At 39.1% G+C, this 56,741-nt stretch overlaps 2 protein-coding genes and 1 long non-coding RNA gene across 5 annotated transcripts; 1 reads left to right on the top strand and 2 right to left on the bottom strand.

Annotated features, from left to right (window-relative positions):
• Nucleotides 1–9,280: 9,280 nt before the first annotated feature.
• Nucleotides 9,281–17,316, bottom strand: COMMD2 (COMM domain containing 2). The gene is made up of 5 exons (XM_032345706.1): nt 17,171–17,316; nt 17,002–17,079; nt 16,187–16,269; nt 15,226–15,399; nt 9,281–9,861 (listed from the first exon to the last, which is right to left on the bottom strand). Exons 1-5 carry the CDS (start codon nt 17,235–17,237, stop codon nt 9,664–9,666), a joined length of 600 nt encoding a protein of 199 aa, XP_032201597.1. The 5' UTR covers nt 17,238–17,316; the 3' UTR covers nt 9,281–9,663.
• A 142-nt stretch (nt 17,317–17,458) lies between these two features.
• Nucleotides 17,459–49,600, top strand: LOC116592570. 2 transcript variants are annotated; one of them, XR_004286526.1, is made up of 4 exons: nt 17,459–17,627; nt 17,811–17,933; nt 38,279–38,369; nt 49,580–49,600. It is a non-coding gene; the product is annotated as an uncharacterized LOC116592570 (long non-coding RNA). The 2 variants fall into 2 exon arrangements; XR_004286524.1 differs by having other exon boundaries at nt 38,276–38,369.
• ANKUB1 (ankyrin repeat and ubiquitin domain containing 1) lies at nt 23,546–56,503 on the bottom strand. Of its 2 annotated transcripts, none has more exons than XM_032345673.1 (6): nt 55,873–56,503; nt 54,002–54,145; nt 42,186–42,402; nt 32,333–32,447; nt 27,334–28,272; nt 23,546–24,710 (listed from the first exon to the last, which is right to left on the bottom strand). In XM_032345673.1, exons 1-6 carry the CDS (start codon nt 56,353–56,355, stop codon nt 24,581–24,583), a joined length of 2,028 nt encoding a protein of 675 aa, XP_032201564.1. In that variant the 5' UTR covers nt 56,356–56,503; the 3' UTR covers nt 23,546–24,580. The 2 variants fall into 2 exon arrangements, with proteins under 2 accessions (XP_032201564.1, XP_032201569.1); XM_032345678.1 differs by having other exon boundaries at nt 54,002–54,117; nt 55,873–55,959.
• Between the last annotated feature and the right edge of the window lie 238 nt (nt 56,504–56,741).

Here is a 56,741-nt window from a genome sequence, read left to right as displayed (position 1 = left end):
AATATTTCTCTTTTTTTTAATGAGAAGAAATAAGAATGATGGATAAATAGAAAACACAGAAGTGACAAGAAAACGGGAAAAAAACAGAATCCAGAAACATGAGGGGTGCCTCTTCTGCTGGAATAGAAGAGAAAGAATTATCAGCATACAGAACAGTGAGGATTTTAAGTCTGTTGGTCAGCAGTGGAGAAAATTCCTATTTGATCACTTCTATTTGTTGTGAAGAAGGAGATAGTCATTGATTGAAAACGAGGAGTGGTGACTGGATCAGAGGCTTAAGTGGAGAAGAGAAAGCTTGAGATAGTTGCTGAAAATGAGAGTGGGCTAGTCAGGCAGTGTTAGAGGCTTGAGATTAATGACCATTAATATAAAAGCTTGATAGTCTGGATGGTTTCTGCATATTCTTTCCAGTAGGTCTCAGCAGCCCATAAACTAGCAAGAAAAAAAGGACAGCTGAATTCATGTCTGGTAGACTAGATAGGTGCAATGCAAGGTAAACAGAAAGGATCTGAAATATTGGTGGTAATGGGTTATGAATCCAAGCTGGATAAGGAGGGAAATACAGATAGGCAGGGGCTTTTAATAGAGGGAGGGTAGGGCAAGGGAATTGAAGGTCCATCTGAAGCTGAAGAACTGGGGTGTTGGATGTCATATTGACCAATGAGTGGGATCAGTTTCAGAGAATGGAATGTCTGAAACTGATTTCAGACACAGAACAGTTCAGGTGGGGACAAGGTCCAGAGTGCGGCAGCGGAACAAGTGGCTGAAAGAAACAGGGAATGCCTTGGGAAAAGAGACCAAAGAAATGAGAAGCCAGGCACCTGGGTGGCTCAGTGGGTTAAGCATCTGCCTTTGACTCAGGTCATGATCTCAGGATCCTTGAATCAAGCCCCACATCAGGCTCCCGGCTCAGTGGGGACTCTGCTTTCCCCTCTCCCTATTGCCCCTCCCCTCCACTCTTGCATATGCCCTCTCTCTTTCTCTTTCAAATAAATAAATAAAATCTTTCGAGGGTAAAAAAAAAAAAAAATGAAATGAGAAGCTAAGGTGTTGATGGATCGTCCACATACCCAGTTTGATGGAAGGACTTGGGTGGGAAGAAAACATGGAAGCTAAAGGCCCTGTGTCTTGCTGTTGCCCAGTCCTCTGATCACTTCTATTCTCACTGAACTCCAACCACACCAACCTCTCTGCACTCCTTTAAACATACCACACTCATTCTCACCTCAGAGCGTTTGCATACTATTCCTGCTGCTTTGAATGCTTCTTCCAAATATTCCACTGTGCACTCCCTCACTTCATTCAGGTTTCTGCTCCAACATCACCTCGTCAGAGCTTGCTCTGACCAGTCTCCCTAAAAAAATAGCAGCTCTCAACTCTGACTCCTCACTCTGACCCTTAATCTGTTTTTATTTTTCTTCAGAGCAGTTAGAACAACCTGAAATTATAGTTCACGTTTATTTTCTCCATTATCCATCACCCTACTAGGACAGAAGCTCAATGGGAGCAGTCATATTCTCTTGTTCCCACTGTATTCCAAGAACCTAAAACAGACCCAGGAACATACCTGCTCAAATCCTGCCCTTCTCTGGACAACTCAGAAACATTTTTCTGACCACTCCAAGCTACAGTGCTTTTTCCCCACTCTGATGTTCCATAGAGCATATTGTATATACTGTTCACTCATCACTTGTTTACTCATTGACTTGTTCATTAATTTAACGATTATGTGCTGACAGCTAAGATAGGCATTGTTTCATTTGATTAATTACTATTTTATGTTTTCATCTTATTTCTACAAGCAAACTATAACTTACTAACTAAAAGGATTATGGTGAAACCACCAGATTTTTTAAGTTCTAAGGAAACAGTTTATAGCCACAATAGAGAAGATACAGAAAGCAAATAAAAGGAATAGTAGTAGAGCATTAAAAGGAAAATGCTAATTAAGATTTTTGGTTTGAATCTTGTCTCACTAATCAGACTGTGAGATCCTAACATGAGTTTGTTACAGTCAACCTACATCCTAAAATAATGTCTTTTAAACACATGACAATTTGCAAAGCTCTTTTACAAAAATCTCACTTTATGAAATAAAGTATGCAGTTTTACAAAATTAATCTAATTGTATCATTATCTTCTATAACACTTAGGGTTCTTTAGATCCTAGCTTTAACAGAGAATAAGTTTATTGGACATATTAGGTACCGTACAGAATAAAAAGGCAGCTCTGAGACCAGGTCCTTAAAGGACTCCTGCTTGAGATTCTCTTCTCCCTCTGCCCCTCCTGCCCCTAAAATAATAAATCGATCTTAAAAAAATAAAAAATAAAAAGACAAATAAAATGAATTTGTGTCAACCAGTCTCTCCTCAGGTTTCAAAAATGAATATGGGAAGACATAAATCCTTCTTAGATCCTTTCCTATCTTCTCTAAATACATAAAATGTTCACAGAACATTCCTCATTTTAGTTGGAAAACTTTTGTATTAAAATAAAAAGATATAATATTAATCTAATTTTCTTGGGAGCTAATTTCAGTTAAAAGTCTTCAACAGTTTAACTGTTGGTATAACATCTGGTATAACTTTTGAATAAGACTAAAAATAAAACATTCTGTTCACTGGAGAATAACTCTACTAATAACTGGCTAGGAAGAAATTGTTCTCTGACATTTCTAACTTGTATTTGGGAAGATAATTCTAGAAAACCATCATGGTAGAAAATACATGACTAAATTTGTCAGAGTCTCTCTTACAAACACTATAAAATAAAATGCAATAGATTAATTCTATAGTAAGACCAAGAATTTAAGAATCAGTCAAATACTGTAAAAGTCAAATACTGAATATCCATACAATGGAATATTATTCAGCCATTAAAAATGTATGAAGTAACGATATATGCTACAACAAGAAGCTTGAAAACATTATGCTAAGAAGCCAGATACAACTATGCTACCTGAGCAATCTATACATTTAATACAATCCCTATCAAAATACCATCAACTTTCTTCACAGAACTGGAACAAATAATCCCAAAATTTGTATGGAACCAGAAAAGACCTCAAATAGCCAGAGGAATGTTTAAAAAGAAAACCAAAGCTGGGGGCATGACAATTCCAGACTTCGAGCTCTGTTTCAAAGTTGTAGTCATCAAGACAGTATGGTACTGGCACAAAAACAGACACATAGATCAATGAAACAGAATAGAGAGCCCAGAAATTGACCCTCAATTCTATGGTCAACTAATCTTTGACAAAGCAGGAAAGAATGTCCAATGGAAAAAAGTCTCTTCTGGGGCGCCTGGGTGGCTCAGTGGATTAAGCCGCTGCCTTCGGCTCAGGTCATGATCTCAGTGTCCTGGGATCGAGCCCCGCATCGGGCTCTTTGCTCAGCGGGAGCCTGCTTCTCTCTCTCTCTCTCTGCCTGACTCTCCGCCGACTTGTGATCTCTCTGTCAAATAAATAAATAAAAAATCTTTAAAAAAAAAAAAAAAAAAGATTTAAAAAAAAAAAAAAGTCTCTTCAACAAATGCTGTGGGGGGTGCCTGGGTGGCTCAGTTGGTTAAGCGATTGCCTTTGGCTCAGATCATGATCCCGGAGTCCCAGGATTGAGTCCCGCATCAGGATCCCAGCTCCACGGGGAGTCTGCTTCTCCCTTTGATCTTCTCCCCTCTCATGTTCTCTCTCTCAAAGAAAATCTCTCTCAAATAAAATCTTAAACAAACAAAAACAAAAAACAAAACAAAAAAAACCAAATGCTGTCAGGAAAACTGGACAACCACATGCAGAAGAATGAAACTGGACCACTTCCTTACACCACACACAAAAATAGACTCAGTGGATGAAAGACCTCAATGTGAGACAGGAATCCATCAAAATCCTTGAGGAGAATACAGGCAGCAGCCTCCTCGACCTCAGCTGTGGCAACTTCTTTCTAGACACATCACCAAAGGCAAGGGAAACAAGGGCAAAAATGAACTATTTGAACTTCATCAAGATAAAAAGCTTTTGTACAGCCAAGGAAACACAGTTAACAAAACCAAAAGACAACCAACAGAATGGAAGAAGATATTTGCAAATAACCTATCAGATCAAGGGCTAGTATCCAAAATCTATAAAGAACTTACCAAACTCAACACCCAAAGAACAAATAATCCAATCAAGAAATGGGCAGAAGACATGAACAGATGTTTCTGCAAAGAAGACATCCAAATGGCCAACAGACATGAGAAAGTGCTCAACATCACTCATCATCAGGGAACTACAAATCAAAACCACAATTCGATACCACCTCCCACCAGTCAGAATGGCTAAAATTAACAAGTCAGGAAATGATAGATGTTGGCAAAGATGTGGAGAAAGGGGAACCCTCCTACATTGTTGGTGGGAATGCAAGTTGGTGAAGCCACTTTGGAAAACAGCATGGAGGTTCCTCAAAAAGTTGAACATAGAGCTACCCTATGACACTGCAATCGCAGGTATTTACCCCAAACATACAAATGTAGTAATCCGAAGGGGTATGTGCACCTGAATGTTTATAGCAGCAATATCCACAATAGCCAAACTATGAAACAACCTAGATGTCTATCAACAGGTGAATATGTGGTACATAAATAAATTGGAATATTATGCAGTCATCAAAAATTGAACTCTTGCCATTTGCAACAACACAGATGGAACTAGAGGGTATTATGTGAAGCGAAATAAGTCAATCAGAGAAAGACAATTATCATATGATTTCACTTATACGTGGAATTTGAGAAACAAGACAGAGGATCATAGGGAAAGAGGAAAAATGGAACAAGACAAAACCAGAGAGGGAGACAAACCATAAGAGACTTTTTTAAAATTTTAAATATTTTATTTATTCACTTAACAGAAAGATCACAAGTAGGCAGAGAGGCAGGCAGAGAGAGAGGGAAGCAGGCTCCCCACTGAGCAGAAAGCCCGATGTAGGGCTCGATCCCAGGATCCTGAGGTCACGATCTGAGCTGAAGGCAGAGGTTTAACCCACTGAGCCACCCAGGTGCCCCCCCTTAAGAGACTCTTAATCTCAGGAAACAAACTGAGGGTAACTGGGGGGGTTGGAGAGGGATAGGGTGGCTTGGTGATGGAAGTAGGGGAGGGTATGTGCTATGGTGAGTGCCGTGAATTGTGTTAAGACTGATGAATTCAGACCTGTACCCCTGAAATAATACATTATATGTTAATTTTTTTAAAAGTCATACACAAAAAAGTCATATATTACAGGATTCTTCTTGTACTAAATGTCGAGAAGAGGAAAATCTACAGAAAGTAGATTAGTGCTTGCTGGAGGAGGCAGGGGTGGAGGATGGGGGCAGAGCAGCTGGAGGAAGGGATAATGGAAAGTGACTACAGATGGATATGAATTTTTTTTGGAGTGATGAGAAGGTTCTGTAATCAGATAGTGAGGTAGTTGCACAACTCTGAACATACTAAAAACCACCAAATTGTATGCTTTGAAAGGGTGAATTTTATGTGAATTATTTCTCAAAAAACTTTTTATTTTAAGGGAGGGAGGAGGCTTAATGAGATTTGGCATGAAAAGGAATTGTTGTAAAGGCCGAAGAAAGGCATGGAATTTGGTATTTATACCCAGGCAAAGACAAAGAGTGGAAGAAAAAAAGCAAAGAAAAGAATACCCAATAATTACATCCTTAAGAGTCTCAACATTAAAAATAAAGGTCTTAATTACATTGCTCATATCATGAGACAAATCATTTTCCCCTTTTGGGAAAATATATGGTGACTTGCTCTTTTTTTTTTTTTCTTAACCTACTAAAAAATTACCAGCAGCCTTTCTTAGTTCTTTTTAGGCTATGAATTGTGCAAGTCTCAGCTGCAAATCAAGCAACTTAATGATGCTGTAGCACTTAAACTCACTTGAGCTTTGTAAGAACTTTTTAAATAAAAGCATACAGTTTGTACCTTATGCCAGGACATCATATCCTACCCATCCATACTTGCCCCAGTGAAACTCAGACTTCCCTGGATTTTCTTTTCCTCATTCTTTGAATTTTAATCTGTGTGTTTTTAGTCTTTGAATTAACTGAGAAGCCCTTTCGTTCTGTGGGCTAAGCACATTCCTTCAAAACCACAGGCATCCACTTCTCATTGGATTTATGACAATCACAACATTGGCATGCAGGTAAAAAAAAAAGAATTCAATTTGCTTTTCCCATCACACCTCCAGTTACCTCAGGGAACCTCACTTTAATGGGAAAGAAGGATAATTTCTGCCATCCTAACCATGTCAAAATGTTCCCCAGTGTTCCTCAGTGGTCTATCCTTTCCTCCGAACACTTCCAGAGCTCTGGCTATTGAATCATTAGTGTTTTGCCTCTCAGAAAAAGGTGGCATTTCAAGGAAAAGGGATTCTAACAGACAGCACCCCAGAGGAACGTCCCTTCTTCAGAATAGCCTCTTTAGGAAATTCCTTTCTAAATCTAATAAGTTTATGGATTAAACTACTTTCAAGGATGGAATGGCCTGAGAGCTTTCTAAACTGAGATTAGGACTTTATCCTTTGTTCGACACACAACATGGATCACTCAAAGCACTTAATAAATATTTAACAGAATTGAGTCAGTAACATTCTAAAAGAGTTAGAAAAGGCTTTAAAATTTGCTTTGTTTTTTCTATCAACACAATGACAAACATAAATGGGTGGATTATAGAAACCACCAGGAGGTACACAGAACGTAATTCAAGGCTGTAAAATGAGATCCTCAAATCTACATGAGTATTTTCTAAAGTCTGTGGCTCTGCTATCTATATGTTACTATGCTAAATTTAAATTCTTTTTGTCCAGCTTCAAAGGCTAACCTCTTAACCTTCTCCAAGGTTTGTACCCTAAAAGGCCACCCATTGTTACCAATTTTAAGAGCTCTCATACATGCATCCTTGACACTCTATGATTTTTCCTTTTTATTTATTTATTTATTTATTTGACAGTCAGAGATCACAAGTAGGCAGAGAAGCAGGCAGAGAAAGAGAGGAGGAAGCAGGCTCCCTGCTGAGCAGAGCAGGGCTGGATCCCAGAACCCTGGGATCATGACCTGAGCCGAAGGCAGAGGCTTTAACACACTGAGCCACCCAGGCGCCCCACTCAGTGATCTTTCAATCTTGCCTTAGCATCAGATTCTCATTTTTGTTTTCAAAGGTGTATTTTCTTTTATGGTATTGCCACCACCTTTCAATTTGCTGCTTTAAATTTGCTTAGGCTCAGAAACACCAATAACAAACCAAGCTCACTAAAACCTTGTGAAATACAAAAACTTCCAATGGGTGAAGTAGAATATAGACTTTGTGATATACATTGGTCATTCCCTACTGGTAGCTCTGTTTTGAGAGAAAAGATGTTACTATTCTGGATTTGAGACACGAAGAATATGATATTTAAGTCTAAACATGCATTAGCCAATCCTGAAAAATCAACATACTTATAATCCAAAATGACTTAATAAATATTTAGTTATAGATGGAAAGGCACATTACAGTCAAGAAAACTGCTCGTATAGTAGAGTGGAACAGTGACTACATCTGCAGAAAATATGTTTATATACAAGCTACAAAAAAAATCAAATGTGCTATAAAACAAAGGTAGCAGAGGAGTCCCTAAGGATAAGGAATGTTTAAACAAGAGAAAAAAGAGGCTCATTCAATGCTCTGTACTAAAAAATGAGCCTCAGCTTCAGAAAGAAGTTAGGGAGTCTGCTCCCAACTCATTCTGGCCCAAAAAGGTGAAGAAGGCAGAATATCAGAAAGAATAATGGAGTAAAGAAAAGAGTCCCAGGGAGTTTGACACAGATAAAGACTAAGAGCCACTTTCTTGTTTTGATTAAGGGAAGACCAGTAGATACAGAAGAAAGGTTGCCTTGAAGGCACACAGTGGCATTATTTCCATTTTGGCTAGGGTCAGCCCTGCTTATTTCCACCAAATGTGGATAACTAAGAAGACTCATAGAGCTATTTTTATCATATAAGCTTGGCAGATATGTTGTTTTTAAACCTGACAACATGCTATGTGTGTGTGTGTGTGTATTCTTTCATGTTAATACATGTTCTCTTTGTAAAGTTAACATGACAGCTTCATTAATCAAGTTATCATAATTAAAATTTGACTAGAGTTTAATATGTAATATTACTTATTTTGTGGGATGCCTGGGTGGCTCAGTCAGTTAAGCGTCTGCCTTCGGCTCAGGTCATGATTCTAAGGTCCTGGGACCATGTCCTACATCAGGCTCCTTGCTCAGCAGGGAGACTGCTTCTCAACTCTGCCTGCTCCGCCTGCCATTCCCCCTGCTTGTGCTCTGACAAATAAATAAATAAAATCTTTAAAAAATATATTACTTATTTTGCAATGACAGAACATATACCTATGGGAAATAGTGGCCCAACTACTTGCAGTGGTGATTAAATGGGTGGCAATTAAATTTGTGCTTTCCTTACACTGGCCTCTGTTCCCTGCTAGGCTCTTAAGAGAGAAGAAACATGATATCAAAATCTCTAATTTTTAGGATAGAAGGTATTGACAAAACCTAGAGTATACAACTTAAGAGTCTGATGGTTCCAAAGGCATTCCTGAGTTGCTCCATGGATATAAGGCTCTCAGAATAAGATTCTAGATACATATTTAAGACTAAATGCCCATTTCCACCCTTTTGTGATTTTTCTCCTTAAAGCTGCCACCCAAGTCTCCTTGTCCCTCTAAGTCTCCCTGTGACTATGTACTCTATAAGACTGATACATCAGCATCTGAGTTTTTCAAGCCAATCGATTATAGTTACTTATTAAAAAAACAAACAAAAATCAAGTTTGTAAAGAAGGAATACTTAAATGTAGTAAACATGGCCTCCCTTTGCCCTCTTTATACTTTATTCAAACAAAAGTTAAAAAGTGACTGTAATTTATATTCAGGTACTTAAGAAGTGATTATATTTCCTCCTGCATCCATTGTATATAAGTGTAAATGACAGGATCTCTTAGATGCTTTGGGTACTAGGGGAAAAAACAGACCTTGATAAAATGCAACATATGATCACACAAATTTGAGTACTATTGTAAGCAGTTAGCCATAACAACTCAAACTTAAGTACTTATTACGTTCACTAGGAGGGAAAAATACATAAACTGCCTAAAAAATGTAGCGTTTTAAAAAATTCATATTTACTTCCAACTATTCTGTGGCTATTTACATTGTGGGTGCTTTTAAAGTTCAAAAACAATGAACTGTCTAAAAATATTCTGCATAGCAATGGTAATACATTGTGAATTTTATTTTCAGATTTTGGTCAATAAAGACAAAAATAATAAAGTTAAGCAATCAAAAGAAGTACCAAAAAAAGACATTCATATACACAAAACATATCAACAGTATAGATTCACTTCCAGTTGATTCAATTCTTACATTTAAAATATAAAATACATCTTAATTTGTCAAGAAACTGACCACATTTAGCACCAGGAACTTTACTTTAGCTTTTGATCATGACTTCACTACCTTGTCATAGGAAAAGAAATTTCATGGAAAATATATGTTTATCACTGTCAATTAATAAAAAAATTAATTTTGAAAAGTAACTGCTGCATATCGTAGATTCATAAGTGATTAAAAGGGAATAAATCCTTAAAACTGGGACTACTTGATATTGCGTACAACTCTCCTACAGTGGTTTGTTTTCATCTCCTCCAATGCTTGTTCCAGTTGCTGAACCAAATGGAGCAGAGTGGCTGGGTCTGTCTGCAGAACTTTGGTGCTGTGATCTCCATTCTGATTAAGGTGTAGCTTTATAGTCACTGATGGTTTAATCTGTTGCCTCAGGCTTCTGCTTGCAAGCTTCATTTTAAATGGAATAAGAGCATATAACTGTTTTAATAATCATGCTGAACACACAGTATTTGTAACCACCTTATATCATATACAAAAATAAAACTTTACATGAATTATAGACTTCAAAATGAAACTAAAGTTTAAAAAACGTTGGAAAGAAAGAAGAGAATATATATACAACCTTGCCATACAGGATTTCTTAAACATGATATATAAGACATAAACCATAATGAAAAAAACCAATAAACTGAAATACATTAAGATTATTATATTCTTTTCTAAAGGATACCTAAAGATGGTAGAAAAACAAACCACAAGCTGAGAGAAGACACTTTGTAACACATACAACCAAAAAATAGATTAGTACCCAGAACGCATGAAAAACCTTCTGATTAAAAACAAAAACAAAAACCCCCACAAGAACAAGAGAAAAATGTGCATTATAGCTAAGTAAGCAGTTCACAAAAGAAGTAACACAAATAAATAAACATAGGAAAACATGTTCAACTTTATTAGAAATCAGGAAAATGACTAATAAAACCATACAGTTCTGTTTTACACATATCAACCCGTCAAGAATTAAAAGCCTGTCCAAATGAAGGCACTGTGAGCAACAATAATGGAACTCTCTTCCACAGCTGGTGAGAGTGAAAAGAGAATCACTTTGGAAAACCATATACATTACCATCAATTCCACTTGTAGGTGTATACCTTGAATCTTACATTTATACATTATATTCATGACGGTAATTGTTTTTGTTTCCAAGATTTTGTTTCCAATTCCAAAAATTAGAAACGTCTCAAATATTCTTTAATAACAGAATGGATACATTGAGAATACTCATACAATAAAATGCTTACTAAATGGCAATGAAAAGAACTATAGCAATGTAAATTGTTATGGATAAATCTAGTAAAATGTTCAATCAAAAAGCAAGCTGCAAAAGAATACATGAAAACTAAGGTTTGATGAAAAAATTTGTGTAAAAAAGGAACTATAAAGAAAGGACTGGGGCGCCTGGGTGGCTCAGTGGGTAAAAGCCTCTGCCTTCGACTCGGGTCATGATCCCAGGGTCCTGGGATGGAGCCCCACATTAGGCTCTCTGCTCAGCAAGGAGTCTGCTTCCCCCTCTCTCTACCTTCCTCTCTGCCTACTTGTGATCTCTGTCTGTCAAATAAATAAAATCTTTAAAAAAAAAAAAAAAAGAAAGAAAAAGAAAGGATTAACGGAAAATTCAGGATAATGGTTCCTTCAGAGGAGTGGGAGGCGTTGTAACTGGGGGAGGTCATATGTGGTCTTGATGTATTTCTTAAGCTTGGCAGTGGGTACTTGTTTTATTATTATTCTTTAAACTGAATAGCTATAATGTTTTGTTTGTATGATATATTTCAAAAATTTTTAAAGAAAATACTACTGACATATTTTTAAAAGAAAAAAATATCCAAATACTAGAAACAATGGCTAACTTGGAAGCATTAGCATTTATTTAGTCCTAGCACCAGACTGTTCCTAAAGACCATACTTCCTTAAAAGGAACGAGGATATCTTTAAAGGAATAGCTGATTAGAGGTCTGGGACAACAATCGTACAAGATAAACCTGAAGCATCTTGTTACACAAGAAGGCAAACTGTTACCTAAAACTACGAGAGTCAGGGCAAAAGGAGAAGAAGCCAAACTGAAGAAACAGAATATTCTGACTAATAACTTCTTCCAATTAATTCTAGGTGATCTGGCTTCCAGAAGAACCCAAGATACTGATCCATGGTTGAAATTTAATGTAAAAAAAATAACTTGGAAACAATAGATTGATACTCTAGAGTAAGCCAGTTCCCAAACATAACAGAGATACTTGTAAGTTAAAGTATCTCTTTAAGATCATTTCTCTAGTATAGAAAATTATAGGTATAAAAGACAGACTATTAAGTATGATGGCTGAAAATACTACTTACTGATTCACTTATGCATTGTTTATACTTTTTTCTCTATATATGCCTTACAGATAGGGACCAAATGTATCTAGGTGTGTAATTAAGCCATGAACTTTTTTAAAAGATTTTATTTATTTATGTATTTGAGAATGAAAGAGAGAGAGAGAGAGCATGAGGGGGGAGCAGACTCCCTGTGGGCAGGGATCCCAATGTGGGACTCAATCCCAGAACTCCAGGAACATGCATGACCTGAGCTGAAGGCAGTTGCTTAAACAACTGAGCCATCCAGGTGCTCTAAGCCATGAACTTTTTGTTTAGAGACTTTAGGTCAATCTATCCTCAAATTTTTAGACAACATAATATCTAATCAATATCCCTTGCAAATAAGTATCCACACCATTCTTTAAAATTTATAAAGATTATGGAACATTCCAAACAAACACCTAGTAAGACATAATCAGACCTAATTTTTTCTCAGAAAGAAATTCTGATGACAATACAGGATAAAGAACAGTAGGCCATGAAGTTCCTGATATGGACTTATTTTTTAATAGAGAGGAGATTCTGTCCTTATAAAAATAACAAGAGCAATTTATTTTTTTTTTTTAAGATTTTTAAAATTTATTTATTTGACAGATCACAAGTGGGCAGAGAGGCAGGCAGAGACAGAGAGAGGAGGAAGCAGGCTCCCCGCTGAGCAGAAAGCCCGAGGCGGGGCTCGATCCCAGGACCCTGGGATCATGACCTGAGCTGAAGGCAGAGGCTTTAACCCACTGAGCCACCCAGGCACCCTGAGCAATTTATTTTTTTAAAAGATTTTATTTATTTATTTATTTGAGATAGAATGAGAGAGAGAGAACATGAGAAGAGGGAGAATCAGAGGGAGAAGCAGACTCCCTGCTGAGCAGGGAGCCTGATATGGGACTCCATCAGAGACTCCAGGATCATGACCTGAGCTGAAGGCAGTCACTTAACCAACTGAACCACCCAGTTGCCCCAACAATAGCAATTTAAATGGATCAGTCCTAAAGGTAAATCTTCCCACACCAAACTCAAATGCATTCAGTTTATTGATGCTATTAAATACACTAATTTTGCTGGCAATTTATGAAGGGAAATGTTTCTATTAGAAACATTTAGAAACTATGATGATTAGTGTATTTCTTATAAGCAACTACACAATAATTAGATGGTAACTGTCCATTCACTACCAGTGTTGAGACAAATCAGTTACTCAAAAATGAAAGCCCTTTATCCTGTTATTTGTTTCCCAGCCATTTAGCTGATCTTCTGTCAAGTCTTCCTCCCATAAACAGAAAGAAGAATCTATTCCAGTTAAAATCCCTTGTAATAATTTTGACTAGTGAGCTCAGAAAATCAATTAGTTCTTTAAGTAGTTTTTTTAGCTCTAAATGCACTTCACCACATGAAGCAATATTCATTCAGCATACCCTCAACTTTAACTGTATTAGTCCTTGTGATAGCATGGCTATTCAAACCCATTTCACTTGGTAAATGAGCTCTCCTGAGTTTTAGAAAATTCAATTGCTTAAGTTTCATTTTAAAAATGTTTTCATAATGGAAAAACTCAAAGTAAATCACAAAGCCAAAAAAACAACTTTTAAGGGCTACCAGAACCCAAAAGTCAGAAATAACCCCCATTCAAGAAAGAGGTAAATATGTGCAAGATAAATTACTACTGAATCTCATGAATATGACCATCCCCACACCTCCTGGTTATTATGAGAAGACTGAAACATAAAAGCTTAGCAACACTGATCTCCTCCTCCCCGGGAACCCCACAGGAGTTGCATCTTACGATGTTTCCAAGAGCATGAACTATGACTATGTCTGGTTCTTTGTGAATCCACACCACCTAGCAATGACAACCGTACAAGAAACAGTTGATAAACAACTTGTTTAAGAAGCTACCTACCCTCCCCTATCCCCACCCCTACCTTTTTTAATATTCAGCACTGAATACCTATTATGTACCAGGCATTGTACTGGGGACAGAGTAGTGAACAAGACACAGTACCTGCCCTCATGGAGCCTATAGTCTGGTTTATACCATATCTGTGTTTCTACCTATTCAAGCACTCATCACACTGGATTATACTTGCTAGACCCTCTAACTGAATTTCTGTAACCTGTCTGGACCATCTTACCACCATTCCAATCAGGAAGAATCCACTGTAACAGTGGTTTACAAACTGCAAGCTAGAATTCCCCAGGTAAGGTTTTAAAAAATCCTGATGCCTAGGGCAAATCCCATAACAATAAATCAGCATCTCTGGCGGTAGAACACAGACATGAAAATATTTTAAAACTACCCAGGCCATTTCAATATGCAGTCAAGTTTGGGGACCAGAGCACTATACCACATATTCAATGCTCAGTCCCATATCCATATAGCCCTTTACAACTTACATTGCCTCCTTTTCCAAGAATATTAACACTGGTTTTCTCCATTCATTCATCCTTCTGAAATTTCACCTTTTGCTGAAGCTTTTCTGGACTGTGCAAGCATACACTGAACTACCGAAGCTATAGATTTTTGAAATATAGTACTCAGTTGTACCTTCATTTATACAATTATATTTTCCCCCTCCAGAAATTTACTTTACAAATATCTTTAATTACTAGTTACTCTGAAAACATCTAATATCTCTAACTAGATGATAACATCTTTTCCATCTGAGAAAATGTCTTATGCTTCTTTGTTCAAAAGCATTTAGCACAGCTCTAATCAGCAAATGGATGACATTCAATAAACATCTATTAACTTATCTGTCACTGCTTGATAAAGGGCTACATGCAAGAGTATAAGAACCTCCTTTTGGTTATCTGTGTGGCTTTACAAACAACTGAATCTTTCAAACAGAACATGTAAAAGTAGTCAGAAAAAAGAATATTTACTGAATCATTCCATATATAGAAAGTTAAAGAACAGGCAAAAGGAATCTACATATTTGAAGCCAGGATGCTGGTGACCTTTCAAAGGAAGGAAGGGGAAGTAATTGGTAGGTAGCAAAGAGGATACTTCTGGGGTGCTTGTCATGGGCGAGAGTTAGTTTCATGGGTGTTTCACCATGTGATAATCCACTGAGCATTACAATGACCTGTGCACTTTAATATATGCGTGTTTTATGTTTAAACATAAAAGTGTCATAAAATCAAATATGAATTTAAAAATCTGCATGACCACCTCCTTTCCAAAATAACCTATTTCTTACAAACTCTGCAAATTAAACTACTCTAAACACATTAAGCATATAAGAAAATGAACTGTTTGTGAAATGGTCTCAAAACAAACATTAAAAAAAATTAGTTTCATACCGAAGTTTAGTTAAGGTGATAAAGAATATAGTAAGTTTGAGGACATGGAACTAAAAATTAATCTTCTATTCTTTGTCAAGTGGGGAAAAAAAAATCCATACCTGTACATCCAGTCGCCATTCAAGGCTGTGGTAACTTGGAAGGTCTGGTGCCAATTCACTCAGAATAGTTCTGATCTCTTTTCGGTTGTCCAGATAAAGCTGAAGCAATAATTTGTTCAATTCTTCAGAGAACCCCAGAACAAAAACAGAGTCTTGGAAATCCAGTTCAGAAATCTGAAGGTGAGTCAAGTTTAACAGAACATAAATTTTTTGTCTAGTAACTGCTAAAATATTTGATATACACAAAAGACTATGATATCTCCTAATTCTTTTCCTGGCTGGTAAAAGAAACAACATCCTTTAACATTTAAAGGTAACTCTTGGGATGCCTGGGTGGCTCAGTTGGTTAAGCAGCTGCCTTCGGCTCAGGTCATGATCCCAGCGTCCTGGGATCGAGTCCCACATCGGGCTCCTTGCTCCGCAGGGAGCCTGCTTCTCCCTCTGACTCCGCCTTCCACTCTGTCTGCCTGTGCTCGCTCTCGCTCGCTCTCTCTCTGACAAATAAAAAATAAAATCTTTAAAAAAAAAAAAAAAGGTAACTCTTGCCCACTACTCCCAAATCTGAGTCTCTGATACATAAAAATACTTTTATTAAAACATAAAAAGAATTGTTAAAATGGCCAACTTCTCTTCTATTCTCCATCAAGCTAGATAGTGCTAATACACAAAATAAAAGAAAATAAAATAAGTCATTTAATTCTCCCTTCTCCTAGGATATGTCCTATTGTATATGGTTTAATAGCATGCAGAATTAGAAGTAAGTCTAATTTATACTAGCAAGAGGCATTCATACCAGCAGATCACATTATAGTCATATTAATTACACATGGCTTGACTAAGTCCATTATAAACCACTAACAACATAATTGAAATGAGCAGGTGCCTGCCAGGGCTATGACGTAGAGTAAACTGCACCTTTTTAAGGTCAAAGAAATACAAAACAGTTCACAGAACCCCTTACCATTAGCTTCGAGCTTTCAGTGAGGAGGTACGTTAATCCTTCCACACCATGTTGGACAGTGTCACTGCTCACATTGAGTTTTCCTGGAAAAGGAAACATAAGCCAATAACTTACTGTGTGATATTTATCCCTTTATTCAAGTTCTTATTTAGGCGTAAATATTATCCATTATTCCATACTTCCAGGCACCGTAATGAAAAATAATGAGTCGGTAATAGCCTCCTGTTCATTCTCCACTGTGGGACAGATGCCTTTGGTATTTCCCGCCGTGTAACCTTCTTTACAAAATGCAAACCCATGGAGACCAGTATCAGCCATACTGTCCTCCTCTTGAACGCCCAGCTATTTCAAGTCTGAAGAAAAGGAACTCCAAGGACTGACAATCTCAGAAACCACCCTCGCCCAGCAGGGAAACATCAATACTGCAGAAAAGCGGATGTCTGAACAACTAATTATAACCAAACACTTGCAGGATATTAATGCCTCACCCTGCTATTCCACACCTTTGGGTGCATCGAAGCATCATCATAGGATCTCTGGCAGATGGTATTATGTGCTTTTTACGCACGACAAAACCAACTCAGCGGAAGCTTTAAAAATCTCAAAGCTACTTAGAGCACGGGAAGGATTTGCGCCCACAAGAGCCCTACCACAACTCTACCTACCACATTCTACCCTATTAGCCCTACCCAATTAGCCCTACCACATTGCACCACAATGAAAGTAAGACCCTTGGAGCTGCAAAAACCCCTTCCTCTCCAGGGTGCCAAAAAAAAGGCCCGCACTTCCCCGCGCAGCAACTCTCCCCGTCTTACTGGCGGCGCCTTCGTAGATCTTGGGGTTCGAGCCTCGCCTCAGGAACTCCACCGCAATACGCCCAAACTCCGCGACCACTGCAACGGAAGCCAGGAGCCCATGAGCGCCGGGCGCACCCCTGATCCCCCAGGCCACAGGACACCACCCTCTGCTGCCGCGCCCTCTGACCCGTGCTGTCCACTCGCGGCAAAAACGCCAAGTGCTCCTTATGCTCCTCCGACAGGTCCAGCAGCATCTTCGCAAAGCGGAGGATTTCTCCGGGCAGCGTTGATCCCGCCCTCGCCACTTCCGGGACCAGCGTCCAAGCGCAAAGAAGCTCCGGCTCCTCAACATCCCCAGCTTTTGGGTTCCGGTCTTTCGCAGTCGTACACGCAAACGCCGGCGGGTGGTGTATTCTGGGGTTAGAAGATTGTTCCGTTCGCAAATCATCTTGAAAAGATGTAGCTTGGTGGTGCACGGTGCTATGCTCTGTGGAAGATGAAAACATGCTTAAAACCCGACACGCCCCCTTGTGGAGCTTACATTAATAATATCTAGCTATATTAATATTATCTAGCTAGTATTTACTAAGCACTATGTCGGGAAATGTTCTGACATTTATTAGAGTTCAAAAGAATTCCATGAGGTAGGTACCATTATTGTTCCCACTAGAAATAAGGAAACAGAGAATGGTCAAGCAACTGAAACTAACTTTTATAGAGCTATTAGTTTGCACAAAGCTTTTGTATATGTTACGTGTTTTGTATATGTTACCTTATTTGATTGGCCTTATTTAATTCGCTCAATAGCTATGACCTCGTTTTTACAGATGAAAAATCAAAGCTCCAAAGATTACATAATAAGCCAGAGACAGAGCTGGAAGGAGAGGGTCAGATCCCTTGACGACCTGCTTCAAAGCCCATCATTCTACACAGCAGGCTGAAAACTGAAGGTCTGTAACACGTTCTGTAAATGATTATGAATTAGGGTAAAGATGGTGATGACGATGACAATGACTTATGCTTGCAGAGTTCAGAATGATATCTTTATTTTAATATGTTGAGAGTAGGGTGAAAATTCTGTTCCTTTCCCAGCTTTCTCTTCTCACCTGCGGTGGTTCAGATATCAGAGTACAGAATTGCTAACTGATAGGAATATGACTCTCCAAATCTCAACCCCTTGGTGGGGGAGTTGGTGGGGGAAAAGGGGAGGGGGTTGGAGAGATACTTCATATCTATTGTTCTATCGAAGGATTGACATTACTCTTTCTAATCTCTGATTCTCTTGGGCAGAAATGAAAACTGGAAGTTTTTCAGCTCTGTTCACCGTGTGTACCTTGTCTTTCATATTGAAATTGTTTGTTTCCTCCACTGATGAACAGAAAGGTGTGTCCTTAAACTTGTTAGTTAGGTCATGAAGCAGCATTTGCAGAGAGAGTGCAATTTTTTTCTTAAGTTGCAGATCAGGATAAATGGCATCGTTTCCTGAAGAAGCTTTTATTCATACATTATTGAGAAGATGTCCATTATTTAAGAATAATTTTCAGAAAACATAAAACCATGATTCTTTTTTTTTTAATTTACGGTTTTTACTTATTTGACAGAGAGAGATAGCGAGAGAGGAACAACAAGCGGGGGGAGTGTGAGAAGGAGTAGCCGGCTTCCCACTGACCAGGGAACCCAATTCAGGCTGGATCCCAAGGTCCTGGGATCATGACCTGCCGAAGGCAAAGGCTTAACAACTGAGCTACCTAGGGACCCCCAAACCATGATTCTTTTACAAATATATAATGAATACTTGTCAAAGATTGTGTTGGACCCCTGGGTTAATGAGGGGATTAGTAAGATTACAGTAAAAACCAGTTTCAACTGGCACGAAGGAGATAATTCAAGAACCATACATCCAGAGAGAATAAGAAATGTTGAAATGAATCTGAAAATAGATAACAACACTATGCCAATATGATATAGCCTTTCTTTCCTGTGATCTCAGGGACTGAAAATTGGGGGCAGGGGAGGAAGATAGGGAATAGGAAATAAAAAGGGGGGAAAGGTGGTCAAGAAGCCATTATAGCTAGGGGGAAAACAGCCTGGGAGTTAAACTCTCTGGGATAATTTGCAGGGCAACTTTTTGTTACCCAGTGTGACATAGTTGTTTAGAGGAAGTTACCTGAATGAAAATACCAAAAGTCTAGATTCCAGATCTGGCTCTCATACCTACTACCTGTAAGGCCTCCAGGAAGTTCTTTTTATATGTTATAGACTTAGCCTCTTCATCTGTAAAAGGGTGGTTGTTGTTGTTTAAGATTTTATTTATTTGCCAGAAAGAGAGAGAGAGAGCGAGAGCATAGACACATGAGCACAAGCAGGGGGAGTGGCAGGGAGAGGGAGAGGCATCCTATAAATGGGTGTTTTAATGATGATTGCCTTTATGTGTCATGCAGGGCTGTTATTACGCTTAGATGAACTAATAAATTCACATTAAAAATTGATTTTAGGGGCGCCTGGGTGGCTCAGTCAGTTAAGCGTCTGTCTTTAGCTCGGCCCAGGATCTGGGGTCCTGGGATCCATACCCACATCATACTCCCTGCTCAGTGGGGAGTCTGCTTCTCCCTCTCCCTCTGCCCCTGTTGTGCTCTCCCTCTCTCACTCTATCTCAATTAAGTAAAATTAAAAAGAAATTGATATTAATGATCAAATGAAACAATAAATTAATGTTAAACACTTGAAAGACTTGTAAACTGAAGCATTTATATGTTATAGGAGAAGATTTTATATGCCCAAATCATTGAGAATTCCATGTGCATAATCATCCTAAAGTCCATTGATTTAATGCAACAAATATTTATAGAGCAATTACTCAAAGGTTCAAGCATACACATTATGCCTTGGCAATTTGGAGATGAATAAAACAATGTCCTTTCCTCTAGAAGATGACAATAAAGTGAGGGAGACAATCAAGTGAAGTCAATACTGTATGATGAATGATAATCGTTGAGGACTGAACAAAATGATATGCAACCATAGAGAAGGTAGCAATTAACTCTGATTCCAATAAGATTCAGGTTTAGAATAAGTGTCCCAGGGTATGCCTGTGCCTGCTAATACTAATGGTTTACAACTGTGCAGCACTAAGAATAGAAGGTCTTAAAGTCACTTCATGCTGTTTCACTCCTAGGGCAAAGTGATGAAAGAAGAACGACTCATTCGTTTTTCTGTTGACTCTAGCGGGGAACAGGGATTCATAACAATTGTCCTCTCACATTCTCTCCTTGTCTTTCTATCTCCCTCCACCTCATGCACTTTCCTTTTCCTTTAGATTTCCCCACATTCCTTTTTCTCTCTTAGGCATTCCAGCCCCAGAATCTCTGCACCAGTATTTCCTTGATGGTGTTTCAACGTTACACAAAATATTATCATCCCCTGCAAGGAGATCCAGTTCAATTCAGCATACTGTGAAGGGCAGAAAAGTGTGGTGATACCATCACTCTTAGGAATGGCACTGTCATGAATCTGAAGCGAGCACAAAATGCATGAATTAGTTCTTTAGATTTTTAAAGAATTGTTTTAGTGTATGTATGTATTTATTTATTTATTTTGAGAGAGAGAGAGAGAGAGAGAGAGCGCGCGTGAGTGAGCATGGAGAGGGGGCAGGGACAGAGGGAGAAGCAGATTCCCCGCTGAGCAGGAGCCAGACAGGCAGACAGAGGGATGTAGGGTTGGACCCCAGGACTCTGAGATCATGACCTAAGCCAAGGGCAGACACTAAACTGACTGAGCCACCCAGCCACCCCTAAAATTTTTTTTTAGTTCACTTTTTCAGTTGGATTATAAAATGCAAACAGAAACTGGGAAAGATTAAAAAAAAATACAAAACTTCTTGTTGAATTTCCTCAAATTGAGCACGCCGAGTAACCCAGATGGAGAAATACCCCAGAACCTCAGGGAGAGGTACCCCAGAACCTCAGCAGGGCCCTCTTCCAGTTACTATGCCTTCTTGTTGTCTCTATAGTGAACTAACACCTATGCACATGCTGCTTTCCAACATCTCTTTGACATCATCTTTATATTTGCTTTTCTTTTAAAGATTTTATCTATTTATTTGACAGAGAGAAACAGCAAGAGAGGGAACACAAGCAGGGGGAGTGGGAGAGGGAGAAGCAGGCTTCCCGCCAAGCAGGGAGCCCCGTGCAGGGCTGGATCCCCAAACCCTGGGATCATGACCTGAGCTGAAGGCATAGGCTTAACAACTGAGCCACCCAAGCACCCAATTCATTTTTGTATTTGCTTTTACATTAACCTTCTATGCGCCCCAACCCCATAGTATCTAACTAGATACTTTAAATTATTTTTTAAAGTGAGCTTTAGGTTTTCGGTGCCTTTGACTGTTGTAACAAAATCTGTCTTAGAAATCTACCTAGCAGGGCACCTGGGTGGTTGTTGGTGGAGCGTCTGCTGGGAGTCTGCTTCTCCTCTGCTTGTGTTCTCTCTCTCTCTCTCTCTCAATCAAATAACAAGTTAAAAAAAAAATCCTAAGAAGAAAAATCTTCCTAGCAAATACTATCAAAAAATATAAAATATTTAAGAAAAATTTAACAAAATGTTTGTAAGACCCCCTACCCTAAAAACTAAAAAAAAACTGATGAGAGAAATAAAGGAAGATTTAAATAAATAGTGACATGGATAGAGAAATATATCATGGGTTGTAAGAGGCAATATTATTAAGATATTATTTTTGCTTTTTTATAGAGAATGACAAGTTCTCTTAAAAATCTATATGAAAATGCAAAGGACTGAGAATAACTGAAACAAACTTGGAAAAAGAAGAATAAGGCCAGAATAGACATACTATCTGATTTTAAGACCCACTGTACAGCTATAGTACTTAAGACAGTGTGGTATTAGTATAATCATAAATAAATAAATCAATGGAACAAAATAGAGAGTCTGGAAATAGATCCATAATGATATTGTAATGATTTTAAAAAAGATTTTTAAATTTATATAAAAATAAAATTAAATATAAATAAAATATTAATATTTCATTTATTATTTATTTTACTTTAAAAAAGATTTTATTTATTTATTTGACAGAGATCACAAGCAGGCGGGGTTGGGGGGGCGGTGAAGCAGGCTCCCTGCTGAGCAGAGAGTCCGATGTGGGGCTGGATCCTAGGACCCTGAGATCATGACCTGAGCCAAAGGCAGAGGCTTAACCCACTGAGCCACGCAGGCACCCCTGTAAATTGATTTTTGATAAAGATACCAATGTAATTCAGTGAGAGAAAAGAAAGTCTTTTCAACAACTGGTACTAGAACAATTTGATAAACTTACAAGAAAAAAATGAATCCTGATTCTCACCTCATATCCCATACACAAAAATAATTCACGATGGATTATAGATTTAATGTAAAAGCTAAAACATGAAACTTCTAGAAGAAAACATATGAGGATATCATCACGACTTTGGGATAGGCAAAGAGTTCATAAAGAGGAAACAGAAGACACGATGCATAAAGGAAAAAAAGCCCAATAAATTGTACTTGATCAAAGTTAAAAACTTTCATTCACAAAAAGGCACTATTAATAAAATGGAAAAGTGAACCACAGACTGGGAGAACATATTTGCAATACATATATCTGAGATAGAATTTGGCTTTTTTTTTAAGATTTTATTTATTTATTTGACAGAGAGATCACAAGTAGGCGGAGGGGCAGGCAGAGAGGGGGATGGAACCAGGCTCCCTGCTGAGCAGACAGCCCGATGCGGGCCTCAATCCCGGGGCCCTGAGACCATGACCTGAGCAGAAGGCAGAGTCTTAACCCACTGAGCCACCCAGATTTTTATATACTCATGGTACAGAAAGTTGTACCATGAGTATATGAAAATCTCCAATAATCAAATAATTAAAAGATAAATAACCCGGTATTTTAAGTGGGCAAAACTCTTGAGTTGATACTTCACAGAAGAAGCTATACAAATGACCAATAAGCAAATGAAAAAGCATTCAGTATCATTAATCATCAAGAAAATGCAAATTAATACACAAAGAGATGTCATTTTAACCCACTAGAAAAACAAAATAAAAAACACTGATGACACAAAATTTTGATGAGTATGTGGAGTGACCAGAACATTGTACACTGTAGGGGCACCTGGGTGGCTCAGTCAGTTAAGTGTCTGCTTTCAGCTCAGGTCATGATCCCAGGGTCCTGGGATTGAGCCCTGCATGGAGCCTTACATGGGGTTGCAGGAGTGGGGTAACTTCTCAGTGGGGAGCTTGCTTCTCCTTCTCATACTGCCCCTTCCCCTGCTTGTGTTCTCTCTCTCTCTCTGTGTCAAATAAATAAATAAATAAATAAATGAAATCTTTTTAAAAAGAGAACATTTGTACATTGTTAATGGGAGTATAAAAATCATAAAACCACTTCGGAGAACTGTTGTGCAATTTCTTATAATGTTAAAGGTACATTTACCCTCTTATCCAACAATTCCACTTGTAAGTATTTGCCCAAGACAGATGAAAGCATATGTCCAGGAAAAGACCTTACAATAATGTTCATAGCAGTTTTATTCATAATAACACAAACTGGAGGCAACCCAAATATATATACAGTTGAACAGATAAATTCCATACAATGGAATATGCTAGATAATAAAAAACAGTCTAAAAAAGATCTGAATGAAGTACAGATATTGGAGTTATTAGAACTGAACTGAACCCAAACTACGAATAATATGTCCAAAATATTAGGTGATGATGAAAAATTTAATCAGAGAAGTAGAAACTGTAAAAAAGGAAGAAAGAAAAGGGAAAAAAATAAACAAATAAGAAAGCAAATGTACAACAGAAAGAATTAAAAGTAAAGTTCACTGTAAAAAAACAGAGTAGTAGGTGTCTGTGGGGGACTGGGATGGACTTAGCTATGGGGGTTTGAAGGGACTTTCTGGGGAAATGGAAATATTTACATCTTGATTGGAGTGCTGGTTATACTGATGTATATATTTGTCAGAACAGTTGAATCTTACACTTAAGATTTGTGAAATTCACTGTATGTATCAATTTAAAAAATTAATAGTGATATTTTAGCAGAAGTTCAAAAGATGTCCGAGACCAAGTACTTGACCTAAACAGTATTTGTAACTCCCCTAGGGACTTTCCCTATAGAGAGTTTTAAAATTAATTTATTTTTACTATGTACTACTTTCATATGGTTTAAAAAACAAAAAGCATTAAAAATAACCCCAGGAAAACAAAAACAGAGAAAGCTACAGTGAAAATTCTCACCCTCTGCCCATCCTGTTTCCCATTCTTCCAGTTTTCCTACCCTGTAGGAAAGACCACTGTAGGCGGCTACTCCTCTCCGTTTCTTAAGAATTCTTCAATGAACTATGTAAAAAAACACATGCCTGAAATGTTCACTTACAGTGATGGAGTTCTAGAAAACATGATGTTCAACACTAAATATCCTGTCGATGGTTGTACAGCATTAGGACTGTTATTAGAAATTATAGCATTCGTTACTTGAAATGTTAATATGAGAACTGAAGTTTCTGTTGGATCAGGTCTTTGCCCAAACTGGAGGTATCATGACTTTTCAAAGTACAATTTCTGGAGGAGTTTCACATGCTGTTAGGCCTCCTTGTGTATTCAGGTTAGAAATGCTCTTTTTGGCTAGAACTCTTGCTATTCCTAACTGCTGAAGCCATCGTTTCTCTTTAAAGGCACTGAAAGAAAACAAGACAAATAGTTTGTAAGGAAGTCCAATATTGTCTCTATTTATTGCTGAAATGATAGAACTCTCCAGGTTGATTTTGGAGCTGTCGCTAGCTTATCTTGTCACACAAGGTAAGTTGTAAAAATAGAAAACAGGAATCTTTCTCAAATTAGTTCCTTGTGAAGCATTGGGAATATTTTACCAAGGCAATACTAGAAATTTAGCCCCAACAGCTGGAAACAGAAGACCACTCAACGTTACATAGAATTCTCTAGATAGAAACTTTTCTCTTCCCCTAGCATCCTTATACATCATGTATTCCCTGATGCATCTCCCTCTCCTCCTTTTCCATCACAAAAACACATTTTTTCCCCCATTGGTATGATATTAAATACCCTTTTACCATAATGCAATGAAACTTTATGTTTTATGGTAGCTCTTCTCTGGCTATATACTAATAAAGACTTGCAGATTTAAATATGATCACTCCTACTTAGTAGGGTATAAATGTGATTTACTACAGAGGGGCCCTCTCAGAGTCTGTCCTTTGTCTTTCTCTCTCTCTGCACCCTCATCCTAGAAGGCCTTGCTTACTTATTGGTTCAACTCACATATCCTTGACTCCTAAATCCTGATCCACACTTCCAATTTCCACATCTTTTATCTTCTTCCTAAACCTGCCCCCTTTCAGTATTCCTGCTCTAACACTGTGCCTTTGCTATCTCCTCACCATCTCTACACCTGGAAACAAACCTCCATTCCTCCTTCTCTCTCTGCTTCTACATCTAATTAGTGATCTAGTGTTGCAGATCATTCCTCAGAAGTATCTTTCATATTTGGCTTTCCTCCTCTTCCCTACCTACTTCTGCTCTAGTCCAGGTTTTTATCATTCCTTGTTTCTCTTATTACAGCCTCCTAAATCTACAGTAGGCCTTCCACAGCTTCAGTAAGACTTCTTCCCAGTGATTCTTCCACACATCTCCACCAGATTTGTCTTCAAAAAGAAACATAAACTGCTTATGTGACTTACCTGATAAAAACAAAAAGAAAAAACAAAAAAACTTCTGTGATCTTCCTACCTACTTCCTAATAAGCGGACTCTCCACGTGGGCACACAAGGAGATCTCAGCATAGGTGCAATTTGCCTTGCTAGTCTCACCTTCAGCCAGTTTCTCCCTCTCCCCTAAAATGCCTTTTGCAGATCCACTTACTTCTTTGAAAACTAAAGTTGTCTCTGATCCCTTCGTAAAGCAGTGCCCTTGACCATGTTGCCACCGCTACCTGGCTCCTTTTGTCTGATGAAGTCCTTAAATCTAAAGGGCATTCACTGAATCTATGAGAAGCAATTTTGCATTAAAGTACTTTAGTGTTTCAAATATTTGAACTCTGTTCAAGTTTGTCTAACTCATCATTAATGTTCTGGATTAACTCCTTGCTTTACCTTTGCATGTTTGCATTCTGCCTAGCACTTATTGGGACATAATAAGCACTTTAGAATATTTTAAAAGTACATTGTTTGCTTTCTAATGTGCATCTGTTGATAAAACTAATCAGTATTTCTTTTCTAACGTTTACAGCCTGATTTTAAGATGGCTATGTGATTTTTTTCAACCAATCAATTTCTAGTCTTTTTCTAGAATTTTAGAATATCTCTTTTTATGCATTCTAGTCAGAGCTGTATCACAAATTACCCAGATCCAAGTTGGTAAGCAGTTTCTTTACCTTCTGTCAATCTCGTGCAGTCCTGAATTTTGTCAGTTTTAGAGCCCAAATTTCTCTGACCACTAGGTGGCAACAGTTTAGGGGAAATAAAGTAGAGCTGAACCAAAGACCAATACAGAGAGGCAACGAAAACAATCTAGCCTTGTTTTGTTCTTTCCTTTTCATTATGTTGATTAGGGGGAAAAGCTTCTCATAAATCTATATTTCTACTGTAATAGTAGCATCCAATAATACATTATAAGTAATGGATGGGACCTCAGATCTGATCAGAGTTGTGTTTTCAGTGAAATCTGATGACCAATATGTAAAAGTTTATCTTGTGAAATGAATATGCCTGAAAAGTCCACTCCTGATACATCTGTTTCTGGTTTTAAATGTGACAATGGGTTACTTTTTAAACGACCTAAAATATTAATATCAACTCTATCACACTGTCCAATATAGATTTTCCCCAACCAGTATGTCTTGCCCAGTAAGTCAACTGAAGTCTTCATAGTTGTTCCTTTTTTCCTCCCCCTTTCATCACCATCCAGTTATCCATGACACTTTTGATGCCTCTCTCCCATACTTCAAGTTTCCCCCTTCTCCTTTTAATTATAATTAACAATTTCTTACTAATTAAAAAAAAAGAATAAGCAAGGGACCTTGCTATTTGATACAACTCTTTGCATGTGTCTCCTTTCTTTCTGAAAGCCTGAGGAGTCAGGTGCTACACAGATTGGTCTGGCCGGTAAAATGGGTTTATTTGGTCCTAGACACAAGGCTAAGGTGAGGTCTGTGAAGCCGGTTACTGATGCACTGGAACAACCTGTACTACATTATATGGCTTGGTAGGGCTTCATGGACCATTCCCTGCCCTAGACATGCCCTACTAAAGGTTTGCCCTTGTATGTTTAAAAAGAAAACATTACCTGGCCACCGCTAAGCAGTAAATGGCATTCTCCCTTGGAGTCTTACCACTGTGCTCCGAGAAACACACCAAGGAGGATTTGAGTAAAAAGTCCGCTTTGGGTGTTGCATAGTAAAAAGATGGGTGTGAGTAGCCCACTCTGGAAACTGGGGGGAGGGGGACTTGAGGGAGATACGTATTTTTTATGAGCTTTTCTTTTTTCCTAGCTGTGGCAGTAATTTTTTTCTGATGCTGTTGTTGATGTCTTTGTAATTCAGAGAATGTACTTGCATCTACCAGCGGAGGCAATTTCAAGGTTTGTTGTTTTGTGTCGTGCTGTGAAATTGCCAAAGGATTGACAGGTTTCCGGCTTGCAGTTTCTTCCCTGAGAGGCGGTAGCTTGGCCGCGGTGCTTTGTGAATCCTCGCACCTAGCCTTGTACCAGCTCTTGGAGGTCATTTTTGGCGTGCTGAAACCATCCACCATCACCGTGTCTCCGACTTTTGCCCCAGAGACCCTTGCTCTGCAAAGCTGGCTTTTATTAAGGTTGTGACTCTGGGCTCTGAGGACCCATTGTTTTATTTTAATATAAATCCTCATGGGGACTGAAATTTTCGGAAAAGAAACCGTGGACCACATTTTACTCAATAAATACAATACACAGTCTTTATGCTTGTGTTTAAAGGCGATGGTCAGGGGAATTTGTCCTGCTGCATTTTTGCATTCCAGGCACAGCACGCTGCAGTGGACAAAGGCCTTCAGAATCAACAGTTGGCCCATTTCTGCAGCTGCATGAATGGGGCATTTAGAGACATCTGCATGAAGGGCTTCATGGCACCATGCTCGACAGGGGTGAACACCCACAGCCTCTTCGGGCCGCACACCCTGCTTCAGGGCCCATTCAGTGAGCTCAATGTACCCATAAAAGGCGGCGATGTACAGGGCTACCTTTTTCTGATACCTGAATGAATGAAATAAGTAGAGGTGAGTGTTTAGGAAGTCAGCAAATGGATAAATGTAGCTACACTAAATAACCACAAAGCATGCTAGTTAAAATGTTTATTTCTTCCTAACTTTTAAGTAAAAAATTTCAGAAAAGACATATGGTAATATATAGGTTAAACTGCACAGGTCCTGGGGCACCTGGGTGGCTCAGTTGGTCAAACGTCTGCCTTCAGCTCAGGTCATGATCTCAGAGTCCTGGGATCGAGCCCCCTGCTTAGCAGGGAGTTTGCTTCTCCCTTTCCTTCTGCCTTTGCCCCCAGCCTCTGTACATGCTCTCTAACTCAAATAAATAAAGTCTTAAAAAAAAATAAACTGCACAGGTCCTGCTTAGCCACATTATCCCACTATGCACAGGTAAATTGTTCAAAGTGCTTTTCTTAGAGTGGTTTTCTTTCTTATGAAACTCAGATGCTAAGGGAAAAAAAAAAAAATATATATATATATATATATATATATTTATATATATATATAAATATATATATATATATATATATATATTTTTTTTTTTTTTTTAAGAGAGGGAGGGAAAGAGAGGGTAGAGGGGTAGGGAGAGAGGGAGATAGAGAATCTTAAGCCCTGCACAGAGCTTGACACAGGACTTGATCTCAAAACCCTGAGATCATGACCTGAGCCGAAATCAAAGAGTTGGACCCTTAAATGACTGAGCCACCCAGGCACCCCTCAAGCTTTATATTAAGTGGGGAAGTTTTGGAAGAAATCCAGCACGAAGAAATTTGAATGTTTTGAGTATTTGTTTCTTTTGTCTTTTATTTTTTTAAAATTTTATTTATTTTTTATTTTTTATAAACAATTTTATTTATTTTTTATTTTTTATAAACATATAATATATTTTTATCCCCAGGGGTACAGGTCTGTTTCGTCTTTTCTAACAATAGTGTTTATTTTGGGCTTCTCAAAGTCTCTACTGCTATTCTGACTGAAACCACTAGGTTGCGCCCCCACCAGCACTACCACCAGTGCCGCAGTCTCCTAACTGGAGCTCCTCTTCCTTCCCTCAAATAACTTCCCACTGCAATTGAAATCCTAACTCCTCACCTTGGCTTACAAGGCCTCTCACAATCTGGCTCCTGCCTCCGTTCTCATAACACCCCTTCCCTGTCAGCGCGCTGGAACCACACTGGCCTTCCTGCTGTCCCTACAATACCCCATAAGGCATAAGCTGAATGACTGGTGCAGGCTGTTTAGAGAGATAAGAATTAGGGAGGCAAACCTAGATAGGGTCCCACTAGGTATATAGTGATATAGATACAGGATATATTTGGGCCCGGCTCTCTGACCCCATCATAGAGATGGAGACAAGCTTGCCTGCTATCATCTGAAATCTATTGCAAATAACCGACTCTCCTCTCACTGGTTACACGCTCATCACACCATCTTTTGATGTGTGTGTGGGTTCCTGTGTAAGGAAGATGACCTGCCCAGAACATGTGGGTCTCTGGGACCTACAGTTAGATTAGAATTGTGGTGGTTAGATTATAACTAATTAGAGCAATTACATTAATACACTGGCATTTTGGTTCACACATGAGTTTTTGTCAAAATTCATTAATGCAAATCAGCATCTCTGGATGGGATCAGTTTTCTTGATTTGGGGAGAAGAGCCCCTCCTGGATGAACTAACTGGCCTTTGCTTTCATCCTTAGCACTGAAGTTATGAGAGCTAGAGGCACTCTTTCACCAAGATTTACTGATGCTCTTTCGCAAATGTATCTTTTTGTAGTTTGTTTTCTTAGCCCTACCTCTGCTGTCATTAGCCTAGTTCTGGCCATTGTCAACCTCTTCATGGTCGATCTGTCTCCTGCCTGCCTCTTTTCCTCAAACTACAACCAGGGCCAACGTTCTAAAACTCAGATCTCATCCTGGCTTTTCTCTACCTTAAATATCTTCCCAACATTTAAAATATAAAGTCCAAATTCCTTTACATTCTTATGGGTAGCTGTAAGAGCTGGCCTCTTCTTATCCTTCTAGCCTCCGGCCACTAGCTCCCTCTCACTCAGTGATCTACCATGTGGAACTTGTTTCAGTTCCTTGAATCTATTCTCTTGCCCCCCTGGGACTTTGTTGTATGGGTGGTTCCATCTGTTTGGGAATATCTTTTTTTTTTTTTTTTCTCCCTACCTTTTACTCAACCATTTAGATCTCATCAATTGCCTTTTTCAGGGTACTTCACCTGAACCGGTAATTCTGGTTGGTTGCCCACACCACACGTTCCCATATCATCTTGCACTATGTCCGTGTCCTAACACTTTCACACTGACTAGTAAGAGCAACAACACCTAACATTTATGTCCTGCTTACCATGTGCCAGCCCCCTTCTAAATTCCTATGATTGCTATGTCATGCAATCTCTAAAGCTATTCTAGGAGATAGATGCAATTATTATCCCCTTTTTAGCAAAGAGGAAACTGAGATACAGGATGATTATATAACTTGCCCAAGTTTACACAACTGAACAGGGATGGGCTTTGAACCTAGACAGAAGGATCCTGGAGTTTGTGCCCCTAAATATTTTGCAATTCTGCTTCTGCAAGAATCGGTTACTTGTTTTCTGTTTCCCCTCCTGGACTGCAAGGTTGCAGAAGGCAGGGGCCATATCTTGTTTTTTGCTATATACCTAGGATCTGGCATAGTACATGCTCAATATACTTTTAGTTTGTTCATGTGTATTTTCTGAACTGTTTGATATATTTTCCCCTCCTCCCTTTGTGCCTCTGTCCATTCTATTCATACATGCATGCGTGTGTGTGTGTGTGTGTGTGTGTGTGTGTGTTTAAGCATGATGAGAAATACGGATAGTGTGTGCAGGGAGATTTTAGGCTGGAAACTGATCACCAGAGCCGAAAAGGCCTGGAGCAGAGTGAGCACATGGGCCTAGGTGGGTCAGCTGGGCTGTGTGCAGGAGTGCATATTGCGGACAGGGCACACCCCTGCTGCTCATGTTCCTAAGATTTTATCAAAATGTTAAGTCAAGTGGAATGGTTAAGCATCTGAGCATTAGAGTTAAATTATTGGGATTCCACATCCAGTTGTGACCTGCCTAGCTGTGTGGCATTGGGCAGATTTCTCAATGTCAGTTTCCTTATCTGTAAAACATGATAAAAGAGTATTATCTTGTAAAATTGTCAAAAGTATAAGATTAGGTAATACATATAACACAGTGTCATGTTAAAAGGTACTCAATAAATAAGCACAATATAAAGTACCAATGCAACACAACAATTTCTTTGGACTTAGAGCATGGAAAAAGGGAATTATTACTATCCCCCAATAGAAATTACTTTAAAATAATGAATAATATGTAAAATTATAAAATCTGGTTTTCTAATCTGTCACTTCTTAGAGCCCTTAGAGCTCTTGGTGCATGTGTGGGTTTCTGTAAAGCATGATTAAAGCACCAAGAGGGAACACTGTCCAAAAATACCAGTGAATTAAAACCATAAGAGTAATGCAGCTTACACGTTAGGGATGTTGCTGATGGCAGAGTCATGCTAACATGACCGTGTGCTTCTCTGAGCCTACTGCCCACTGCCCAGCCACACGTGTATGACAAAAGTATGTACAAAAGACTTGTATTAAAAGTTTGAAAAATTACTTGGCAGCTTACGAAGAGGGAGCTAGAATTTTCAGCCAATCAGTTAGCAATTAGTGCTTTTTAGAATAATTGAATATGAGGGTGGCAAGGTACTTATTCTGATAGGCTTCAAAAGTGCTGTGAAAAGTCTGATTTCCAAACCAAACTGAAGTCACTTGTTGAAATAGTTAGCATTTCTTGAGGAAAGTCTACCTGAACTGCAGTCTGTCACCAAAGGCTGTCAGCCCTGGTGACATCCCTGCGATCTTATCCCAGCAAATATCTCAGTAAGAACATCTGCTTGAGACATTCTCAGTGGAACCAGCATAGTGCAGCAACCCAGCCACAGAGTGAATTGCAGTCTCAACGTCCTATAGAAGTTTAGTAAAAAGTACTTAATTTAGCGTTTGCTCTATCTCCGTACTTGAGTACTGGTCCTTCATTCGATAAATAGCGTTGCACTTTAAGTTTTTGTCCCAGAAGACAACCCATCAGAAATTCCTTCCATCCATCCCAGACATCCAAACGAAGTGTTGTGCCTGTGGATCAAGAGAGGTCGTTAATGGTTCCCGTCCCTCCCTGTGGTGTGGCAATCTATAAAACTTCTAAAGATAGCTTTTTCCAACCAGAGGCATAAGCTAGATGCAAACTGAAAAGTAACCTTGGAATAAGTAGACCGGGGTGCTATTTTCAGCTTAGGCCTTCATCGACTTGAGAAGACATTTAGGTTCCATTGCATTATAATGCTGAAATAGTTTCTGCAGTTATCTTAAAACAGTCCTGTGGATGTTGATTCCATGCTGATATATACATCCCATGTAAACTCAAACTGTTATATTGGAAGAGGAAACTAAAAAAACTGGCAGGACTGATGGGCTTTTGGGGCCTGTAGCTCACAAACGGGATAAGGGTGGAATTAAATGATCCTTTCATGTTTTTTTGTTTTCAAAGATTTTATTTATTTATTTGACAGAGAGAGGGGGAGAGGGAGAGAGAGCATGAGCAGGGGGAGTGGCAGACACAGGGACAGGGAGAAGCTGGCTCCCAAGGAGCAGGGCGCCCAATGTGGGACTCCATCCCAGGATCCTGGGACCAGGACCTGAGCCGAAGGCAGATGCTTAACCAACTGACCCACCCAGGCACCCCTGACCCTTTTGTTTTATCCATCGCAAGATAGCCATTGTGTGCAACAACACAAAAGTAGTATGTTCATTTCTGCCGGAGAATTTATCACTTACCCTCTCCTGGTCTGACCTCTGTGGCACCGCATTCCCTTTGTTCCTCAGGATGGTGTTTTCAGGAATCTTCTTTCCTCAGCCTTCTCTTCTTTCCCTATGCATTCCCTCAGGATAAAACCCAGTCTCCTTCCTATCTGGCCTACCCCACCTTGCACCTCCCTCCAGCCTATCTCACTCACTCCGTTCCAGCCACTCTGACGTTTCACCTATCCTTCAGATAACACCAAGTCCACTCCCATCACAAGACCTGAGGACATACTTTCTTTTGTTTCTAAAGGTCTTCATCCTTTTCACAGGACAATGTCCTTCTTCAGTTTTCAATTCAAGTATTATGTCCTTACAGAAGACTGTTTTGGCCGCTACTGGCTCCTCCCACTCCATTATTCTTTATCCTATGATCTTACTTTAACTTCATCCCAACTCCCATCATCAGTACTTGAAATCATTTTTCTTTTCAGAGATCTTTTTTTCATGTCTCCACTAAAAAGAAATCTCCTTCAAGACTTGCCACACAGGGCCCCCTGGATGGCTCAGTCGGTAGGCCTCAGCCTTTGGCTTGCGTCATGGTCCCAGAGTCCTGGGATGGAGCCCCACATTGGGTTCCCTTCTCGGCGGGAAGCCTGCTTTTCCCTCTCGTACTCCCCCTGCTTGTGTTCCCTCTCTCACTGTGTCTCTCTCTGTCAAGTAAATAGATAAAATCTTAAAAAAAAAAAAAAAAAGAAAAGAAAAAGAAAAAGAAAAGACTTGCCACACAGCCTAGCACTTGGTAAGAGCTCATTAAATACTCGTTGGCTGACTAACAGGCAATCTCAGTGACCCTACTGGCTTCACTGACCACCCACATGGCCTTCATTCCCAAGTCCAAACCTCCACTCCAGGCCTCTGCTCCAGCTCCAGAGTCCACCTGCTGGGGACATCACCATCTAAGGGATTGCCCTATGACCCCCTTGTTCTGAAAGGCAACTCGTCATCTTTCATCTCAGCTTGTGACCCTACTATCTTCCTTGTTATTTCAGCTAGACATTTAAGAGTTGGTCCTCATTCTTCCCTTTCTCGCGCCCTTTATCTGTACAATAGCTAAGGCCTGTAAAGTTTATCTCGTGAAGGTTTAAGAACCATTTCCTTGCCTCCATCTTACCAGCTCCACCCTCTTTCAGACTTCCATGATCTTTCACCTAAATCTACTTCTGGAAGCTACCACCAACCAGCCTCCCCATCACTTTCTTCTGGTTTCTGCTCAAATGTCACCTCCTCCTCTGGCCAACCATCTAAAATAGCCTCCTTCTATATTACCACATAACTCTCTGTTACCATGTCCTGTTTTTGTTTTTGATATTTATACTTTAGAGTTCTTAAAATTCACTATTTTTCTGTTGATGCTTATGTTTCCCACCAGACTGCAAACTTCAAGAGGTTAGGACATCTTGCTGCTCTTGCTCACAGTGTAATGCCCACTTTCCTCAATGGTGCTTGGCTCATGGTAAATAATCAGTAAATATTTGTTGAATGAAATTCTATCCTATTCCCCAAATCCATTTTGACCATGTACTGACCTCCTAACCCTTAGCAACCCAGCAGGCTCTCCTGCACTTCTGGATACACATCAGGCTATTTCTGGCCTTCGGGATTCTTCTTTTGCTGCTCTTTTGGTGTCTGAACTCTTGTTATTCTTCCCCACACCCTCCTTCTAATAGTTTGTGATGCAACATAAACTGGTATCACCTCCTCCGGGAAGCTCTTCTTAACTATGTCCTTGTTTCACTTCTGCAAATAGTTAAAGGAATCGCTCAGCTGGCCACCATGGTGTGTGTTGAAACTCTTGATCATTGAAAATAGATTCCTGGGGATGCCTGGATGGCTCAGTTGGTTAAGCTTCTACCTTAGGTGGGATCGAGTCCCGAGTGGGCTCCCTGCTTCACGGGGAACCTGCTTCTCCTTCCCCTTCTGCCTCTCACTCCCCTGCTTGTGTTCTCTCTCTCCTTCTCCGTGTCAAATAAATACATAAATAAAATCTTAAAAAAAAAAAAAGAAAATACATTTCTGTTTTGGAATTGCTAGTTTGTAAACACTAACAGAGAACTCTCTGAGCTCAAGCATCATGTCTCATCCAGTCTGTGGACTCTGTTCTAGTTATGCTTTTGGGTTGCAAGGAGGCCCTCAAGAAAATGGGGTTTAGGGGCGCCTGGGTGACTCAGTGGGTTAAGCCTCTGCCTTCAGCTCAGGTCATGATCTCAGGGTCCTGGGATCGAGTCCCACATCGGGCTCTCTGCTCTGCAGGGAACCTGCTTCCTCCTCTCTCTCCACTTGTGATCTCTCTCTGTCAAATAGATAAAATATTAAAAAAAAAATAAAGAAAATGGGGTTTATTATACTGAGACAGTGGCCAGAACTGCTGTGCATTTGGAACAAAGACACCTCTCCAGATGGGCGACTCCCCATCTCTCCCATGGGCTCTGGGATCTCTCTCTCTCTCAAGCCCTCTATATCTCTTTGTGTCTTCTTCCTTTCTCTGCTGACAGGCTTCCCTGCTGCTCCCTTACAGTTCCTCTACTACCGTAAATGAGGTCTTCATGCAACATTGCTTCGCCACAACCCAACCTTTTTCATGGCACCATGCATTTTCTGTCATACTGGTAACCAGTTTTGTCTTTCTATATTTCCCAGTTTGAATTCACAAGACTAATAATAATTAATAATAATAATATATTGAATATAAATAACTAATATTCACTGAATGCTTATTATATGCTCTACATTATTCTAAATACTTTACACGAATAAGCTAATTTAAAATTTACAACAGGGGGACCTGGGTGGCTCAGTGGGTTAAAGCCTCTACCTTCGGTTCCGGTCCTGATCCTAGGGTCCTGGGATCGGGCCCCACATCGGGCTCTCTGCCCAACAGGGAGCCTGCTTCGTCCTCTCTCTCTGCCTGCCTCTCTGCCTGCTTGTTATATCTCTTTCTCTCTGTCAAATAAATAAATAAATAAATAAAAATCTTTAAAATTTTCAACAGTCCTAAGTGTGGTTCTTATTATTCTCTTCATTTGACAGTTGAAAAAACGGAGGCCCTATGAGATTAAGTAACTTGCCTGGGCTTTACATACCCAGTAAGAAGTGGAATCAGGAGTTGTATCTTGGCAATCTGGCCTTGTGCCTACATTCCTATCCTCTATGTTATCTTTGTCTCCAAACAAAAATTTAATTGACTGATGTCATCGAACAATCTGTAGATTGGCTGGCTGCCTTTGAATCAATATGATGGTGTTGGCAGTAGGACAAGGCTCAGACACATAGTAGGTTCATAATAAATACTTGCTGGTATTTACCATCCTTGACACCATAGATTTAGTTTCTCTAAAGTTTCTTGTTGTACTTAATTTTCTTATTTAAAGGTTTGATTCCTGTGGGTAGCACTGGAAGCAAAGGACTTTAAACAATGTTCAAATTGCATTTATTTCACCTCTTGATTTAAAAGTGATTCGCTGTTTGTAGTTTACCATAAAATTTACCCACAGATAAGTATTGAAAAACTTACTTGACACTGTACCCCAGCCTCCTTTGTGTTCCACAGCTGAGGCCACACAGCTTCCATTTTGAAGAACGAGCCAAGCTTTAGGCCCAGAGAATAATCTTAATTCCACTGAGAGGGAATATGTTAAGATTCCAGGCTCAGGTGGGAAGTTGGTGTTCCTGTTCATCCTGCTTGGATATTGTCCCAGTTCTACTAACTTGCCCGATTCCTCCTGACCAAGCCCCCACCTTGTAACCCAGAATATGAGTGCCTGTATCCTACTCTACCTTTTGGGTTTCAGAACTGAGGTCCATCTGTTCTCTGAGCCTGGAACTGAAGTTCCTGCTCTGAACCCCAATCTCTGGGGTTAGATTTCTATTACGTGTTGTCAGAGTCTCTGATGTCAACAACCAGCTTATCTAGTTTTTCACCTCTTATGTCATTTATTTATTTATTCATTTGCTACCTTGATGCTATGCTATGATTCACCCACCAGGTCCCTGCTGGATCTCCCTGAGGTTACCCTCTGCCTTCCTGCCTTTAGCCGCATACGGATCTGCCTGTCTATCCCAGGGCTCCCACCAGCAGTACTTATTTGAGACTAACTTCCCTCTTCCTGGACCCTCTATCCTTCCCTAAGTGGTTGTCTAGACTCAGGATCTCAGCTCTTCCTAGCTCAACCTGTCCACTGTTGATGAACCCTGATTTTGAAAACTACAGAGAAGCCTATATGATTTAAATCCTCAACAGCAGTAGGACACCTCCCATCAAGCTCTGTATTTTATTCTCCTTTAATACCCTATCTGGGAGCAATTGTTACAGGTTTTGTAACTATTAATTTCAGTTCCTTGCAATGAAGCAGTCTTAATTCCTCAAAGGACAAAGGTAACAATGGCTGGTTTTTCTCTTAATGCTCAATCTTTAAAATTTTATTTTTAAAGATTTTATTTATTTATTTTTGTGTGAGAGAGAGAGAAATAGAATGAGCACAAGCAGGGAGGGAGGGGCAGAGGGAGAAACTCCAATGAGCAGGGAGCCCGATATAGGATTCAATCCCAGGACCCTGGGATCATGACCTGAGCCAAAGGCAAACACTTAACCAACTGAGCCACCCAGATGCCCTATCCAGAGAACGTCTAAGCACATTAACCAGCACCATTTATTGGATAATACTTCCATCCCAATTGGTTTGTAATGCCTCTTTGTCACATGTTAAATTCCTTCGTAAGCTTAGGAGTTCTGTTGGAAAATAGAAATTTACTTGAAAAATGGTGGGGTGCCTGGGTGGCTCAGTGGGTTAAGCCACTGCCTTCGGCTCAGGTCATGATCTCAGGGTCCTGGGATCAAGTCCCTCGTCGGGCTCTCTGCTCAGCAGGGAGCCTGCATCCCTCTCTCTCTCTCTCTGCCTGCCTCTCCGTCTACTTGTGATCTCTCTGTGTCAAATAAATAAATAAAATCTTAAAAAAAAAAAAGAAAAATGGTACATTGCTCCAGAAAATACAGTTAAAATCTATAACTGAAATGAAAGTAGAACTAATGAGACTTAAGCTTCAGGGCCTTTCACTACATGAGTTTTTTAATTCTCTATTCTTAATTTTGAATTTTTTTAAAAAAGAAGACCCCCCAAGATTGTATATATCTACAAACCCTGGATCTGCTCACTTTCTGCTTGCAAACCCATCACCGTGGCAAGCCATGCAGCAAAGCAGGTATGGTCGACAGTGTGCATTCAAGGGAATTGTTTGCAACCTCTCCCCATGTGGTCCCTCTATCCCTGGCGGCATACATACTTTGAGGTCAATATTTGCCTGTCTGATATGGAAATCATTCTCTGGTGTGGGTTTCCCCTAATGAGAAACAAAACAAAACATTGATCAGAACTTAGAGTACCAATAAAAGTAGATATTGATAAAAGCATTCTGGGTTGGCACTATAAATTGTTGGAAAGAACCCAATCCTGAGTGTGTGATTACCATTTCTTAGCAATATGACCTTGAGCAGGTCACTTAACTTCTCAGAGCCTGTTTCCTCACTTGTAAAAGGAATTAAAACAGCATGGTAGATCTCCAAGGGGCCTAAGGACTGGTAGAAGGGCCTTGGAGCCAGCTGAGATTTCAGGGTCTGAACTCCCAGGACTCTGCCCACAGATTGATTGTGATTGCTCATTCTGGCCATGAATACCTGCCATGAGGCATTTACCATTGGGGTATACCAGTGGCAGCATTCTGTAAAGGGAAGTCATTCATTCGTTCACTCATTTGTTAGGCACACCTTGTTCCAGAAAGGATTAATGTCAGTTTTCAAGCATATAGATAATATGGACAGAGTAACTAGCAGACAAGAATGTAGATAAGCAAGAGGAAAGCAAAAGGCAGGATAGAGATTTAAGAACATGAAATGAGGCTAAAATGAACATTTGTCCCTTATACAGTGATTGAAGAAAAGTGTGTGTGTGTGTGTGTGTGTGTGTGTGTGTGTGTGTGTGTTGGACCTATGTGATGTGCCACTAAACCTCAAGTCACAAAATCACATGTAGTAGGGAATGTTTAGCTTTGATAAATTCTTGACAAGTTAATCATTAAATATTCTACCACCAAAAAAATTCCCTTTATCCTTTTATTACTCATCTTCTTAATCCCTGCAATCTTTCTGTCTCCATCCACTTTATTAAAACTGCTCTCTCTGGGTTCACCAATGACTTTTAAGCCAAATCAAAAGGTTTTTCTCAGACATTGTCTTTGGTCTTTTACCAGCATGGTAAAAACTCTCTCTTCTTTGTCATCTCTGACAATGCACAGTCCCACCTTTTCTCCCACCTCTGACAGCTTTACATGTCTCATTTTCTGACTCCTATTAGCTGTCTACTTGCCCTGATTCAGCATGTCCTGACTACTGGCCCTTGGCCCTTGACGTGTCCCTCTCTGTATAGACTCTCAAAGCAAAGCACCTCTCATAGGGCTTAGTCCCTGACTCCATGGCAGGACGCCTATAGCAACACCTACTAACCGAACCCACCACTAAGCCCTCACTCAATGTTTGTTGTGGAGGAGAATCGGAAGACTTCAGTTGAATTTACAGCTTTGCCACTAATTAGCAGAGTAACTTTTAGAGAAAGCACACGTTCTCTGCCTTTCTTTATATCTAAAGTTTAGGACCCAAAGTATAAGCTCCTTTCCCCCATTTCACCACCACAGTCCTAGTGTCAGAGCCTTGGTGCTTCCCTCCTCTTAAATGTGATTCAGCCTGACATCCTGTCTCTAATTTCTGGGTTTCTCAGATTTGCCTCTCTCTTCCATTGCTGGTGGAGCTAGTTAATACTGGGATTCTCAAAAGTGCCCGTTAGCATAACACCCTGCTTCTCTTAACTCCTTTCTGTATTTTATGCTGCTTGCTGCCAGATCAAACTTCTGCTAAACACTTCTGTTCCAGAACGTGCATAGCTCTGATTGCCAACATGTGAAGCCTGTGCTCTGTTGCCTCACCCCTAAGACCCTTCTCAATCTGATCCCAGCTGTGTTTCTGATTGGTCTCAGTGAGTCTCCTCTGCTTTTCAGAAGTCTCCTGATATTTGTCTTCCCTGGATTAAGCCCATGTTCATGAACCTGTGGCTTGTGTTTTTCTCCTGGTTTAGAAGCCTGGAATGTCTTCCCTTTCATATGACCATATTTCCCACCTCTTTGTGTGCTCATGCCCAGCATTCTCCAGAATGCCTTCCTTAAGCCCGTCAGCCTTCATTGAGCTGACTTACTATTAGAATAAGTATATGTGCAGGCCTTATTTCTACCACCTTATCATGAATGCTCAGAGTGCAGAGGTAGTTCTGTGTGTTTTTATATGAGCTAATATATGTAGTGACTAACTGAGCTACTTAAGTCTTTGATTTTCAATATGAGTTTGACTGCTTCTCAGAGACCTTCTAATTTTCCACTGCTTTTGGAGAGGGGTCAAGTTTCAAATCCTGATAGTACCAGGGATGACTCATTAACTGGGGAAGGGAGAAATTACAAGGTAGGCTGATCAAGAACCTCTTTACCCTCTGGTTAAAAAAAGGTGGACTGGCTGCTTGAAGAATGATAGGAATGCTTTAGGCAAAGATATGAAGCCAACCAAAGACTTTTCCTCCCTTCTCCTTGAGGTTCTTCTTTCCTTGCCTTTCCTTCTATGCCCTGGGCTCATGGTGGACAAGCAGTCTACTCTGGTTATGCTTGAGCCCCTAACCTCGCATTTGAAAACCCTCATTCCTAGAGGGTCATTTTAGGAGGCCTGTGTGTTGTCCTTCACACACTCTTAACCATCTGGAACATTTTTGCTTTCTTTACATCTGTCAAAATTTGGGGTTGGGTGAAGTCATTTCTAAATTGTCTTCTAGCTCTAGCTGTAAACTGTTACATCATGATTTGAGCAGCATAGGCCTAAAGAGCCGTCACCTGAATTTTTTTAATGTATTCTTTTGTGTTTCATTAAAAAACTAGATCATAAATTGCTTGAGGACAAATGTCTCTTGTGTGTCCTTACTTACATAAGTCCCCACCATGTTCTGGGCAGGGCTGATTCCCTGGCAAGCATGCAAAACAGTATGTGCTTTACTGTAAGGTACTGTGGGGACAAATCCTAGAACATCACTTCCTTTGATCAAAAACAGGGATGATAAATGATGTCAAAGTTTTGAGAGCCTCAATTAAAAATATCATGAAAGAATAAGCAGATATAATAAGAGAAGTAACAATAAATGCAAATTTAGCAGTGTAAGAAGCAAAACTGTTTAACTCAACGGTGTTTACAAACCAGACTATAAATTGGGAGAACTCAAATTCCATTGCAATGAATGTGACAGTACATTACCTTAATGTCTGCTGATTGTCAGCAAAGATTCATTCACCTCAAGCAAGACTCTCTATAAAGTTTGAACCATTTTCCTATAGGGTTAAAGCAATCAGACAGTCCTTTGAGTTTGTTTTAATGGTGTATGGCTATAGCAGACACAACATGGAAGTAGAATATTTAAAGAAAGGTTGTAATCTGCCGATCAGGGATGAATGCCAACTCACTAATCTGTCAATCGGGGATACTGCACAGTAGCCACTTGCACTATTTAAAATATTAATATAACCAACAGTGTTTTAAAATGAGATTGCATAAAGCAAGCTTAAGACAGTGTGTGTATCATATGCTACCACTGTGTTCAAAGGAAGAAAAAGGATATGTACTTGAACTTGCTTCTATGTATTCTTGAAATATATTTTGAAAGAGAAAAACATAAACTGGTTTGAGTCTTGCTCTTCTAGCCTGAGGATATTAACCAGTTATCCTGCTTTGAGTGAAGAGAACAAGACATGCAGGTCTATGGGTCATTTCTTACTTGTTAGTCTAAAGACCCAGATACCCGATAGGGGCATTGATCATTTACATCCCCACTGAGGTTTCAGAAGTTTTAGTTTGGAAGGAACTCCTCCATTTTTTGCCAGTCTGGTACCAAAGAACCATAGTGCTGAGCAGTAGCTGGTATTGAATATGGTAGGCAGTACCGATGTCTATCTGGTAGTCCCTCAGTGTGTTGCAGTCATACATCTCCAGTCCTTCTGGGGTCCGGAGACAGAAGACACTCACAGGGAAGCCACATCTCAAAGCTACCAGGGTTCTCAGATCAGACACTTTTTGACCAAGAAGGGAAATGTTCTCCATCATTGGCATTGTCTCTTGGGTCACAGCATTAAACACATAGAGAGTTGGCTTGTCTTCTTCCTAAGGGAAGAGAAAAGGAGGAAACTCAGGAATAAGCACTATCTAGGGGTTGAAACAAAGGAAAACATTTTGAGTGCCTCTAACTCCCACGACATGGGGGCTAAGGATGAAAGCAAAGGCCAGCTAAGTTCCTGACTCCTGGTCTGACTCCTGTTCTTCCATCCTGAGACTATTAAGGAGTCCTCCTGCTTTGAGAAAAATGAAGGAGACTTGGCAGGGCTTTGCAACATTTCTCCTTAGTCTGCAGACCCAGAAACACAAGAGGAGTGTTGATAATTATATCCACACTGCACTTATGGAGGTGTTCTTTGAGAAACAACTCTACCATCCCGCTGGGCTCTGATTTGGAAGTACTATGGTTTCTAAACCCTCAGTCAATTTTTAAAATCCTTTCTGAGAGGTTATCTCTGGGGAGTGGAACTGAGTTCAATGTTGTAGGAGGGATGTTTTACTTAGCATTTTATGCTTTTCATTTTCCGTATGGTCTAACCTAAAAAATGTATATTTACTTTTACTGTTTAAAAGGAGAAGTTCTAAATATAAGTGATAAAAATTTCCTTTTTTTTCTTTTGCAATATAGATAGGAAAGCAAGTGAGAGTGATACATCTCAAGTCAAGTTCAAATGGAAGGTTTGGGAAAAATATTAATCTTCCTGTTAACAACAGATGAATCAAGACACACCAAAGCTAGAAACATGGCAAACCAGGAAAATGGGAAGGGGGCAGAGAGAAGACTATTAACGTTTTCAGTTTTTGAATCAAAAAAATGAAACTGCATGTACTTCCTCTTCATTGGATTCAGGGCAATCGTGTTTGTCTTCAGTGGCCTCTTGTCGGCTTGGCAGATATGCGTGCTCGGAGCCGTCCCTGTCATGTGGGAGTCTTGGAGAGGCGCCTTAAGCAAGACTCACAAGTGGGCATCAGGCCTCTGGGTTTTCGGGTCTGGTGAGGGGGGCGTTCCTAGCCAGTCATTTTTCTCTTGTTCAGCTCTATTCTATCCTCCCCCTTTCTCCTATCAAAATTTGCCTCCAGATTCCCCCAGGAGCCCCTTCCTGCTTCAGAACTGTAGTACATGAATGACATTCATTCCCCTCCTCCCAGATCACACACTGCCATAACATAATCAACATCCAGATCTCTTTGAAAGAGCCTTTAAGGAGTAATGAATGTTACAGCTGCAGTTTAGGCTGCGGTGCTTTGATCTGGGGCCCATTTCAGTGACTCACATCGCCAAAAGCAGGTTCCGGCCCTCTGTTTCCTGAGTCTAAAGTGCTTAGGACAGTTTTTCTCAACAGCTTCTCATAAACTCACTCAATAAAAATTGGAAGGACATAGGATTCACTCTTTCCCTTTCGATATGCTTGCGCTTTCCTATGGCTCCATTAAAGTCCATCCTAAATCCATGTGGTATTTATAGGCAGGAAGAAATTCCTACAAAAACTAAATAAAAAGATAGCGGGGTGGATAAAATTATATTTTAGGTAATAGCTTTTCCTTATTTCTTTCATGGTTACTCTGATTTCTTGTTAGCCCTTGGTACGGATACTAATTTATACTTAAAATTAAATGTGTAATGTGCAAACAAAGTAGCAAAGACCCAAGTCACTCTTCATAGTGAACTGGCAACTACATGATGTTAAAAAAGTAAGTTCAAAAGGAGCTTCTCAGAATGCGAATAAACATAAGCATCTATAACTAGGTATATGTAAAACTCTTAAACGAGTAATAAGGGAGAACTGCAAAACATATGGGAATGTTTAGATGAAACTAATAGTGCAAGTAAGAAAATATATTAGTTATTAATGAAGTTATGTTCTTAAATTGCAAGAAAATTAGCACCTACAGAGTTTATTCTTTTTTTTTTTTAAGCCCCCAGGAACTTCCCAGGCCCATTTAATTTATGATGTATCTGGAACATAGTTCCCTTTCTACTATTTTGACTCTATTTATCCACCACTTTATAAACCTCACTTTTGTGAGAAAATGCATTTTAAGTTCTATTGAGGCACACCAATTGGGAGACATTTCTTCGTGTTGGTTATTTGGAGAGGGAACACGTTGATGTGGATTAACAGCAACTTGTCAACTCACCTTATGCACATAATAAAAGCATCTCTCTATCTATGTGATACCTCTCCTTAAATATTCTAAATAAGGAACACTGGTAGTTATACTAAAGGAAGCCAGATGTTATTAAATAAATAATACCATAAAAAATCATCACTGAAGGGGCACCTGGGTGGCTCAGTCAGTTAAGCGCCTGGGTGGCTTCAGCTCAGGTCATGATCCCAGGGTCCTGAGATCGAACCCTGCATTGGGCTCCCTGCTCAGTGGAGATCCTCCTTCTCCCTCTCCTTCTGCCTGCCTCTCTGCCTACTTGTGCTCTCTCTATCTCTCTGTCAAATAAATAAATAAAATCTTTTAAAAAAATCATCATTGAAAATACATAAAATTAGGCTTTCCCCTTTACAAATAAACCAAGAAACTATGGTACGAGGTACATATCTTACTTTTTTTTTTTTGGCTTGTGACTGAATAGTATTGTTTGAGCACAGTTTATTTCTGAGTGTTTTTTTATTATTAACATATAATGTATTATTTGTATCAGGGGTACAGGTCTGTGATTCATCAGTCTTTTTGTTGTTGCTGTTGTGTGTGTGTGTGTATATATATATATATATATATATATATACAAACAATGCATTATATATATATACAAACAATACATTATATATATATAACATTATATATAATATATACAATACATTATATATATAGTGTATATATATACACACAATATATATATACACAATACATTATATATATAACATTACATATATATATATTTTTAATAACATATAATGTATTGTTTGCCCCAGGGGTGCAAGTCTATGAATCATCAGGCTTATACATTTCATAACATTCACCCTAACACATACCCTCCCCAATATCCATAACCCAGCCTATCCCTACCTCCCCACCACCCAGGAACCCTCAGTTTGTTTTGTGAGATTGAGTCTCTTATGTTTTTGTCTCCCTCCCGACCCCATCTTGTTTATTTCCTTCCCTAGTCCCCATGACCCCCTGCCCTGACTCTCCAATTCCTCATATCAGAGAGATTATATGGTAATTGTCCTTCTCTGATTGACTTATTCCGCTTAGCATAATACCCTCTAGTTCCATCCATGTCATTGCAATTGACAGGATTTCATTTCTTGGTGGCTGCATAATATTCCATTGTGCATATATGTGTGTGTGTGTGTGTGTGTGTGTGTGTGTGTGTGTATACCACATCTTCTTTATCCATTCATCTGTTGATGGACATCCAGGCTCTTTCCATAGTTTGGCTATTGTGGACATTGCTGCTATAAACATTGAGGTGCAGGTGCCTCTTTGGATCACTACATTTCTATCTTTGGGGTAAATACCCTGTAGTTCAGTTGCTGGGTCATAGGGTAGCTCTATATTCAACTTTTTGAGCAACCTCCATACTGTTTTACAGAGTGGCTGCACCAGCTTGCATTCCCACCAACAGTGTAGGAGGATTCCCCTTTCTCTGCATCCTTGCCAGCATCTGCCATTTCCTGACTTGTTAATTTTAGCCATCCTGACTGGTGGGAAGTGGTATCTCACTGTGGTTTTGATTTGTATTTCCCTGATACCAAGAGATGTTGAGCAATTTTTCATGTGTCTGTTGGCCATCTGGATATCTTCTTTGCAGAAATGTCTGTTCATGTCCTCTGCCCATTTCTTGATTAGATTATTTGTTCTTTGTGTGTTGAGTTTGGTAAGTTCTTTATAGATTTCAATACTAGCCCCTGATCCGATATGTCATTTGTAAATATCTTCTCCCATTCTGTTGGTTGCCTTTTGGTTTTTGTTGGCTATTTCCTTTGCTGTGCAAAAGCTTTTGATCTTGATGAAGCCCCAGTAGTTCATTTTTGCCCTTGCTTCCCTTGCCTTTGGTGATGTTTCTAGGAAGAAGTTCCTGTGGCTGAGGTCGAAGAGGTTGCTGCCTGTATTCTCCTCAAGGATTTTGATGGATTCCTGTCTCACATTGAGGTCTTTCATCCATTTTTTTTTTTTAAAGATTTTATTTATTTATTTGACAGAGAAATCACAAGTAGGCGGAGAGTCAGGCAGAGAGAGAGAGAGAAGCAGGCTCCCGCTGAGCAAAGAGCCCGATGCGGGGCTCGATCCCAGGACACTGAGATCATGACCTGAGCCGAAGGCAGCGGCTTAATCCACTGAGCCACCCAGGCGCCCCTCTTTCATCCATTTTGAGTCTATTTTCGTGTGTGGTGTAAGGAAATGGCCCAGTTTCATTCTTATGCATGTGGTTGTCCAATTTTCCCAACACGATCTGTTGAAGAGACTGTCTTTTTTTCCATTAGACGTTCTTTCCTGCTTTGTCAAAGATTAGTAGACCATAGAGAGTTGAGGGTCCATTTGTGGGTTCTCTATTCTGCTCCATTGATCTATGTGTCTGTTTTTGTGCCAGTACCATACTGTCTTGATTATTACAGCTTTGTAATAGAGCCTAAAGTCCAGAATTGTGATGCACCCAGCATTGGTTTCCTTTTTAAACATTCCTCTGGCCATTTGGGGTCTTTTCTGGTTCCATATAAATTTTAGGATTATTTATTCCATTTCTTTGAAAAAAGTTGATGGTATTTTTATAGGGATTGCATTAAATGTGTAGTTTACTCTAGGTAACATAGACATTTTAACAATATTTGTTCTTCTAATTCTCGAACATGGAATGTTTTTCCATTTCTTTGTATCTTCCTCCATTTCTTTCATGAGTGCTTTATAGTTTTCTGAGTCCAGATCCTTTGCCTCTTTGGTTAGGTTTATTCCTAGGTATCTTATGGTTTTGGGTGCAATTGTTATGGGATCAACTCCTTAATTTCTCTTTCTTCTGTCTTATTGTTGGTGTATAGAAATGCGACTGATTTCTGTGCATTGATTTTATATCCTGCTACTTTGATGAATTCCTGTATGAGTTCTAGCAGTTTTAGGGTAGAGTCTTCTGGGTTTTCCATGTAAAGTATCATATCATCTTCAAAGAGTGAGAGTTTGACTTCTTTGCTGATTTGGATGCCTTTTATTTCTTTTTGTTGTCTGATTGATGAGGCTAGGACTTCTACTATGTTGAGCAACTGTGGTTATAGTGGACAACCTGTTGTCTTCCTGACCTAGGGGAAAAGCTCTCAGTTTTTCTCCATTGAGAATGTTATTTGCTGGGGGTTTTTCATAGATGGCTTTTATGATATTGAGGTATGTACTCTCTATCCCCACACTGTGAAGAGTTTTGATCAAGAAAGGATGCTGTACTTCATCAAATGCTTTTTCTGCATCTATTGAGAGGGTCATATGGTTCTTGTCCTTTCTTTTATTAATGTAGTGTATCACGTTGATTGATTTGTGGATGTTGAACCAACCTTGCAGCCCAGGAATAAACCCCACTTCGTCGTGACAAATAATGCTTTTGATGTACTGTTGGATCCTATTGGTTATTATTTTGGTGAGAATTTTCACATTCATGTTCATCAGAGATATTGGTCTGCAATTCTCCTTTTGGGTGGGGTCTTTGTCTGGTTTTGGGATCAAGCAATGCTGGCCTCATAAGAAGAGTTTGGAAGTTTTCCTTCCATTTCTATATTTTGTAACAATTTCAGAAGAATAGGTATTAATTCTCTTTAAGTGTTTGGTAGAATTCCCTGGGGAAGCCATCTGGCCCTGGGCTCTTGTTTGTTGGGAGATTTTTTATTACTGCTTCAATTTCCTTGCTGGTTATGGATCTGTTTGGGTTTTCTGTTTCTTCCTGGTTTGGTTTTGGTAGTTTACATGTCTCTAGGAATGCATCCATTTCTTCCAGATTGTCAAATTTGTTGGCATATAGTTGCTCTTAATATGTTCTTATAATTGTTTGTATTCCTTTGGTGTTGGTTGTGATCTCCCCTCTTTCATTCATGATTTTATTAATTTGGGTTTTTTCTCTTTTCTTTTTGATAAGTCTGGGCCAGGGGTTTATCAATCTTATTAATTCTTTCAAAGAACTAGCTCCTAGTTTCATTGATCTGTTCTACTGTTCTTTTGGTTTCTATTTCATTGATTTCTTCTCTGATCTTTGTTATATGTCTTCTCCTGCTGGGTTTAGGCTTTCTTTGCTGTTCTTTCTCCAGCTCCTTTAGGTGTAGGGCTAGGTTGTATATTTGAGGCCTTTCTTGTTTTTGAGAAAGGCTTGTAATGCTATCTAGGTCCTCTTAGCACTACCTTTGCTGCATCCCAAAGATTTTGAACTGTTGTGTTTTCATTTTCATTTGTTTCCATGAATTTTTAAAATTCTTCTTTAATTTCCTGAATGAATTTCATTCATTCTTTATTAAGATGCTATTTAGCCTCCATGGATTTGAGTTCTTTCCAACTTTCCTCTTGTGGTTGAGTTCTAGTTTCAAAGAATTGTGGTCTGAAAATATGCAGGGACCCTGGATGTGATCTATTCTGGAGAATGTTCCATGTGCACTAGAGAAGAATGTGCATTCTGTGCTTTGGGATGGAATGTTCTGAATATATTTGTAAAGTCCATGAGGTCCAGTGTGTCCTTATTTCCTTGTTGATCTTTTGCTTAGATGATCTGTCCGTTTCAGTGAGGAGTGTTAACGTCCCCTACTATTATTGCATTACTGTTGATGTGTTTCTTTGATTTTGTTATTAATTGGCTTATATAATTGGCTGTTCCCATGTTAGGAGCATAAATATTTATAATTGTTAGATCTTGTTGGTTAGACCCTTCAGTTATAATATAATGTCCTTCCTCATCTCTTATTACAGTCTTTGATTTAAAGTCTCATTTGTCTGATAAAAGGATTACCACCCCACCTTTCTTTTGATGCTCTTAGCATGAAAAATGGTTTTCCACCCCCTTGCTTTAAGTCTGGAGGTGTCTTTGGATCTAAAATGAGTCTCTTGCAGATAGCAAAAAAAGCAAATGGGTCTTGCTTTTTTATCCAATCTGATACCCTGTGTCTTTTGATTGGAGCATTTAGCCTATTAATATTCAAGGTAACTATTGAAAGATATGATCTTTTTGGAAACATTTTCATTTGTAAATTATACATTGTTTTTTAAGTAATTTTTTTTTTAATTTAAGTAATTTCTACACCCCATGTAGGGCTTGGACCCATGACCCCAGGATCAAGAGTCATATGTTCCTCCGACTGAGCCAGCCAAACATCTCTCATTTGTAAATTATACATTTTTCTTTTTTCCTTTCTTTCTTTCTTTTTTTTTTTTGAGAGAGAGAGAGCAGCATGAGTGGTAAGAGGAGGCACAAAGGGAAAGGGAGAGAGAGAATCCTAAGCAGACTCCACATCTAGCAGAAAGCCTCATACAGGGCTCAGTCTCACAACTCTGAGATCATGATCTGAGCCAAAATTAAGAGTCAGACACTTAATTGGCTGAGCCACCCAAGTGTCCCCCACCTCACACTTTAGAAGGCATGACCTGTCAGAGAGTTGCTTGTTAGCCCTCTTTGTAGCAGGGCCTGGACATGTGACCAGAGTGCTCCCAAGCTAGCCTACTCACCAGCTGTACTTTGAATTAGGAGCTGGTAAGGCAGAGAAGCAGCAGACACAGGGCCTCGTCCATGGCAGTGGCACATCTGCAGCATTGCTTGTCTGGCAGCAAGGCTGGAGGCAGGGTCAATTGCTGGTTTTGAGGGCTCAGAGGTGGCTGCAGCTGCGGCCTTCTTGGACTAGTTCTGGGGCATGATGAAGACATTGTTTTTGACTGCATACTATCTGAACCTGCTTATCTAGTCTTCTTGTCAAGACTGTCAACTACTGAGTAGCCTTTCAGTGCATTTATTTTCTGCTTAAGTTGTCCAGGCTTTGTTTCTGCTGCTGCTTGCAATTAAGAACCTGATGCTGGAAAGGAAAAAAGACAAGGATGTAGGAGCACCTTGCCTTGATGGTACAGAGGGAGGAGAGATGCCCCAGTAAGGGAGGAAATCCTAACCCTGAAATGCATCTTGATACCTTGCTATGATGTTTCTGATATCAAACATATACCTTCTTGTTAATTTTCAAACTTCACCTCTCAGGGACTTTGTCAACTTATTCACGCATCACCCTTTTATGGAGAGCGTACTATATGCCAGGTACTATTTTCAGCACTGGTTGTCAACAGTGAACAAAACTCAAGCAATAGTTTCCACAGTGACACTTGTTAGAATGAAGGAAGCAAATGGGATAGCACTTCTGCATGCCCAGCAATAACCTGGGTCCTTCCACTGCATCATGCCATGACTTATAGGAACATAGCAGTCTGTGGCAGCAATAGCAATGAATGGGCAGGATTGACTCCTGCCTTAATAGAACTTGAATATATATCTTATAGAAGATATTTCTTATGGTTTCTATAGAACTTTTTCCCCTGAGAAGGAAAAAATAATGCAATATTCTTTCCCCACTATTCTCATATTGCGCCCCCCGTTCACTTTTCCAGATATTTCTACATTACTATTAAAAGAGAAGGTATAATACACAGGAAGGCTGGAAGATATATTGACTATTTAAAAAATGTATTTAGGAGCAGTTCATCTCTTAATTTATCTAAAGTCTTTTCCTCTTTTCACACAAGCAAAATGTAATTCACACAAAATATAAGCATAATAAAGAAACCAAATATTTTGGATTTATTTTGCATCACATAATGTGTACTTGTATTTTTAAAAAGAGTTTATTTATTTGAGAGAGAGAGGGTGTGCATGTGCACAAGTAGGGGGTGGTTGTGGGAACAGGGGGAGAGAGAGAGAAGCAGACTCCATGCTGAGCAGGGAGTCTAACGTGGGCTCGATCCCAGGACTCTGGGATTGTGAACTGAACTGAAAGCAGACGCTTAACTGATTGAGCCACCCAGGATCCCCTCTACTTATATATTTTTTTTTAAAAAGAAAATTGCTTACTTGGCAAATTTTTAAACTTTACAAAAGCATGTTGTTTACATCTTGTTATGTCTAAGTTGTGCAAAATAAATGAAGAAACTAGCTTTCCAAGATTTTCAGAAGGTAGAACTAACTGCATGAAGTAGTAGCATAGTTAAATAGGAAAGGTACTACTTAAATTTGTATATATCTAATTGTGCAATAAAGCAACAATATGACTTGGAATGCAGCCTTTTGTTACATAAAATAGATTAGATAGCTTAGAACTGGTCTGACTGCATTCTCTGAGGCATGGGATATTTTCACGAAGAGTTTTTGTCATTTTAATCCCATTTTAGACTGCTATTATCCATACATAGTAAATAGTGTGGAATTTTGAAATAGGCTTCTTTTTGTCATTTAAACAGGAATTAAGTCAGGATGAAAAACCAATCTTTATGGTCTTTGCAGGTAATTCTCTTCCTTCAGATTCTAGTTACTGTTTTTCTTCCCCAAACCAGTCATATGAAATTTTCTAAATGTGTTTCTACTGGAGAAGGTGAAGATTAAGATCACTAAGATTTCCATGGAACTTGAATGTTTTTATTTAAACCCTGTGTGTTGGCCAGTTCTGTGATGTGTAATTATATTCTGCCTCTCTTGAGTAAACCCATTTTACCTCTATATTCTATTTTTTTCCACTGAGAGTTTAAACTCCAGGGAAAGGTCAGAGTTCAGTGCAAAGATAGCTTGCACCATGGTCATAGATGATGTTTTATTGGCAGAATTTATGGAATATTTTTATAAGTAAAACTAGGAAATAGGTTGCCTCTGGGGAGGAAAACTGGGGGTCAGAGGTGGGAGGAAGACTTTTTACTGTATATACTTTTTATATCTTTTGTCATCTATGTGAATGTACTACCTATTAAAAAATAAATCAAGGTTAGAATTTTAAATTAAGGGAAAGAAAGCCAGTGCTGAGTTAAATAATAGTATACTATTCATACTCTTTTTTTTTTTAAATTTTATTTATTTATTTGACAGAGAGAGATCACAACTAGGCAGAGAGGCAGGCAGAGAGAGAGAGGGAAGCAGGCTCCCTGCTGAGCAGAGAGCCCGAAGCGGGACTCGATCCCAGGACCCTGAGACCATGACCTGAGCCGAAGGCAGCGGCTTAATCCACTGAGCCACCCAGGCACCCTATTCATACTCTTTACCCACATTATGTACATCCTTGAATAGCTGTGGCTCAATCCCATCCCTCCAGCTGCTCAAATATCAGTAATAAACTTGTGCCACTATCTCTAGGTAAGCAAGCAACAAAGTCTCAAATATCATTATTGGCACTGGAAAATTCCAGGATATTTTAAACGGTTTATCCTATACAGTACCAAAAACATGACATAAAAATATATTTAAATACATAAGGAAAGACATTTAAGAAATGAGATAAAAAAAAAAAAGAAATGAGATGGAATTTAGTCTGCCTAAAGGAGTATTATACTATAATTTTCTTAGTCTCAGAAGGAGAAAAGAAGAAATCAGAGTTGTCTTTATTTATCTTTTTGATAATTAAACATTCTTCAAGAATACAACAATAATACATGAATAAATGCTCATAAAACATTACAAACTCATGTACAAATATGTTATTTTTATTTACTTAAATGGAATCATACAATGCTAATTTTTCTGTGTCCTGTTTTTACTAGTTAGTAATAACTATTTTAGATTTTTTTGAAACATAGACTTCTCACTTAGTCAATCAATGAAATATATTAAAAAACAAAAAAAAAGTTAGCTTTGGCTATCATAAAAAAATTTTTAATGCTAAAATGAGAAAATTAGTGCCCCTTTTAACAGAGAATGTGTACTTAGTTACTTGGTTCCTTGAGTCTCATGTTTTCATATAGAATAAAGAACTAGTATTGAATAACATTTCTTCCCTAGAAATCAATGCTTAAACTCTTTAGGTCACCTGTCTCCTTAAGAAATTATCAGAAATTTAAAAAAAAAAAAAAAAAGAAAAAGAAATTTTCAGAAATTAAGGATCCTCCACCCAGAAAATCTCTAGACACATAATTTTGCATATTTTATAATTTTAGGGTTTCGTAAAGTTCTTAAAACCCATCCAGGGATTCCCCAATTAAACACCACTAATTAAGGACACTATTAATGGAAAAGGCTGTCTCCAGGTTGTAGGTATGTACATCTAATTCAGGAATGACTACTCTGGTTGAATTTAGATCTAGAAATTGCCCTTTCATTCTTATTGTTGCTGAGAATTTCTTACCTCTCCTCACTCCCCTGCCCTTATTCCATTGGGGATCCAAGGAAGTGACTGAATTTTCTTTCAACATCAATATTTCAGATCCACCCCTGCCCTCATTCCAGTATTGGTTCGTGAGATGTTCTGGGATGACAGTTTGGGGCAGCAACAGGGGACAGAGGAAGGAAGGGAGATAAAGAGTTAACAAGGGAAACTCCCTCTACACCTTCCTTCCCGGTACATCAGAAATTGTGCATAAGACCAGTTCGACAATGAAAGAGAGGAGAAAGCAAGAAGAGAAAACTTCTTCCTAAGTTATGAAATGACTTTTGTTGAATTATCCACAACTTTATTCAAAATGAGGTAGATATCGAGAACAATTGTTGTTCTGATCATCATACCTTAACAAAGCATTTGAGAGTTGAACCAAAAGCTATTCCAATATCAGCAAGACTCCAGCTGTCCTTTAGGGCTGCTCCAGCATATGTTAGCTCCAGATACCACCTTCCTTGTTCATCTTCAGAGAGAGGAATGTGGAAATAATCCTTAAAAATCAATAGCATATTATGAAAACAGTATATCTCGATGTACTAGATCCCCAGTAATATAATCTCTCTTCTTTTACATTTTTTTTTTCCAGTGAGCATTATAAAAGTGTTTTGGACAGATGAAGAAGTATGAGGCAGGGGTTCTTAACTTGGAGCCTATAGACCTCTCCAGAAGGTTATGAATAGGGTTTATTTTTTTAAAAAGATTTTATTTATTTATTTGACAGACAGATCAGAAGTAGGCAGAGAGGCAGGAGAAGGGAGGAAGCAGGCTCCCTGCAGGGAGCCCGATGCGGGGCTTGATCCCAGGACCCTGAGATCATGACCCGAGCTGAAAGCAGAGGCTTTAACCCACTGAGCCACCCAGGCGCCCATGAATAGGGTTTAGATGGGAAAAAAACTATGTTTTGTTTTTATTAACTCTAAATGAAACTTCTTTCAATTATGTATGTATGTAGGCAACAAACTAAAGAAGCAGTAGTTGGCTGTACCTATGACTTCGTCACCAATAGAAATCACAGATTATTTTTATATCATTATAGTTGTTGCAAAAATCTCAATATATACTGATCACTACTTTGAAATTGCAAGTTATTAGATGCATTGCTAAAATTTGATAAGGTATAAATAAAGAAGCCCACCTGTACTATATCACAAATTTGTTTTTTAATGTTTGAAAATTATTTTCCAATATAGTTGGTTTTCTTTTCTTTGTATGTATTTTATTGTATGCATTTGAAGACATTCTGTGGAGTCTATATAGGTTTCACCAGACTGCCAAAGGATTCAAGACATGGAAAGATTAAGAGCCTCTGAAGATGTAGGTTTCAGTAATCACAGTAATCTCTATTAACTAATGTAACTGTGATTCAATAAATGCACCTTACTAGATGGGAATGATCATCTCCAAGTTAAATACCATCTGATAGTCAAGACCTAAATATTTGTCTTAATTTCCTGTATTATTTCCTTATGAGAAAGCTACTGAATCCAAATTATTTCTTATTCCAGTTCTGTATTTGTAGGTGAGCTGGTCAACCAGCTTCAGTCTCTGAGCTTCAGTCTCCCTGGATGCAAAATGAGGCTGTAGTTCAGGGTTGTTTGAAGTCCTCTCCACCTCGAAAATCCTTTGTTATCTTTACAGTTGTTCACTCACCAAATGTACCATCCAACAACCGGCATGCTCTACTTAGCTAGTTTAGAGTTAATGTCCTGTTTTTGTCCTTTTATGAAGAACAAAAGGACAGTGCACAACCCACACACTTCATAAGGAGAAGTCAAATTTTTTTTTTCCTGAGAATTTACTGACTCAGTTTGCTTCCTGTCTAACACCTCCATGGTTACTATCTTCTTATCAAACTGTTGTGTAAGCAAATAATGACATTTTCAAATAGTGTTTCCCCTTTGCTGAAAATGTATTTATTTATTTATTTATTTAAAAGATTTTATTTATTTATTTGACAGACAGAGATCACAAGTAGGCAGAGAGGCAGGCAGAGAGAGAGGAGGAAGCAGGCTCCCTGCTGAGCAGAGAGCCCGACGTGGGGCTCCATCCCAGGACCCTGGGATCATGACCTGAGCCGAAGGCAGAGGCTTTAACCCACTGAGCCACCCAGGCGCCCCTGAAAATGTATTTAATAGTATCTCTACCCCATATATAGTTTAAAGCCACGGCGTAGTTAAAATCAGTAGACATCTTAGTGGCTTGGGGACAAAGTACATACCTTTATCATCAGCTTGACAGCTTCCACAGTTTCATCTGTTGCAACATCAAATGGTTCAAAAGATCCCTCAAAGGCTATGAAAATTCTCATTCTCTCAAGAAACAAAACAAAGCAAGCAAGCAAACAAACAAAAAACCCCAATCCTACAACTTTTCTCAAAGAATTGGGTAGCTGGAAAAATTCTATTTTGCAATTATGGACAAAGATGGTGGCCAGAGGCAGCTGTTTCCATCTAGCTTGAAAGTTGAGCTGAGAGAATGTGAAGAGACAAGTCCTGCTATCTGAGTACTGGGCAACACAGACAGCAGCTGTATTGGCGGAAATGTTTTCCTCGCCAATGGCAGGCAACAGCCCCTTGTTCCTATAGTACAAAAGTACAGAAGCTAGCAAACTTGACAATGGTTGGGGCAAGTGTGAACAAGCACCAAACAAGTATTGCAGAAAGGCCACACATAAATTATACTTTTGTGATGTGACCATCATCCAGGGTCTCTTGAATCTCTATTCACTCAGTGCAGCTGACTAAAGGACCCTTCAAAATAGAGATGTTATTGGAATGTACTGGCACACAGTGAAGCAAAACTGATTTGATTTTAGTGAATGTGGTAATCCTGAAAGTTCTCCATAAATAACTCTGAGCTGAAGCATTCTGGTTTCCATAACAACTTTGTGTACTTGTTCCCTGGCGGTATTTCTAATCCTGCCACGGGGTACAGAACAATGCCCACTCGCACCAGGGAGATGAATGCGTAGGCAAATGTCTGTGGTTTTCCCTTATCCTCTCTGTGTTACAGACCTGCCCAATAACAACATGTAGTTGGTATGTCTTCTAGTACTTGCCTTTATGTTATTTATAACGATTTATCATT

The sequence above is a fragment of the Mustela erminea genome, chromosome 1 (genome assembly GCF_009829155.1).
Source record: "Mustela erminea isolate mMusErm1 chromosome 1, mMusErm1.Pri, whole genome shotgun sequence".
In the NCBI taxonomy this organism is placed as follows: Eukaryota; Metazoa; Chordata; class Mammalia; order Carnivora; family Mustelidae; genus Mustela; species Mustela erminea.
Note: the sequence above shows the minus strand (reverse complement) of the source record. Positions and strands in the feature narration are given on the sequence as shown.

Coding starts and splice junctions, on each gene's coding strand:
- ANKUB1 (XM_032345673.1), bottom strand. CDS start 56,355: ATGATGGTCACATCACAAAAGTATAATTTATGTGTGGCCTTTCTGCAA. Junction 28,273..32,332: donor AATGAAGGACCAGTACTCAA/GTACGGAGATAG, acceptor TCATTCATTCAG/GTATCAGAAAAAGGTAGCCC. Junction 24,711..27,333: donor TACTGCTTAGCGGTGGCCAG/GTAATGTTTTCT, acceptor GTTTTCTTTCAG/TGCCTTTAAAGAGAAACGAT.
- COMMD2 (XM_032345706.1), bottom strand. CDS start 17,237: ATGCTGCTGGACCTGTCGGAGGAGCATAAGGAGCACTTGGCGTTTTTG. Junction 16,270..17,001: donor GATCTACGAAGGCGCCGCCA/GTAAGACGGGGA, acceptor TTCCTTTTCCAG/GAAAACTCAATGTGAGCAGT. Junction 15,400..16,186: donor CTGAAAGCTCGAAGCTAATG/GTAAGGGGTTCT, acceptor ACTCACCTTCAG/ATTTCTGAACTGGATTTCCA.